Source organism: Callospermophilus lateralis, chromosome 15, assembly GCF_048772815.1.
Source record: "Callospermophilus lateralis isolate mCalLat2 chromosome 15, mCalLat2.hap1, whole genome shotgun sequence".
NCBI lineage: Eukaryota > Metazoa > Chordata > Mammalia > Rodentia > Sciuridae > Callospermophilus > Callospermophilus lateralis.
Window position 1 is genome coordinate 82,907,962 of NC_135319.1, and position 60,948 is coordinate 82,968,909.

General features: G+C 43.4%; 3 protein-coding genes and 1 non-coding gene across 5 annotated transcripts; 2 read left to right on the top strand and 2 right to left on the bottom strand.

The window, feature by feature from the left end:
• Positions 1-3,376: 3,376 nt before the first annotated feature.
• Positions 3,377-23,550, top strand: Dennd10 (DENN domain containing 10). 2 transcript variants are annotated; one of them, XM_076834144.1, is made up of 9 exons: positions 3,377-3,455; positions 6,220-6,416; positions 8,831-8,910; positions 13,175-13,323; positions 14,597-14,708; positions 16,856-16,956; positions 18,805-18,912; positions 19,735-19,829; positions 22,307-23,550. In XM_076834144.1, exons 1-9 carry the CDS (start codon positions 3,401-3,403, stop codon positions 22,481-22,483), a joined length of 1,074 nt encoding a protein of 357 aa, XP_076690259.1. In that variant the 5' UTR covers positions 3,377-3,400; the 3' UTR covers positions 22,484-23,550. The 2 variants fall into 2 exon arrangements, with proteins under 2 accessions (XP_076690259.1, XP_076690260.1); XM_076834145.1 differs by lacking the exons at positions 3,377-3,455; positions 8,831-8,910 and having other exon boundaries at positions 6,331-6,416.
• Positions 23,551-24,306: 756 nt separating this feature from the next.
• Positions 24,307-42,445, bottom strand: Sfxn4 (sideroflexin 4). Its single transcript, XM_076834146.1, has 14 exons — positions 42,336-42,445; positions 40,757-40,822; positions 38,923-38,997; positions 38,510-38,536; positions 38,369-38,423; positions 37,019-37,044; positions 35,923-35,976; positions 35,784-35,840; positions 35,554-35,619; positions 34,343-34,421; positions 33,401-33,516; positions 30,104-30,189; positions 28,866-28,983; positions 24,307-26,159 (listed from the first exon to the last, which is right to left on the bottom strand). The coding sequence occupies exons 1-14, from the start codon at positions 42,372-42,374 to the stop codon at positions 26,082-26,084; spliced, it is 942 nt and encodes a 313-aa protein (XP_076690261.1). The 5' UTR covers positions 42,375-42,445; the 3' UTR covers positions 24,307-26,081.
• Positions 42,446-45,099: 2,654 nt separating this feature from the next.
• On the bottom strand, positions 45,100-54,403 carry Prdx3 (peroxiredoxin 3). The gene is made up of 7 exons (XM_076834235.1): positions 54,322-54,403; positions 52,971-53,106; positions 50,232-50,373; positions 49,558-49,693; positions 48,488-48,591; positions 46,280-46,445; positions 45,100-45,865 (listed from the first exon to the last, which is right to left on the bottom strand). The coding sequence occupies exons 1-7, from the start codon at positions 54,355-54,357 to the stop codon at positions 45,812-45,814; spliced, it is 774 nt and encodes a 257-aa protein (XP_076690350.1). The 5' UTR covers positions 54,358-54,403; the 3' UTR covers positions 45,100-45,811.
• On the top strand, positions 51,408-51,480 carry Trnaa-agc (transfer RNA alanine (anticodon AGC)). Its single transcript has one exon. It is a non-coding gene; the product is annotated as a tRNA-Ala (tRNA).
• Positions 54,404-60,948: the final 6,545 nt, after the last annotated feature.

A 60,948-nucleotide genomic window follows, 5' to 3' on the forward strand; every position in this document is an offset into this window, starting at 1 on the left:
GCTCCACATATCTAATATAAATTGCCTAAGAGCATCTGCTTGGTTGGCTGGGGCAATCATAACGAGTTTCTCATAGTTTGGGAAGCTAGAAGCCTGAGACCAGAGTATGTTGTCAGGTTTCTGCAGCCCTCCGCTTGGCTCGCAGCAGCCACCAGGAGGTGGCTGTCTCTTGTGTTTATGTTTCTTCTTATCATAAGGTCACTTTGTTAGATTGGATTAGGGGACACCCCAATGGCTTTGTTTAACTTAATCACCTCTCTAAAGGCCCTGTCTCAAATACAGTCACATTCTGAGGTACTGGGTGTGAGAGTTTCAAAATAAATTTTTTTTTTTTTTTTTTTTTAAAGAGAGAGTGAGAGAGGAGAGAGAGAGAGAGAATTTTAATATTTATTTTTTAGTTTTTGGCGGACACAACATCTTTGTTTGTATGTGGTGCTGAAAATTGAACCCGGGCTGCACGCATGCCAGGCGAGCGCGCTACCACTTGAGCCACATCCCCAGCCCTCAAAATAAATTTTGAAGGGACACAATTCAGCCTATAACAGTAACTGAAATATGTTAAGATTCTATAATTTTCCTGGTTGATTGGATGGTGTATTTAAAGTAGGGACTTCAGATTCATGTGAAGGTTATTAAAGGAAGTTCACAAGAGGGTCTATTTTCCTTATAAATGCTTTGTAAAACCTTACTAAATATTGCAAAGACCGATGACACCTGAGTACAAGTATATACTTGGCTTCCAAACTGATTCCGAATCTGCATCTCCTCAACCCCAATACTGCTTATTTTCTGTGAGAACTGGATATATAAATAGCTACTCCCTATGACAGTAAGCATAGGGAATCCAAAGGCGCATAGTTCATGGTGCTGCCCTCAGCCTAGTGGGAGAAACAGAAGAGCCATATACACACCTATGTATACTCGAATGAAAAAATGTTATCCTAGCTCTGTGGCCAAATGCTATCAAACCCTGGAAGAGGAAGAGATTAGTTTTGCTTAGGTTTAACCCAGAAATGGCATTGAAATCTTGATGATGTCAAATTTCCCAAGGTTAAAAGCAAGTAGAACAAGGAACTTGCACAAAATATGGCAGCATTATGATAAAAGTGGAAAACAAGAAACTAATATCCATCAAAGGACAATGGAAATAATAATCTTTTCATACACAAAATCATATCTCAACAGTTAAAATTACCAAACCAGAGTTATACGGAACTTGGATAAATGTGAATAAATCTTTTAATAAAAACATAAAGTTGAGCAAGACAAGCAAGTTGCAGACAAATACAAATGGTAAACTACAGAATAGGAGCCTGTGAAGTACAGCCATCAGCCATTGACTGGAGTCTAAGCTCTTGGGGCTATTTTCTGGCACTGCCACTTGCAAGTCCTGTGAACCTTGGCAAGTTGCATCACCTTTCACTTTTATCACCTGAAAATTGGGAGTCATAACAGGCCCTGCACACCAGGTGATGTGGGGATTTAAGGAAGTGATATGAATAAAACACAACAATGCCCAGCAGTCAAGAAGTGTGAGGGCTGGGGCTGTAGCTCAGTGGCACAGCACTTGCCTAGTATGTGTGAGGCACTGGGTTCTATCCTCAGCACCACATAAAAATAAACAAAACAAAGGCATTCTGTCCATTCACAACTACAAAAAAAATTAAATTTAAAGTGAGCTACTGTTAAATTGGTATAAAGTTTCAAAGTAAGGAAAACAATATTTTATGGGATGATATATGTTAAAGTTTTAAAACAGGAAAATAACAACCTAACAAAATAACAGGGGAAGGGAATTGAGGAAGACTAGGGGTAGCTTTGATTTTGTTTGTGAATTCTGATGTCCTAAGTTGTTTTTTTTTTTTTTTTTAAGAATTTTAATATTTATTTTTAGTTATCAGCTGACACAACATCTTTGTATGTGGTGCTGAGGATCAAACCCGGGCCGCACGCATGCCAGGCAAGCGCGCTACCGCTTGAGCCACATCCCAGCCCCTAAGTTGGTTTGTGACTACACGTCTTCCTTAGAATGTGTTAAATAAAATAAAATGTATAGGAGGCCATTGTTTTGGACTAAGCTCCTGCACTAAGCCCAACAGAACATAGCAAACTAAAAGGAAATGACTCATGCTAAATGCCAAGTAATCAAACTCAACTTGAAAATGGGGCCTGTTTTCAGAAAGCAGGCAATTCACAGTGACCCATCAGAAGAGGCCCAATTTACCTGAGTAGCAGAGAAGGCAGAAAGAAAGCCAGTTTTAACCCCAAAATGAAATAACTTTGAAACAGCCAATCTCCTTTTTGTTCTTCATTTCTGCTTTTTTCTTTTCTTTTTCTGTCTATAAAGCCAGCCTCTTCTCAGCTTAAAATTCAAGCCTTTGCAGAGGCTCTTGCCTATAATTCTAGTGAGTAGAGAGGCTGAGGCAGCCTCATAAGTTGGAAGGCAGCCTGGGCAATTTAGTGAGATCCTGTTCCAAAATAAAATTTTTTTTAAAAAGAGGTTGTATAACACCCCTGGGTTCAATATCCAATAGCTAAACAAATCAGTAAATAAACGGTTGTGATTTTGTCTTTAGAGAGTTGGTATTCATGTATGAAATATTTCATAGTAAAAAAAACTTTTTAAAAGATGGGGGTGGGATTGTGTGATGATAAACACGAAGGTCTTCTCCATGGTTCATTTTGTGTGATTTGGAGCTGGAGGTGGGCAGAGAACACAGGAGGAAGGATCCTGGAGTCACCCAAACCTTTTGTTTTGTCCAGTTTCTTCCTATCCTTCAGATCTTGGTTCTGGAATCCCTTCCTCAGGCTTCCTTGGCTTCCTAGACACCCATCTTCAATCAGCACACCTCTATTTATCAACACACTACACTTTTTGCGTTCATAGTGCTTATCACTCTGACTAGTATCATTTATTTTACTTCGATAGTTGTCCATCTTCCTCACTAGAATGTTTGTGGTCAACACTGTTCCTGGTACGTGTTAGGTCCTCGATTATTTATTGTTTTCAATTTCCAAAAAGCTGGATGAATGAGTGAATGAATGAATGGGGGCATTCCCCCATCCTCGGGCGACCTCAATTTTCAAGAACTGGGTAACTTGTCCTTTGGAGCCAGTCTGCGAGAAGGAGCTAGAATGAGGAAGGTAGAGAAGCTTGGAGCGGGTTGAGGAGTTGGCCGATGAAGATCGGGTTAGAGAAACCGCGAGGGCCCCGGTGGTTGGGAGAGGTTTCAGCAGGTCAAGGTCCAGGGACCTCAGGATGCGGAGCAGGAAGAAGTCAGACCAGCTGAGGCGGGGCCGGGCCGGGCCGAGGTGGGGCCTCCTGCGAGGGGCGGGGCCTCCTTGAGGGGAGGGGCTGGCGGTCTGGGGCCAGAGCGGCGCGCAGCGGCAGCGGCAGAAGATGGCTGCGACTGGGGCGGCGGACACTCAGCTGATGCTCGGGGTTGGGCTGATCGGTGAGGACGCAGGCGCCCACCCCAATTCCGGCGCCGCCCGCGTGGGAGGCCGCGGCTCGGGTGGTGTTGGGCCTGGGCTGGGAGCAGCGGGGCCTGGCCTTCTAGGCGCGGGGGCCTGGCGCGCCGCCCTCGTACGGCCCCCCGCGGCCGCGCGTGGGGCCTGCCCGTCCCGAGGCCGCCCGGGCCACCCGGACGCCAGGACCGAGCTCCTCCAGCACGCCTGAGATTGCCCGGCGGAGCCCGAGGTTCGGGCTGCTGTAGACCTGGGAGACTGCCGAGGCCGGGTCGGCCGAGTCGGCCGAGTGGGAGCCGCTCCCGGGCGGCGGGGCGGGAGATGGCTGGCCATCTTTGCGGAGCAGCGCCGGCGGCCGCCGCGGAGCCCCGGCCCGGGTCGGGGATCTAGCGGTTGGAGACCCAGTGGCTGGGCCCGGGTGCTGGGCGTTACACACAGATTAACGATACCCCGTGTATCGTTCACCGGGGGGTGTGGGTAACATCAGATGTAAGCCCAGGGTGTCATTTGTGCACGACACACGCTAGGAAGTGACAGCCAGGACTGGAAAGCCCGGTTCAATCCCCAACTCATATCAGAGGAGAACTCCGGCATCATATGATCGAGCTTGTGCGCGGAGCTGGAGTTCCTGCATACTCTCCAGTGGGATCCCGGTTAGCTTTGAGGAGTTAGTGGTTGGGAGGTTCGTTGGATCTCGGGGCAAACAAGAACGTGTGCAGCGCTTGAGGGGTGGGCATCTCAAGGAGTCTTTTGTCAGTAGGTAACGGGCAGCACTCAGCTGCTTGAAGGAAAATAAACATCCATCGTTTCTTTTTGAAAAAGTCTTATTCTCCTGAGGTTTTAACACACCCTCAAATGCTCTTTCTATCCCCACAATGCATAAGAACATTGCTTAGACTTAGAGAACTGGAGACATGTGTTGATTATTTTTTCATTGTGTCAAAAGAGTACATTTATCAGGGAACAGCTTCCTGAATTCATTTCTAACCTGATTTGAAAACCGCTTTAAAGCAAAACCTAAAATCCAGCATCTTAGTCCTTCCAGAAGTTACTTCTGAATTAAGGACGAGGGAGACTCTGACTTTATCTAGTAGCAAGGAAGAAAAAGATGACTTATCATTGTGTGTGTGTGTGTGGTGCTGGGGATTGAACCCAGGGCCTTGTGCATGTGAGGCAAGCATTCTACCAATTGAGCTATATCCCCAGCCCCTTATCATATTTTTTAATTCAGAAGATTTGTTTTTCATATTGACATGCATTTAGAAGGGATTTGTTTCAAAATAAAGGTGGTGCCAGTGGTGTGGTGACATCTGTAGTCCCAGCTACATAGGGGATTGAGGCAAGAGGATTGCTTGGTTCAAGCCCAGGCAGAGCAACATAGCAAGACCCCATCTCTTTAAAAATTACTTTAGCCTGTTTTGGTGGCCCACACCTGTAATTCCAGCAACTTGGGACACTGAGGCTGGAGGATTAAGTGTAGGAGGCCAGTCTTAGCAATTTAGTGAGTTCCTAAGTAACTTAGTGAGACCCTGTCTCAAAATAAAAAATAAAAAGAGCTGGGCATGTACTCAATGGTAAAAAGCCCCTAGGTTCAATCCCCTGTACCCAATAATAATAATAATAAAATAAAAAATTTTATAAGGGGAGGGAGGGATATCCCTTTCCCATATGAAAAATGAAAGACCTGGTTTTGATAATTGTTGAAGATCAGTGATAGAGAAGGGAAATTAATTTTATTATTCTCTATTTTTTACATAGTTGATATTTTCCATAATACAAGAGCTTTTAAAATGTTTAGATTATTTAATCTAGTTACACTTAAAATCATACTGCATATATATCAAAACTTGTATTTAAAAAATTATATATATAAATATATTTTAAATATATGAATATATATATATATATATATATATATATATATATATATATATATATTTCCCCCCAGAGCCAAACTAGAAACTTACACATACTAGTTCAGTCCTCTACCACAGAACTGTATCCCCCAGTTCCCAAATGTAATTTTTACTGCTATATGTGCAGTAGGCTGTTTCTTTAAAGTTTAAGTTCTTTTTGCCTTGCTTCCCCCTACCCTTTGCTTTAAATCAATCAGGGCCTCTTGCATGATGCCAGGCAAGCACTCTACTACTCAGTTACAGTTATACCCCTAGCCCCATGAATTTTATTATTAGCAAAGTTTTCTTTTTATAATTGAGGTAGTTGATGATAAAGCTACACATATGACAGGATAAAACTTTATTATTATTATTTTAAAAACTTTAGGGACTGGGAATTTGCACAATTGGTATATAACATGATTTAAAAGAAATGACACCATCTTCTTCACTTCTTATTTAAAAAAATGTTTTTTTTCAGCACCAGCTTTGGGGTGCTATATCCCTTTTTCTTTTTCTTTTATAACAAATCTTTTCTATATTTATTAAAGATTCTTAGAACTAGATAAAAACTTAGTGTAATTACAAGTAAATAATATTGGTGTGGGAGGAGATAAGGAGGATATACCAAATATCTATAGCTAAATTTTCCTTTGTGATTTGTCATAAAAAAACTTTTACTCTGGTGTCTACAGTTCAAAATCATGAATTCATGGGAATTGGTGTCTCTAGTGCTCCAGGTTTCTTTGTAAAATGGGGTATTAAAACTGATTCCACTAGGTGCCTGTGAGTAACCAATCAATTCACTTCCTTGCTGCTGTTTGGCATTCTCACAGTGACCATCTTTCCACCGTAGAAAAGGACACAAATGGAGAAGTTCTGTGGGTGTGGTGTTACCCTTCCACGACAGCCACGTTAAGGAATCTGCTGCTCAGAAAATGCTGTCTCACAGATGAAAACAAACTTCTCCATCCCTTTGTCTTTGGGCAGTACAGAAGAACATGGTTTTATATCACAACAATTGAAGTTCCAGATTCTTCAGTTTTGAAAAAGGTATGACTGCAAAAATTTTAAGTGATATAAAATTATTCCAAAACTCAGCTTTAGATCTTATTTATGGAAAACATTGCTACTTTCATTGGGAATGTTTTCTTTCATACTTCACTCATTGATTCTATAAGTATTTTTTGTGGTTGGTAGAGTGGTAACCAATACTGACACATTTGGTCTCCTCCTTATCAAGGTCATAGTCGGGTGGAGTAAAAATGTAAAAGTAGTTTTAAAGCCATGACTGGTTAAAAGTGGAAAGAAGTATTCTTCCATAATTAAAAGCTATCTTAGAAGATATAATTATTCTTGTCAGATTTAAGTTTTTTTTTCATTTGCTTATAAATAATAAGGATATATTAGGAATTTAAAAATGATAATTAAGAAAATTCATGTATTGGGCTGGGATTGTGGCTCAGTGGTAGAGCGCTTGCCTAGCATGTGTGAGGCACTGGGTTTGATTCTCAGCATCACATACCAATAAATAAACAAAATAATTCATCAACAACTAATAAAAATGTTTTTAAAAAAAGAAAATTCTTGTATTAAGGAGGCTTTTATTGGTGTGTTGTTTCATAAGAATGGTATCAGTGAAAGGCTGGGAATGTAGCTCAGTGGTAGAGTGCTCGTCCAGAATGGGTGAAACTGGGTTCACTCCCCAGTACTGACAAAAAAATAAATAAAATAACAATAGTATCAATGTGACATGGTGAAATCATTACATGGTTATTGTGGACTTTCCTAATCAAAAGCAGGCAGGTTTTTCCAAAGGAAAGAATATTAGGTAGGGTTGGGGCTGTAGCTCAGTGGCAGAGCATTTGCCTAGCATGTGTGAGGCACTGGGTTCTCCTCAGCACCACATTAAAAATAAATAAATAAATAAAGGCATGCTGTCCATCTATAACTATAAAAAAGATTTTTTTTTTTTAAAAAAGGAATATTAGAATGAAGTGGCTGAACCTCTAGCATACACCATACACCAGAGGCAATTCTCTTCCCTTTTCTGGGTTAATTTTTTTCAGCTATAATGGAACTATATGAAGCATGTACAGAAAACGAATTTAAACTTAAGAAATTACATTTAAAATATCAAGAAGGCAACAATTTAGGAATGGTTACAAGTTTAAGACAAAACAGAGACTTATAATTAGAAAATGTAAATTTGCAAGAAGATAGGTTCCAAGCTGTTTTAAGATCTTTGGTGTCTGTCCTTAAAGTTTTTGATGAGAAGTCTTGATGCAGCCTCCAGTGGACTTATCTCATGTTTTGCACTACAGACTGCAAGTTATGGCAGCATCACTGTCAGCAAGATTTAGAGAAAGTTCTTAGGCTTCAAGTGTGATTTAAAAAAAATTTTTTTTCTTCAATGCTTTTGCTTTTAATAAAGTTCTGAATTTTGTCTTATTAATGGAAATATCAGGCATATGATTATCAGAAATGTATATTTACAATAATAGAGGCATATAAATAAATGAAGCTTGTTAGAATAATACCATTTATTTATTTATTTTCATTGTAGATGGACACAATATCTTTATTTATTTATATTATATGCATTGCTGAGAATAGAACTCAGTGCCTCACACATGCTAGACAAGGACTGTACCACTGAGCTACAACCTCAGCCCTAGTATAATACTCCTTAGAGCACTGTATAGAGTTGACTATTTCAGAATCTGACATGTATTTTGCTGTTTTCCATTCTGTCTCATTGATGAAAAACAGTTGCTAAATTGATAGGTCTGGTTCTTTTATATATGTAATATTTGTGGGGGTATGTGTGTATGTGCTTGGGATTGAACCCAGGGCCTTGTGCACGGGAAGCAAGCACTTTACCAACTGAGTTATATCCCCAGCCCTATAATGATGGAATTAAAAAAATTTTTTTTTAGTCGTAGATAGACACAATACCTTTATTTTATTTATTTGTTTATTTATTTTTTATGTGCTGCTGAAGATTGAACCTAGTGCCTCATACACACCAGGCAAGCACTCTACCACTGAGCTATAATTGCAACCCTCATAGGTCTGATTTAGTGGTCCTAGTTTTGCTTTGATGAGTGTTTTTAAACAAACACTGGCTACTAAAAACTTACCTTTTTGATATATGAGTGAAATTTTTTGTGTTTTTTTGGAAAAAGATTTCTAAAATTATTGGATTTTTATGTAGGAAATTAAATATCTGAATGTAAATATCTAACTAAATACATGTACATATAAATAAATACATACTTATCTATTATAAATAAACATATACAAGTAATAGAGAAGCAATTGAGAACTTTTTATATTTTTAGCTTTTCCTTTTAATGCTGGTATTTCTTGTACAAGAGGTTTGCTAGACCAAAGTAATAAACTACCCTTCTGTTAAAGTATCTATTAAATTCTATTAAGGTATCCTTTTTGTTTCTTTCGGACAGGTGACTCATTTTTCTATTGTTCTGACCGCCAAAGATTTTAATCCAGAGAAATATGCTGCCTTCGCTAGGATATTGTGTAGGTCTGTATGAAAACTGTGTTAAATGCTCATATGCCAAAATGAAGATCACACTCAATAAAGCAGATTTCTACATGGAGGAAGCCAGTTTCAGCCCTCTGTCCCCCTAACTCACCCTGTAGTGGCCCTCCAGAGCCTCTTTTGTAAAGAAGGACTTTCTGTTCTGCTTTGTTAATTTTGCGGCTGATCTGGGAGAATGGGCTAAGGGAAGAGAAAAAGCAGTTTGCATAGCTGTCGTAGTCTGGGTGCCTCAGGTTACTTGCCATTTTTTATCTGTTACTTCTACTGACTTTTAACCTAGGAAGTTTATTTTGCAGGATGGATAAATTAAATACTTGATGAAGTGGTAAGCTGGTTCATGTGTGTCCATATCTATGTATGGCAGTGATTTTGGGTAAAGTTAATAGATATTTTGAATTCTGCCAAAGCACAGAAAAATATTTTTTTAGCTGGACTGCTGAGGGGCTGGGAAATTGTGATTGATATATTAATTGTGATTCAAGTAGATTCTTTTAGTTTCATCCCTGCTATTGAAAATAGTTATCTAAAATACACCAATCTGGTTTTTTGTCAAGTATATCTAAATGACTTAATGAAATCGTGTCCTATTATTAGGGGCATTGACTCTTTAATGATGGAGGTTTCTATAAGTTTTAGTTTTCATGTCGTTCTTTTTAATATTACCACTTGAAAAAATTGCAATTCTAGATGTTATGTATAGTTTGTGGAAAAGTAGAAGAAATTGTTTTTCCCACTGTAAACCCAATAAATGGTTGTTTTTTTGCATTTTTCATGCTGCATATCCCCCTACATACATGTACACCAAACAAAAATAATTAAAAAACAAAAACTTAAATCTTATTACTTAAGGGTTTCAGTTAGATTATATTTTTGACTGAGGTTTTTACCATTTGTGCTGCTAGCTACAATAAGAAAGACCTCTTGCTGTTGTAAGGTAAATTCCAGGCACATAGCTCACTATGGAATATAAACAACTTTCTGCTATTGTGGCACTGACATGGAGGGTAGCTATGATTCCTAGAAGAGACGCTACCCAGAAGCCATAAACCAAAAACACTACAGAGGTATTTTTTAAAATATTTTTTTAGATGTTGATGGACCTTTATTTTATTCATTTATTTATATGTAGTGCTGAGAATCAAACTCAGTGCCTCACACATGCTAGGCAAGTGTTCTACCACTGAGCCACAACCCCAGCCTAACAGGTTTTTTTTGAACAAATACTGAACTCCCATTTCACTTGATGGAGTCAGGGTTAGGTTACTCAACTGAAATCCCTAGGATTCAGAAGGCAGGGTTGTTTCAGACCCCACTTCCTGTCCCGGAGGATACCTAGAGGGTCTTTAGCTTATGCAGTGCCTGGGTGTGGTAGCATTTTTGATTCTCTTCTCCATCATGAAGTAAAAGAAATAAGGACTTGGAGCTCTTGCCAGCCATCTCCTCTACCCCTACCCTGCATCACATGCCCACATGTATGTCTATGTGCTTATGCGCCGGCAAATGCTTCTTCATGGAGGTGAGGTCAGCATGGAGGTGCTCCTTCTACTTCTGGGCAGGGAAGTAGGCAGGCTTGCCTCCCACAACACATTGCTCACAGTGGCAGCAAAAGCCACATGCACAGGCTTCAGTCCCTTGGTGGCACCCTCTGCCGTGACCTCCTTTATCTTCTAGTCCCTGTAGCAGTGGCCCTGGTAAAGAACCATGGTTTTCTGAACACCTGGACTCAGCTGTGACAGATGTGACAGCCTATGGAGTCTGTCTGGACAAGGCCCACTGGATTGCACTGTGTAGTTCTCCCATGGAGTAATTTAGGAATTCCTTTCTCTGTTGTGTCCTTCACAGCCCAGAGTTGCCACCTAGGAAGTCATCTTATTCATCAACTTTTATGTTTGTCTTCTGCATTACTGTATATTATTTCTATTTTGTAATGTTAATGGCATTTTTGTTGGTGGCAATAAAACAGAATATTTTAAAGATCAATAATACAGAAGAGTATATAGTGAAAATTAAGATCCCTCCTCCCTGTTCCCCAGCCTCCCGTTTTGCCTCCTGACTCCCCCCATTCAGCCTTTGTGATCTTTTCTTTCCATCCTAACAAAGGTGTTTTCTTCATATATAAGCTTGATTTCATGGTTTTCCATTATGAAACCCCACTGTATTCATTGTTCTTCACCTCCCTTACCCCAGTTTATTTGAAATTAGGAAAAAAAAAAAAACCTGCTGATGACTAACAAAACTTGGTTACCAGTTAAAACACTAACGTTTAGCTCAGTCCCCACACTCAGGAGGCTGAGGCAAGAGGATCCCTTGAGTTCAAGAGTACAAGATCAGCCTAAGCAATATGATGAGACCCATTTCAAAAAAAAAAAAAAGCAGGGCACAGTCATGCTTACCTGTAATCCCAGCAACAAGGGAGATTGAGGCAGGAGGATCACAAGTTCAAGGCCAGCCTCAGCAACTCAGTGAGGCCCTAAGCAGCTTAGCAAGACTCTGTCTCAAAAGAAAAAATAAGAAGGTCTGGGAATGTGGCTAAGTGGCAAAACCCCTTTGGGTTCAATCCCCAATACCAAAAGGAAAAAAAAATGAAGTAAAAAACAGGAGCATTTTTCAATTAGTCTACAATAAGTATAATTTCAAGTGTTTTTTCTTTTTTTAAATATTTATTTTTTAGTTTTAGGTGAACACAATATCTTTATTTTATTTTTATGTGGTGCTGAGAATCGAACTCAGTGCCTCATGTATGCTAGGCGAGTGCTCTACCACTTGAGCCATATCCTCAGCCCCTTAAGTGTTTTTTCTTAAAACATCAGTGTTATTTTCTTCCCAACTTTCTATCATATCAGCTCCTGAAAGGCCTAGCTAGACTGAATCATATCTTTTTTTTTCTTCTTCTTCTTCTTTTGGAGCTGGAGATTGAAATTCACTCATGCTAAGCATGCGCTTTACCACTGAGTTGAACCCCAGCCCCAGGCTTATTTCTTAAGCAAAATTTAGGTTTAGTTGCTCACAGGAAAATATTTCAAGGGAAGAGACTGACTCTGTGTGAGCTATAAATGCAGCCAGTTTCCTGTCAGCATTTTCTGGAAGTCTTAATTTGATGACGAATGTCTCTAGTGTGCATTTATCACTGGAAACTTAAAAGAGCTTGGATTTTTTAATTATCTAAATATAGCCACCTCTGGGAGCTCTGATAATAAGTATAGGTTCTACAACTAATTACTGCTTTCTCTGTGAACAACGCGGAAAACTCTTTTCTTGTCAAAGAAAATCGCAGCAATAAAACAAAGTTGTATGACTAAAAACACCAGTTGTGAACAAAGACATAACAGGAGATAAGAATATGATATTCTTGAGAATAATAGGGACTCGGAGAGTCCATAGTCTCTTCTCCTGCTGTAAGGAATCATAGCAGTCTTCTCCAGATGTAAGGTTAGAGCTGCTTTCAAAGAACTGTTGAAGATCTGTCAAGTGTTTTTTTTTTTTTTTTTTTTTAATATTTTAAAAAATATTTATTGGGGCTGGGGATGTGGCTCAAGTGGTAGCACACTCGCCTGGTGTGCATGCGGCCCGGGTTCGATCCTCAGCACCACATACAAACAAAGATGTTGTGTCCGCCGAGAACTAAAAAATAAATATTAAAAAAAATTCTCTCTCTCTCTCTCTCTCTCTCTCTCTCTCTCTCTCTCTCTCTCCCACTCTCTCTTTAAAAAAAAAAATATTATTTATTTATTTATTTAAGGCATAGATGGACACCACACAATGCCTTTATTTTTATGTGGTGCTGGGGATTGAACCTGGGTCCCGCCTGTACGAGGCAAGCGTTCTATCGCTGAGCCACAATCCTAGCCCCACTTTTTTTTTGTACTGGGGATTGAACTCAGAGGCACTGGACCACTGAGCCATATCCTCAGCCCTATGTTGTATTTTTTTTAGAGACAGGTTCTCACTGAGTTGCTTAGCACTTCACTGTTGCTGAGGCTGCCTTTGAACTTGAAATCCTCCTGCCTCAGCCTCCCTAGCCACTGAGATTACAGGCGTGTGCCACAGTGCCTAGCTGTCAAGTATTTTTATTAAATACATTTACTACATAAATTAGAAAAGTAATACATGTGAAAAGATTTAGGCATTCAAGTGTATGAGCAAAATGGCTTTAGATTCTTTAGAAAGTACCAGTGCTTAGCCTCAGTGCAATTCTCTGATTAATGCTGCCGAAGTAAAAGCAGTCATCTTTTTCTGTTTCTTTCAGAATGTACCTGAAACATGGGAGTCCAGTTAAAATGATGGAGAGTTATATTGCAGTTCTTACCAAGGGGATCTGCCAGAGTGAAGAAAATGGCTCTTTCCTTAGCAAGGACTTTGATGCTCGAAAGGCATACCTTGCAGGCTCCATCAAAGGTAAACAAACAAAAAGAGAAAGAAAAACTCAGGCCATGAACAGAATCTCTGAGGCAAGGCCTGCCTCTCTGTAGACTGTTGTACCACCCCTCCATACATTCTTTTCATCTGTGTAACCTGCTGCCTACATAGGAAAGTGTTTCAACTCCCATATTTTCCAATTGGTTTAGAATTCTGTCAAAGGAAAATATTTTTGTGCCATTAATTCCTATATTACTCTATTACCACAGAAATGTTCTTTCATCTTAGTGCAGTAGCTTTGCATGCCTATAATCCCAACTGCTCAAGAGGCTGAGTTAGGAGGATCTCAAGTTGGAGGCCACACTGGGCACCTTGGCAAGACATGTCTCAAAATAAGATAAAGAGGGTTAGGGATGTCGCTCAATGGAAGAGCACTTGCCTGGCAAAGAAAAGCCCTGGGTTTCAATTTCCAGTGTCTAATACCCTACAAAATGGAATGTTCTTCCACTAGCAAGTTGAACTTCATGGCTCAAGGTCTCTACTGACTTCCACAGTTTTTCTTTTCCTTAGATCTTATCAGTTAGTGCTTCCATCTGGAAAGATCAAGCCCTAATCTAACGCCCAGCTAGGAAATCCAAAATGGCAGAAACCCCAGACTAAGCCCCAGACTTTAGGGTTTTTTAGGAGGGAAACCTGTTTCCCTGCCTTTTGCTTTTGATCTCCTGTCCTTTGTGATTTCTAAGCATCCTGTTGAGGTGTTTAGTGTTCTTTAAGCTAGCTGAAAAAGAACTAAAATAATGGATTTTGGTTTTGTTTTTTGTTTTAATTAGGTGATTTTTTTTTCTTTTTTCTCTTTCTCTTTCCCTCTCTTTCTCTCTATTCCCTCCAGCACTGGGGATGAATCCAGGGTCACTATACCACTGAGTTACATCCCAAGAATTTTTTATTTTATTTTGAGACAGGTTCTCACTATACTGCCTAGGCTGGACTCAAACTTGGAATCCTCCTACCTCAGTCTGGAGGCAGAAGTAGCTGGAATCACAGGGGGGTACCACCGTGCCTGCTTAGTTAGAAATTTTTGTGACACAGAAAGATGTTGGCTCCCTTATCATTTTGGCTTCATCTTTGCATCCAGCACGTGGGTAGATATGCCTGTCCACCAAATGAGGTGTTTTTGTGCTTAAACATTTGCCTAACTTTTTTCTCTGTATTAAAAATAATTCTGCATTCATATGACAAGAATTCTTTCTGTTAAAAACTTTATACCGTTATGTAATATTGACTGTAATAACATGATCATTTTTCTTTTAAGACATTGTATCTCAATTTGGAATGGAAACTGTTATCTTACACACGGCATTGATGCTAAAAAAACGAATTGTTGTCTATCACCCTAAAATAGAAGCTGTTCAGGAGTTTACCAGGTATTGTCACTGATTGTCTTTTTGTGTATGTATGTGGTATTGGATATTGAATCCAAGGGTGCTCTACCACTGAGCTGTTCCCCCAGCCCTTTTTATTTTTGCTAAATTGTTGACCTTGAACTTGGGATCCTTCTGTCTCAACCTCCCAAGTCACTATGATTATAGATGTGGGCCACTGTACCTGGCTCTTGTCACCAATTATTAAAAAGCACAAACCCTTGGCGGACAGTTCAGAACACTAGCTGGTAACATGTGCTCTGTTCTGTTGCACATTTGGTATAAATAGCATGTATTACTCTGATGGTAAAATACCATTGGGGTTTAATGTTTCAGTCTAGATCTAGTGGTTCAAGGTCACTGGATTTGGACAGGTTCTTCTTTAACTTTAGAAATGGGTCTATTTTAAAAACGGGACTATTTTAAAGCAAGGAGTTAGCAAACTTTCTTTACCAGGGAATGAATATTATAGACTTGTGAGCTACATAATCTCTATCCTAACCACTTGGCTACTTGGCAGCACAAAAGCAACCACAGACATGTAAGTGAATAACATGGCTGTGTCAATAAAACTTTATTTACAAAGACAGGCAACTGGCCCCCGGGCCATAGTTTACTGACCTTTATTTTAAGGATAAGTTTTTGTTTCTTCTATTCCAATTTGCCAATCTCTCTTATTGTTAAAATAAATGTACTTTTTTAAAAGAGTTTTTATTTAACTTTTTCTAACTTTTTCTTAGATCCTTTTGAAAAGCAGGAGGAATTAGCATTTGTGGTAGGTTTACTGTATGTAAGATACCTTAAATTGAAATAATTTATTTATTGGGATAGGAACTCTGCAAGGATACATCATTGCCTTGTTTTATGAATGAAAAAATTGAAGCTGGGCTGGGGATATAGCTCAGTTGGTAGAGTACTTGCTTCCCATGTACAAGGCCCTGGGTTCAATACCTAGCACCAAAAAAAAAAAAAAAAAAAAAAAAGAGGCTGAAGAGATTAAGTGGCAGGATACTAAGGAGAAAGGCTTTGTAGTCAGAAAGACCTAGGTTCAAATCCTAGGAGGACAACTTGTTAGCTTTGTGACCACATAAAAGATGCTAAGTGTTTCTGAGCCTCAATTTCTCTGTCTCTGAAGGCAGGATCATAATACTTTATACACTGGTTTTTAGGACTGAACATAATTTATGCCCATGTGCTTAGTGTGTGTCCTGCCCTTCATTCTTGATTTAGAGGTGACTACTGTTCATGATTGCTTCCTAGTAAGTGAGAGGGCCAGAATTTGAATCCTGCCCTCTCTGGCTTTAAAACTCTGTATGTTTCTCCCCTCTCACTTGTTCTGCCTACATGTATACTTCTTAGTGAAGCAGGACACTCTTTTTAGTTTTTGGCAGGGCTTCCAGTTGAACCCAGGGCCTCCTGTACACTAGACATGCACTCCACCACTGAGCTGCACCCTAGCGCACACTTTATACTTCTTAAACTGCAGTGTCCACAGCTTCTGAGATATGTCACCAGGCACCAGTGTGTTCCCAAAGCCACAGTTAACTTTGGCACATCTTTCTGTAGTACAAGTTTTTTTTTTTTAATTTTTAAAAATATTTATTTTTTAGTTTTAGGTGGACATAATATCTTTATTTTATATTTATGTAGTGCTGAGGATCAAAACCAGTGCCTCCCAGAGTATTCTACTACTGAACCACAACCCCAGCCCTATAGTACAAGTTTTTTTTAATGAATCTTACACTATCTGAAAACAAACACAATGTGGTTTTCAAGATTGACTGGAATTTTAGATTTAAATGAAAGACTTCCAGAGGGACAGGCCACTTTGGTTGTCACTCCCAGTCTTTCTCTCTGTGGCAGGCTGCAGAGTGGGATGTTTCAAGGAAAACATTAGAATCATCACTCTTTGCAGATCCTTGGAAACCTCAACTTTTTGTAGCCAGAATGACCCCAAAAGCTAAGTTTCAAACATGGCATTGCTTTGATATGCAGCCTGGATGTGTTAGCACACTTGGGCGTGGTCTTACCTTTGCCTCTGACTTACCGCAGGACTCTACCCACTGAATTTTCACTACTGGAAGAAAGGGAAAGTTCTCTAAGGTGTGGGCCAGCAACCAGGTGATTGAGTTTTTGCCTTGATTCCCCAGGACTCTGCCTGCCCTGGTGTGGCATCGACAGGATTGGACCATCCTGCATTCTTATGTGCACCTCAACACTGATGAGCTGGAAGCCCTGCAGATGTGCACAGGTAGACAAGAGCATTCCAGGGGAGGAAGGACCCTGCTTGAAAGAGGGTTTATATTTTTGTTGTTGATTTATGGTGTTGGGGATTGAACTCATGGCCTCACATGCTAGGCTAGTGCTCTACCACTGAGCTACACCCTCCCCACCCCGGTTTAAGTTGTGTGTGTGTGTGTGTGTGTGTGTGTGTGTGTGTGTGTGTGCGCGCGCGCGCACGCTCATTCCTGAAGGGAATCCTGATCATTGTTATTTCTTTGGCAAATGCAGTGGTTTTTTAAAAAATATTTTTAACTTTTGAAAAAATTGTTATAAAATAAAGTTTATTATTATAACTATTTTTAAGAATATTCACATTGTTATGTAGACATCAGCAAAATGCAACATATTTTTTTTTGGTACTGGGGGTTGAACCCAGAAACACTTAAAAACTGAGCCACATCCCCAGCCCTTTTTATTTTTTAGTTGTTTTTTTTTTTTTTTTTTTTTTTTTTAGTTGTAGATGGACGATATCTTTATTTGTTTATTTTTATGTGGTGCTAGGGATCGAACCCAGGGTCTCATGCATGCAAGGCAAGCACTCTACCACTGAGCTACAGCCCCAGCCCTTATTTTTTAGTTTGAGACAGATCTCACTAAGTTGCTTAGGACCTCACTCAGTTGTTGAATCTGGTTTTGAGCTTTCAATCTTCCTGACAGCCTTTTGAGCTGCTGGGATCACACCACAGTGAATTCTTACTTTTAATGCACTGGAATTTATTAGAGTTTTATGATTTTTAGAAAAAAAAATCTACACTACAGGAGTAAAGAGATAGTCTCCCCCTTGGTTATTTTTTTGTTTGTTTTTTGTTTTTTTGAGATGGGGTCTTGCCATGTTTTTCAGATTGGCCTTGAACTCCTCAGCTCACGTAATTGTCCCACCTCAGTGTTCCAAGTAGCTGAGACTGTAGGTACATGCCTTGGCACCCAGCTTCTCTTATATTTTCTAATCAAAACTGTTTTTCTTACACATTCTACCTGGAGTTATTTTTTTGTGTGTGTGTGTAGTAAGTTGACATCTGATTTGTGTGTGTGTGTTGGGGGGATTGCTGCGGATTAAATCTAGTGCCTCATGTGCTTAGTATGATTTACACCCCAGCCCCTGATCTCATTTATTTTCCACATGGATAACCACTTGGCCCAGGACCTTTATTGAATAATTAGCAATCAGCAGTGTCATTCTGGCAGGTATCATATTTTCTCATGTGATTGGTATGGGTCTAACTTTTAGTAGTGGGTTTTGTTTTTATTTCTTTAGTTTTTTGAATATCCTTACTTGATAAAAGAAAAATTTGCAATGATTAAAAAAAAAACATCTTTCAAATTATATTGCTCTGTGAAATTAAAACAATCTGGGAACATTGTCTTAACACCAATTCTTGAGTTGTCGAGATTCCTTTAGCATTTATGATATCAGATCTGAAAGCAGAGAATGATGCCCTGTCCATGTAGTCCCTGAGAACACAACATTTGGCTCTGATTCCCTGGGGACAGATCTGAGGTGGAAACATCAGTTAAGTGAGTCTGTGCTACCTTCGGCCTCCTGGCATTGTTGACCCAGAAAGCAGTAACTGAACAGTTACTTATGCCTTATTCCTAATGGCAAAGTCAAATTCTGGAATTCTGAAATTCGTGTGAATTTCTTTAGGCACCGCCAGTCAAATACTCTTAATAAATGTCACAGGATACAGCAAAAGTTTCAAAATAAATAAAATCATGAAGATAAGTAACTGGTGAGCTCTTAGACGCAAATCCCTTTTGATACATTCACAGTATGATTGCTTCCTGCTCCAGTAATTTGGTCATCTTTGTGATACAGGTTACATTGCTGGGTTCGTAGACCTGGAGGTGAGCAACAGACCAGATCTCTATGACGTGTTTGTGAATCTGGCAGATAGCGAGATCACCATTGCTCCACTTGCAAAAGGTTAGTTCCCTAGTGGCTGCACTCAAGGCCTGCTTAGCCTGCTCTGCTGAAGCTGGAGGGGCTTTTCAGTATTCATCCCTAGACCTAGACTGTTAGTAGTGCAGATGGAATTACTGATCCCAGCTTTTGTGTGGTCACTTACCTTTCTTCTAAAGGTGGGGGCTGTTGAATGTCAGCTCATTAGGATCATTGATACATAGATTTTTCCATTATACTGGATCTATAAAATGGGCTTATTCCATGCAGCACCACCTGAATGGAGTGGCAAAGGAACTTTCTGTTAATGATGCTGCGGACAGTAGCAGTGTTTATAATTTATGTCATTTAGGTTGTTACCTTTGCTCATGTTTTATGGACTTTAACACACAGAATGCGCAGTTGACTTCTGCAGAACTGACAGGAAGCACTTTTTTCACAACATTCCTTTCATAAAGATTTTCTTACGAGGAAAAATTCTCAACTGTAAAGACTTGGACAAGGAAGCCAGACTCTTGCCTTAAAGTCACAGCTTAATTGTAGTCTAAAGTTTTCATTAGGTTTTGTCCGGAAAGAAAAATAAAAATTCATATCAGGTAGGTGTGGAGGGGAAATCTGGTTTGGTTTTGACATGCTTTGTGTTGAACCATGAAGTGTATAGATCCAATTATGCCCTATCCCCTCGCATTTGTCACGTTGGCGTTTGGTAATAAAGTGGAAGTGTGCGGGGTCATCTGCTGCCTTTTGATTAATATGGTCTTTCAAGTTTTTAGTTAAATGGCATGGTTATTTTTATTCTTTAAACTTCTAAATATTCACACAACTTATTTATCTTGCTCTCACCAGAGTCCATGACAATGGGAAAACTGCACAAAGAAATCGGCCAGCTAATTGTTCAGTCTGCAGAGGATCCAGAGAAGTCAGACAGCCAGGTTATACAGGTGACTCTTTGACCTGCTCATTCACTAGAAGTCCCCAGCAGCCTTGTTGAGTGGCACATCCAGCTTGTTCTGTGCTGTGCACAGTAGCAGAGTGACGTACCGGGGGTCAGGCCAGCAGCAAGGGCTCAGGTGGGGGTTTGCAGCATGGCCGTGGTGATGATGGGTTGGCAGGGGTGGCTACTGTGGCCTGGTCAGTTTATTAGGCTCCAGGGAAAGGTCTTGTAGGGGCTGGTGCTGATGCCGACCACTGGTGGTAAGAAGTGAACAGCCAAGCAGACTGGTATGCATTTTGGGCTGGCCAATATATTTTTCTCCTAGGGGAATTTTCATAGAGGAACAGATTGTTGAGTGCTGCTGAGCAGGGAACTAGACAGATGCTAGGAGTTAGCTTTGCCATATTGTCTTTAGAACAGCAGTAGTCGTGGAGTCAAGGCTGCCGTCACACGCTGCACAGACAGCTCCTCTTTGGGGTCTGTCTGTCAAGCTGACCACTGTCCATGTGCACCAGTTGGCACCCTCTCCTCTGCCCTTGCCAGAATGGGATAGCAAGGGCTTATGTTTCTGGGGCCTTTCCACATGGTGCCAGAGTCCCACTTCTCTTGTATTGCCTAGTCTCCTCCCCCTAGCCTGCAACCCCTTTGTATTTGGCCTGTTCCCAGCTCCTTGCTCCTCTCCTGAGGAATACGGCCTGCCCTCTTCCAGTGCCTGCTCCGGATCCTGTCTTAGACCCTGGGACTGGGGAGCCTAGAAAGACTGTCTCCCTTTGTCTGCATCTGAGGCACCTGGGGGCACCTCTGGTAATCAGGCTGTACTCGCCTCATCCCACCTGGCACACTTCTTCACATATCTGTTTACCCAGACAGTACTCATCAAGCAGTGAATAGCATAGACACGGTGGTGAGCAGAGCCCCTGCCCTCACAGAGCCTGTGTTTTAGTGGAGCAGATAAGTAAAAACGAATACACAACAGGATGATTGTGAAGCTTAGTAAATACTGTGTTGAGGTGGCCGAGGGGGTAAGACAGCCCTCTGAGCAGGACATGAGGGGCCACAGGATTTGGCAGGGACTGGCCAACAGCACTGTTCTTCTGTTCAGTGCTGGCGGCCTGTCCGGTTGTGGCCAGGAAGAGTGGACAGGTCTTGTTCCAAGGACATGAGACAATCTGCCGATGCTTCTTTCCTACCATGTGAATTGGCACTGTCCCCATCAACATGACAGTAAAAAACACTATTATATAAATTTGAGTTTGGGATATTTGGATTTGGTTGGATTTGGATTGTTTTTCATGGAATAAAAGTGATACATAAGCCAGGTACAGTGGCACATCTCTGTAATCCCAGCAGCTCAGGAGGCTGAGGCAGGAGGATTGGGAGTTCAAAGCCAGTCTTAGCAAAAGCAAGGTACTAAGAAACTCAGTGAGACACTATCTCTAAATAAAATACAAAATAGGGCTGGGGTGTGGCTCAGTGGTAGAATGCACCTGAATTCAATCCCTAGCATCCCAAAAAACAAAAAAAAATGTGATACTTAGATGACTCAGTATAAAAAGTGTGAGACCTCAGGGAGAGAAAGTGAAAGCACAGCATGTTGTAAATTCTGAAATACAACTGAGTTAATGATGTCAGCAAACCAGGAAAAGGCATGATTGTAACAGGAGCTTCAGCAAGTCCTCAGCCCTCAGAGGAGTGTCAGTGAACAGGAGGAAAGCCCATGGCAAGTGCTGGGTTATTTGTCCCTGGCAAAGAGGGCTACTGAGAAGAGAGATATTCAAAAAATAATCAACATGGAATGACCGTGATTCAGCAATGCACTTCTAGGAATATACCCAAAAGAAATGAAAGCAGGGACTCAAACAGGTGTCTGTACACCAGTGTTCATGGCAGCATTACTCTTAATCCACACAAGGTGGAAACAGCCCAGGTGCCCACCAACAGATGAATGGGGAGACAACAGGTGGCACATAAATACAATTGAATATTATTCAGCTTCAGAAAGAATGAAGATCTAACACATGCTGCATTGCAAATGAACCTTGAGGACATCATGATGTTATGCTAAGTGAAATAAGCCATTCACAAAAGGACAGATACTGTGTGATGCTACTTAGATGAGGTACCTAGAATAAAAGGTCGCTAGAAGAAGCAGAATAGAGCTCCACAGTGTTCTGAGGGGAGGAGAGGGGAGAGGAGGAGGATTATTGTCGATAGGGATGGAATTTCTGATTGGGATAGTGGAAAATTTCTAGAAATAGTGGTGATGGTTGTGCAACATGGTGAATAAACTTAGCACTCCTGCAGTATATACTTAAAAATGGCTAAAATGGTTAAAAGAATCAATGATATTTTTCTAAGTCATTTTGTTTCACAATGTATAAAGTTAGTTTGATAAATTATAAAATAGCAGGAAGAATTCTAGGGAATAACTGTTGAACCTTTTACATACTAACACTTTGCTTATTTTCCTATTCTATTGTAAAGGATATTGCCCTAAAAACAAAAGAAATCTTCACCAACCTAGCACCATTTTCTGAAGTTTCGGGTGATGGAGGAAAACGAGTCCTCAATTTGGAGGCGCTCAAGCAAAAAAGATTTCCACCAGCAACAGAGAATTTCCTTTACCACCTAGCAGCAGCCGAACAAATGCTGAAACTCTGACTGTGAGATAGGATGTGCACTGGTGACCGCTGGAAAGCTCTCCTTCCACTCTGGTTATCCGTTGACTGTGGAAAATACTGGAGATAAGAGGAAATGCTATATTTTCAGTGATTTATTTGAAAGTATTGAGGTTTGACCTGAAAAACACTGAAACACATGAAAACACTTGTGATTTTCTCCCAGCTATGTTTCCTGCCTGCTGTCAGCGTCTGACAAAGTGCTGTCTGTAACTATTCCATGTGAGGAATGCCTCTGCCCAGTGTCCTGGAGTGAGGGGAAGCTCTGTCCTTGGGCAAATCACAGCTGATGCAAAAGCCTTCATTATTAGTTCCCCTGTGTCTCACCATGTACCATAAACTAACAGTTTGTTACCAGAAAGCTGCCTGAAATTTTGCTTTTGTAATTCTAGGAAGAACTTTCATTCCTCATGAGGAACTCTTCTTTCTGAGCCAAACTGCTAAGTTTTCTGCAGAACTGTCTAAAAGATCATTCAAGAGACCCTGCAGTTGCACTTTCTTATAAAAGAAAACATTTTTTTCTTGGCCTTTGAACATTTTGCCTATATTATGAGGGTTTTGCATAGATTTTATACTTTAATAATCCATATTTATACTCCCACAGAAGTGACTGTTGGGCAGCTGAGCCATTAGACCTCTGCAGCTAACCCTGTGCTAGCACTAGTCTTCAGAGGAGATGCCAGTCCTTATATGGTAGAGCAAATAACCCATCTTGAGTATTAGTGTCTTAGGACTGAAACAGTGATTTTTTTTTTTTTTTTAATAATCGGTAAAGGAATATGAGAATCAGCTTCTTGCAGGGGCCAAAAATTAGAGAATGTCTCCAAATGACTTCAGTAAAAATAATTTGGCTACAGATCAAGGTGACCGTTCTTATTCAGTTGTATACCTTCATAACTGGAGAACTAAAATTGCCAAATAAGCCTAGAGGTCAAAATTATATACTTGTTATTTTGTTATGTATATTCATATTAATTTTGAAAGATTACTTTTTACTCAAAACTGTTGTCCTTGAAATCTTACCTGGAAACATGTTTGCAAAGCAAACTATCTATTGGATTTTTCTTTTTTCTGGGTGTTAGACAATTGTTAAGTAAAAACAAAAATAGCCTTTTCCCCTCCTTCCTTAGGCAGGGCCAGAGAGGACCTGAAATGAGATGATGTTTACTGAGGCAAATGATTGAGAATTAAATCTGCACTTTATGAATATGAATACTAACACCTCCCCCCTTTTGGGGGGAGTAATATTGTATTAGCTAATGGACAAACTTGTTAAAATTACAAATTAATGATGCAGAATTAAAATGGCTCTCTCTCATTCTCCCTATTCCAAGTAAGAGAAAAAAAAAATCCTCTTTTCCAATTGCTAAGGGACTGAGGAGTTATGAAGAGTTGTCTGGAAGGTAAAGCAGTCTCCAGGCTATAGCGAGGCTCCCAGCCTTGCCCCACTCCACCCCCACTTCCAGGAGAACTGTCCTGGGAAGAGGCCTTCACGCTTCTACTTGCACATCTGTAAGTGGCTGAACCTCCATTAAGCCTTTGTCCATTATCTGCCTGTGTATGTGCACTGGGATTTAACCCAGGGCGCTCTACCACTGTCCTGTATCCCCCGCCCTCTTTACTTTGCATTAGTGCTGGACTTGAACCTGTGATCCCCCTGCCTCAGCTTCCCAAATCATTGGGATCACAGGTATATACCACTGCACCCAGCCCATTCCCCCTGCGTGCCCCCAACCCCAACCCCTGACCAGTACTGGGGATTGAATCCAGAGCCTCACACATGCTAGGCAAGTGGTCTACCGTGGATCTACATCCCCAGCTCTTTTTATTTTGAGACAGGGTGTTACAAAGTTGCCCGAGCTGACCTTAAACTTGTGATCCTGCTGCCTCAGCCTTCTGGGTAGCTGGGATTACAGGATGTGCCACTGCACCCACCTCCTTTTTTCCATCTTGATCTCTACCTTTAATTTAAAGTAAGCCTGTGGCCAGACTGAGCCATCTAGTAGGTAATTTTTACTGGTTTTGTTCTATAGGCTTCTGTAAAACTCCTTTTTACTAAGTTTGGAAATAACTGTTATTCTAACCAAGGGAAAAGTGAGTCACAGAAACATTCTTTGGTGGTCTGGGTAGGGCATTTGGAGACACTGCTCCAGTACCCAAGTGTGTGGCCCACCTCTGTGCCATGCCCTAGGCTATATCCTGGGGCTACCCTGGTATCAACAGTCCCTGCTCTGCAGGCACATGAAGTCTTACTGGGGGGAATAGGATGAGCCAACAGGTTGTACTTCATTGTGGCCAGACTTAAATCCCACATAGGAAACATGGGGCACTATGGGAGCACTGGGGCAGGGACACAGAGTTCAGCACTGTGAATCCTGGAAGTCTCCTGGAGGCAGAGCAGAGGGAAGAGCTTATGTGAAGGTCCGGAGGAGACCAGAGCCCATGGAAGAACAATGAGGAGAGGGAATGGCGAGAGATGAGTAAGGCAGAAGCTCCTGTGGGGCATGGCAAGGCATGGACTTGACACACTGGGTAGCTTCTCAGGCATGGTTTAGAAAAGCAGGCTGGTGCAGCAGATGAGGAGCACCAGCAGGGGGGACTGCTGCACTGGGCTTAGCTGGCAGCAGAGATCATGAAGTGTTCTGGACTCTTGACTAGATGGGCCAATCTGCTGACCAGGAGGGAGGAGGAGGGGGTTAAGGCCACCAGGGCTCCTGTCCACACAGCCAGTGTGAGGAGTCCATGGGCATCCCAAGAGCCAGGTGCAGCAGGCAGCTGGATAAGAGCCTCAGGACCAGGACTGTCAGAGGGCCCAGCATGGTGGCAGTGAGGCCTTTGGGTGGCACTGGTGAGAGCAGTTTTGGCAGAATGGAAGCTGGGCTGATGCAGTGCGCACTGACTGTGGATGGATTTTTGCTTTTTTAATGAGGCAGTTTAAATGCTCCTGGGGAGGAGCCAACAGAGAGGGAGGCTGAGGCTAGAGGGGACTGCAGAGGCTGTAGTGCAAGGCCCTGAGGTCCAAAGGGAGGAGCCCAGAACCTAGGGACAGGTAACCTTACATGGACAGGCTGGGTGTGAGTGGAGGAGGTTTGCTAATTGGGCGCCAGCCAGGAGGTCACTGCTGGCCAACATCCTTGGTTTTCTGTGGAAGGAGGCAGAGAGCCTCCTGTCAGTGCGCAGCGGGTACAGCACAGTGGGCAGCATGGCAGGACTTGCAGGTTGTCCAGGATGGAGTGAGCGAGGAGGGAAACAGGGCTGCTTGCGCTTATCTGGAGATGGGATGTCATTTTAGTGCCCACCTCCTGGGCCAGGTGCACCCTTCATTGTACTGTTTCAATATTCAGCTTTAGACAAAGTTCATTAGCAGTTGCACAGTCCTCTCACAGGCTGCTGCTGATCAGCAGCCTCACGTGGGGTGTTGGTCAGGACACACTCCCATCACGTCTTCCACCAGCCTCAAAGTCCCTAGAAGCCATCCTGCTTCTAGGGGTTCCCAGGGACGTTCGGCAGGGTTTTCTGAACTGAAACCTGGAGGGCAGGGAGGTCTTCAAGCAGGAGCCAGAATCACTTATAACTGGTGCCTACACCCCTCTGTTGTAGAACAGTTCTGTTTCTTCCGTCAAAGCCTGAATTTCCTCTTCAAGTTTACTGTACTTTATCTGAAAAACAAAGTTAAATCCTCAATATTTACACTCATGACTTCTGCTTTAGAAATCAAGTTTTTAAAAAGCATTTTCTGAGAGTAACCATTTCACTCAGTCCATCTCTTTCAGTAATATCTAACCGATAGCTAAAAGGATCATCTAACTTCTTAAAAACTTGTTAATGGAACATTTCAGTTGTAAACAAATGTAGACGGGGTGCAGTGGTGCAGGCCTGTAATCCCAGTAGCTTGGGAGGCTGAGGCAGAAGGATCACAAGTTCAAAGCCAGTCTCAGCAATTTAATGAGGCCCTAAGCAACTTAGTGAAAGCCTGTCTCAAAAAATGAAAAGGGGGGTTGGGGTTGTGGCTCAGTGATAGAGCACTTGCCTAGCATGTGTGAAGCCCTGTTAATCCTCAGCACCACATAAATATAAATAAATAAAATAAAGGTATTGTGCCATCTATAACAAAGTATTTTTTTAAAAAAAGAGGGGTTGTAGCTCAGCAGTAGAGTGCTTGCCTAACATGTACAAGGTCATGGATTTGATCCTCAGTACCACATGAAAATAAATAAATAAAATAAAGTTATTATGTCCAACTACAACTGAAAAATAAATATTAAAAAGAAAAGAAAAGGGCTAGGAATGTGGCTCGGTGGTTAAACATCTCTGGTATGATAAAACAACCAACCAAAAAATGTAGAAAGAATATAATGGTCCTTCACGTGCTTATCACTCAGCAACAACCATTCACAAGCTGCTGGTCTTACTTCCTTGAGCACCTCCCACACCCAGAAATGGGAGCTTTTTGTTGTTGATATTGTTGTTGGGGGCACGGTTACCAGGGGCACTTAACCTCTGAGTCACATCCCCAGCCCTTTTTGTTTTTTATTTTGAAATACGATCTCACAAAGTTGCTAAGCCTGGCCTTGAACTTACCATCCTCCTTCCTCAGCCTCCTGGGTTGCTAGGATCACAGGTGTGCACAACCATGCCTGGATTTTCTTGAGTATTTTGAGGGAATTCTCAGATGTACCATTTTGCTTACAAATACTTCAGTATGAAATTTCAAATGATTAAAAAAACTTTTCCATGTAGTTATACAACTATTGTGCTATTATCACACCTAACAAAATGAACAGCTATCCCTTCACACCATCCAATACCCATCTCTAGGCCATCTCGTGGCCAGCAAAGCTCTGGAGGGACAAACTCCCTGGCCAGTTCTAGAAGGCAATGCAGCCTCTGGCCTTCCAGAGATGCCCTGGGCACTGAACCCCTCCCATCCTTGGGCTTCTGTGAATGCAGCTGGTCACCCATGATGGGACAGGGAGGTAAGAATCCCCAATAGCCCAGGACAGGCATTAGGTACCCCCATACCCACTCAGCAACAACCATTCACAAGCTGCTGGTCTTACTTCCTTGAGCACCTCCCACACTCAGAAAAGGGAGCTTTTTGTTGTTGATATTGTTGGGGGCAGGTATTTTCAAGGTCCAGCAGATCTTGGTGCTTGGGGCCACACCTGGAGATGGACTCCACTTCCTGCCTCTGGTCTCTTGAGATTTCCACACTCAACCCACTATCCTTCCTGAAAATACCCGTGAGAGACTATTACCTGTCCCCCAATGTCTGTTCTCTTCTTCCCCAGCAGCAGAATTTTAAATAGATACAGAATAAATATATAAAGAACAACCCTTTTCTGAGACACTGTTACTATTACCTTGGACTCTCTTCAATAGATAAGGAAACAGAAAATTGACCAAGATAATGGAAAAGCTGGGAATTTGAATCCAAGCAGTCATTACAAATTAAATTACAATATATTATAAACTGTCTCTAGAACTGTGCTATCACAGTAGCCACTAGCTACATGTGAGCACATAAGTTAAAATTAAATTTAATATTCTTGGGCAAAGAATGTTGCCTGCAAGTAGAACACTTCCCCAGCATGTGTGGAGCCCTAGATTCTATCCCCAGCACTACAAAATTAATTAATTAATTAATCAAAGTAATAAAATTCAGTCCCTTAGTCACACTAGCCACATTTCAAGTGCTCGGTAGACACATGTGTCTAGTGGTCATCACATTGGTGTAGACAGGGACTGTGTCCACTACTGCAGAAGTTGTGATGGATGGGGGAGTGCTGTGAAATATGGAGAAATTAAAAATTCTTTAATACCTTTTAAAGTTTTTTTTTTTAATATTCCAGAAAACTATTTATGATATACTGTTAAGAAAAACTGAATCCTTGGGGCTGGGGATGTGGCTCAAGTGGTAGCACGCTCCCCTGGCATGGGTGCGGCCCGGGTTCGATCCTCAGCACCACGCACAAACAAAGATGTTGTGTCCGCCGAAAACTAAAATGTAAATAAAATATTAAAAAAAAAAGAGAGAAGAAAAGAAAAACAGAATCCAGGGCCAGTGTTGTGGCTCAGTAGTAGACGGCTTGCCTAGCACATGTGAGGCACTGGGTTTGATTCTCAGCACCACATAAATAAGTAAATAAACAAAATAAAGCCACTATGTCCATCTACAACTAAAAATATTTTTTAAAAAGACAGAATTCAAAACGACAAGATATTTGGGAAATGGAATTATGTCTAAATATTATTTTGTTTTATACTTTGATAAAGTTTGTATTTAAAAAATAATAATTTCTATTACTCTCATGATAATGAAATAAAATCCCATTTTCCCTCTGAGAAGAAATCAGAGGACTTACCTGTCCAATTTGTGGAAACATACTGAAAGACACGGGCACCATCACCCCCATCACCAGGAGAGTACAGGACAGTTTTAGGGTCCATAAGGATTGTGGATTTTGCAGGAAAAACTGGGTTCTAGAAGACACCAGGTAAAGCTCACAAATTTTACTAAACATTTTGGGGCTGGCCTACTCTCATGGTGGCTAATCCCGCCTCCTGTGTAGCTGCAGGCCCAGGCCTTGGTTACCATATAACCCACGAGCAGGCAGTGAAGCAGTCACACTGGCAGCTCAACTTGCAGCATCGCTAGGAGATGAGTGCTCCTGCCCTTGCTCATCCGACCCCAGAGCCTGGGAGGTCTGTGTGGCCACCAACCCCTCCACAGAAATGAGGAAACAGAAGCACTGATTTTTGTTCAGGTAAAGCAACCTGCCCCAAGCCCCACAGCACAAAAGGTCAGACTCCAGAGCCTCCACTGGTCCAGACAAGGATGTGACACTGACCTTGACCTTGGGAGAGTGTAAGACAGTATAACATGCATAGAACCCCACCCAGCACAGTGGTCTGAGATCAGGGTCTGGTGGAGGCTGTACCCTCCTGCCTCAGCCTCCAGGTCTCTGGGATTATAGGAATGTGCCACCATGCCTGCTCTCAAGCTCATTTAAAACCTGCTCAGTTAGGGGAGAGGGGAGCTTGAGCAAAGTTCATAGCACATCAGAGCTGGGCAAACCTGCAAATTATCCAAATCTATCATTCTAGAAGTAAAGGAATGTGGCTCAGAGAGTCCTCTGATATGCCCAAGGACACAGAGCAGACTCAGGGCAGGGCCTGGGCTAGCTTCCAGGATTGCTGCAATGTGCATCTCTGGATTTCCACACCTTCCCTGATCAATCATCTTAACTCTGAGAGGTGCTTAGCAGGAAGTTCACTGAAGCCCCCTCCTCCCACTCTCCCTCTAGTCTCAGTATCAGACAAGTTTTATAAGGGGTTTGACCTTCAAAATGTTATTCCTACTTGGGGAGATGAATGTCCCTCTTACCTTGTTTCTTTTTGGTACCAGGAATTGAACCCAGGGATACTTAACCACTGAGCCACATCCCAGCCTTTTTTATTTTTTATTTTGAGACAGGGTCTCACTAAATTGCTTGGGGCCTCGCTAAGTTGCTAAGGCTGGCTTTGAACTTGGGATCCTCCTGCCTCAGCCCCTGAGCTGCTGAGATTACAGGCCTGTGCCACTGTGCCCAGCCCCTCTTACCTTTTAAAAAAGTAGGTGAAGACTTCAGGAATAAAAGCCGAGGTCCCAAACAGCACTGCCCTGGAGACTGCTGTTTCTCTAACGGCCTGATAAAAACACAAAGAGAACAGCTTAGGACACAAAGTGAAATGAAAGATCTTGTGACAGAGATGAGCCAACACAACTCCCTTTCCCACCCAGAAAAAGAAGGTACTGGAAATAAGTGAGTGACACTTTCACTGTCCTCTCCAGGCCAGGCGCAGCAGGACAGCAGGGCTGGCGCCAGGAGGAGTAAAAGAGGATTTACCTCCCCGAACTCACAAATGTCTCCATCAGGCCACAGAACCACCCAAATGAGCTCCCACCATGTAAGAACCAAGGCAGCTTCCAGACAAAGCCTCAGAATCAGATGGCAGCCTTGCTGGAGGGAACCCTGGATCTGCCCCTTCAGTTCACGGTGTATTTTCCTCTCAACCCAGGTCTCTGCCTCATAGCCTGGACCTGGACCTGCTCCCCAGGGGTTCCTCCCTACTCATGGGGATGTCAACAGAAGCCCAGCTGAGTATGCTGCTACAGCACTGCCCCTCTCAAGACCAAATGTCAGGACCCAGCCCTCACCTGTGGGATATAAAGTGTTCTATAGGACCAGGGGGCAGCTCAGTGGTAGAGGCTTGCCAGCACGCCCAGAACCATGGGGAAAAATTTTTTTTAAAGTATCATCTTTTTTCTCTACTGTATCTTGCTCCATGTGTTAAATATTAAACATTAAATTGCATATATTAAGTCAGGTGCGGTGGTGCACACCTGTAATCCCAGCAACCCAGGAGGCTGAGGCAGGAGGATCACAAGTTCAAGGTCAGTCCCAGCAATTTTAGAGAGACACTAAGCAACTTAGCGAGACCCTGTCTCAAAATTAAAAAAAATAAATAAAAAAGGCTGGGGATGTGGCCCAGTGGTTAAGCACTCATGGGTTCAATCCCTGGTACAAAAAAAAAAAAAAAATTCCATATGTTAAACACTTAATGGTATAATTATATGGATTATAAGCACAAGACCATGAATTCTTGAGCGCAATTTTAGGGACTCTGAAGAGAATATCTGACTATAAAATGGTTCACATGTTAATTTTATTTATTTTTTTTGGTATCAGGGATTGAACCCAGGGGAGCTTTGCCACTGAGCTGCATTAGCCCTTATTATTTTTTAAAATGGCTGGTCTCAAACCTGTGATCCTCCTGCCTCAGCCTCCTGAGTCAGGACTATGTTGTTGTGCCCAGCTTTCACATGTTAACTTCAGAGCCAGCCCCTGAGCAGACAAACAGCACTCTCCTGTGCTCAAGAACAGGCAAGGGGCTGGGGACGTGGCTCAGTGGAAGGACACTTGTTTAGCATGTGTGAGGCCCTGGCTTCCCCCCCTAGTATCACCAAAAAAATGTACAGGCACACCTTTCCCGCCTTCCCTGCGCTCCTTCCTCCCCTTGCTGTTTTCCATGACTTGGCTACAACCTACCTTCCCAGGCTCCTCTCCTGGGGCCTGCGGCCTGCCCTCTGCTCATACCACCACCCACAGACCGTACCAACACACACCCACACTGGGCTCCAGGTCCCTGGGCAGGGATGGCCCTTCCCCACACAAGATCAGAAGGAGCCGAGAGGGTCATTTTTTAAATAAGTTTCAAGAACATGAAGTAGAATCCTTTGGCTTCAGGAAAAGAACAGGGGCTGCTGAGCATGGCATTTCCACGCTGGTGGGCAAGATGCCTCTGTCCACCTGTCCTGTGTGTAAAACAGAAGGTCATTCCAAACAAGATGCCCGTCATGGGTAGACTCACCCCTGTTTGCAAGTGAGTGGCTTACAAGGCCAGGGGGGAACAACTGGGACCGACCTCCTGAAATCTGATCCCAGGTGCCTTATTACAATCAGATACTGCTGGTTACGAAGTTTCTGAAATTTTAGCCAAACAAAATAAGCCTTTCAGTGACAGGGAAACGTAGAAGACTGCTTACGCTTACGCACAGTGGCAGACACTATTCTTAAGAGACAAATACTTTTTTTTTTTTTTAAAAGCAGCCGATCAAGCCTTTTTTTTTTGGCCCTCGATTGGCCCTTATGCAAGAATTGAAATTTCTGCTGGTGAGACAAACTCAGTGTCTATCAGGCCTGAGCTCCCTGCCCTTGGGAGCCTGGGTGGGTTCTCCTGGAAGCAGAGGTTCTCATTGATAAGGGCTTGGGTCTCTAGAGCCCAGCAGTGCTAGGCAAGCAGGAAGAGCTAGGCGGCCATGTGCTGATTACCACTGGCTCTCGCTCTTCAGCTGTATGGATGGCTCAAGGCAATACCACCACCTGGAAGTTAAAACTGAGTGGAAAATGAAGCATGCACGAGGCCCTGGGGTCAATTCCCAGTATTGCAAAAAAAAAAAAAACAGAAAAAAAAAAATCTATGTGCATATTTATACATATATGTAATGTATTTATATGTATATAAGCACACATATACATACATCTGTGTATATAAACATGCATATGTATATGTATAAATATGGGCATATATGTATAAGTATATGTGTGTATATAATTTTAAAAGTCCCTATCCAAAATGAAACTACCATAGACCATTCTAGTTTCTTATAAATGAAACACACATGGAGGCTACTTGCTGAATTGAACAAAAGAATAAACTAATGTTAAAAATGATTAATAATTGAGGACATTTAAATGAGTTTGACTTCAGAGGACTGGATTTCTTTCCCAGGCCCATCCTTGACAACAGACTGGTCTCTACAGATGAAGATGGTAGAGAAATCTGCTGTGAGGTAGACAGAGAGCAGGAGGGCAGGGCAGGCTGGGAGGGGGTTGTCTCCAAGAGGGCCCCCGGCAGCACACGCTGGAAGGATGGATACTGAACGGAAGAAGGAGGCCTCACACTAGCTCATACGATGCCCCTCATGATGGTCAGACTTATGGACCAGCTTGGCAAAAGTATCTAGTTATTGAACCAAACATTAACCAAGCTGCTGATGTGGAGTGTTTTGCTATGGGATATGTTCACATCTACAATCTATTGACACAAGGGAGAAGACCCTCCTCCATAATGTGGATGGCCATTAAAGACCTTAAGGGCAAAAACTGGTTTCCCAAAGAAGAAACTGCCTCAAGACTGAAGCACTGTCTAAACCAGTGTGCCATCTTCTAAACTTCAGAGTGTAAAATGCAGAAACTCTTGGTGGCATGAGGTGGGGGATGGGAACAAGAAAAGAGGAAACAGAAAATCCAACTCTGCCCAAAGGGCCAGCAGCTGAGCTCCAAAGCCCCCGTACCTTTCTCCCAGCTCTTCTGGAACGTCCTATGACATTGCCATCCTTGTCCATGACCTCAATCCCTTGGACAGGCTCCAAACTCCGAGAAGCAAAAACATTCATTCCACTGACTTGTGCTGTGGATGTAAGGAAAAGAACATGAAACCAAAGGAAGAGTTTCAGCCCAGAAAAAGGACATCTTTAAAGGGCTGTGTCCATTTCCAGCTCTTCTTGGACAGTTGCTTTCCTCCTGACCCTCAAATGGTCACCTCCCACAGGCCCAGCCAACCACTTAGGCTTTTGTAACATAATTTTCCCAATGATGTCATTCTGCCAACTCTTCAAACTGCTTTGATTCCCAAACCCAAATGTGGAACATGAACTAGTGAACTTGCAGGCTGGTGAACACAAAATATTCAGTGAATACCTCTGCCACCCCTTGTGGAGTCCGATCGCTAGGTTGGAATTCCTATACTAGTGCTTGCTTACTGTGTGACCCTCAGCAAGTGACTTAATCTCCCTGTGCCTCAGTCTCTTCACCTATAAGTGGGAAGAATATTTCCCACCAATAAGTTGCTGTCAGGATTAAGTGAAGAGGTGGAAATAGAGGGTTTGTGCAGATAGTCTTTAGAATGTGGTACGTGGGGGCTGAGGGTCAGCTCCAGGGTAGAGTACTTGCCTAGCATGCATGTGGCCCTAGGTTTGATCCCTAGAACTGAAGGAAAAAAAGTGTATTTGTGTTTCTAGGCTTATGTTTGTCCTCTGAATTAAAAGGGTATCTACAGAGAAAGTGCCATCTCTCAAACCACAGACCCCATCTGGGCTTGGGGCCCTGGTAAGTTGCAGATGGTGGGGGCCATCAGTCTCAATGTGGCCAAGGGGGCCAGGGTCTCTGGAGACAGAGGGAAACTCAGAGCCCACAACAACAAGCAGAACTGCATGTGCCCAGCCCTTATAACTCACCAAGAAAGACAATCGGTAAGGCTCTTTTGATCCAAGGGTTATCCAGATGATACTTCATTTGTACCAAATGTGGGATTAACTAGAAAGAGAGAAAGATCCTTATTGCATGGAAACAAAAAAATCAGCCAAACACACCTAAAAGCAAAGCTAAAACACTGACCTAGTCTCAGGGCAGATGGTGGCCAGTGAGCACATGCATTTTTTTTTTTTTCTTTTAATGGTGCTGGGGACTACACCTGGGCCTTGCATGTGCTAGGTAAGTGCTCTACCATTGAGCTACACTCCCAGCATTTTCATTTGTTTGAATTCTTGTGACACTGAGGTGTTATCCTTGTTCATTCCAGGAGTAGGTGAGGGCTTGCTTAGCTTATATACTTCGTCAGAGTCAGAGAGCTGCGAAGGGCTTGAGCCAGGATGGGAATTCAGGCTTGTCTGACTCTAGGCCACATTTTAACCACTTCAGTGTCTGGGTATTCAAAGCAACACATTGCCGCAGTCTAACTTGAACAGTACATCTGTGCTGCATAAGTTAATTTTTAAAAAGATAACAGTACTAAGTATAGTCATCCCTCAGTATCCATAGGGGATTAGTTCCAAGACTCACCCGGGATGTCAAAATCAGAGGCTTCTCCAGTCCCTTATATAAAATGACATATTATTTGCATATAACCTATCCCTATCCTCCCATAAAAATACTCTAAATCATTTCCGGATTTCTTATAATGCCAAATACAAGGTAAATGTGATGTAAATAACTATTATACTGCATTGTTTAGGGAATAATGACAAGAAGAAAAAAAAGCATTTGTATATGTTCAGTTCAGACACAATTTTTAAAAAATATTTATTTTTTTTTAGTTGTAGTTGGACTCAATATCTTTATTTATTTTAATGTGGTGCTGAGGATCGAACCCAGGGCCTTGCCCGTGCTAGGCGAGTGCTCTATCGCTGAGCCACAACCTCAGCTCCGTGACACAATTTTTTTTAAATACTTTCAATCCACAGTTGGTTGAATCCACAGATGTGAGCCCAAAGGGCACACTGGGCATGCCTAGAAATTCAGGGTCCTGATTTTGAGGTGACTGGCCCACAGTCACTTTCCTATTCACACCTCCCAAGTCGTTTAGGTTAGAATATAAATTTATAATCAGAATAAAGCTTTTTTGATTCTGAGGAATAAAAAAGATTTGACAGGTTGTAAAAATACCTACCCCAAAGAAGGTGGAAGAAGCAATTACTCCTGCTCCTAATAATATTTTTGCTGGTAGACTGTGACTCTTAAGGAAAAGAGAAGTACATAGTTAGCAAATGCACAGTTTTGCCCAGCAAGAATAACTTAAGCAACAACAACAGAAACCTAAACCACACACACAGACAAAAGAAATAACCTCCAGAAGAAATAACCCCAAATCACATCCCTTCTGGGTTCCAGGACACTCACATAACTTGCGTTTCCGTTGACCATGGTGAACCCTGTGGTGTAGGCATATAAGGAAACCTGCAGAATGAAAGGCATGCGGGCCTCAGCCTGGTTTCAAGCACAACAGAACCCAACACCGGGAGATAGGAATTGCTACTACCTGGGGTAAAATCATGGACTTCATCCCTTTTGCTGGCATCATTGACAAAAATACCTTGAAGAAGAAAACGAAGCAGAGTTGCACGTGTCTGGAGGAGGCAGAGCTGGCAGCAGCACAGGACTTCCCAAGGGAGCCGCAGCACTGCGCCCCTCAGGGGCTGGGACAGCAGGAGGGTGGCAGATGCATGATTGCCAGTGGACAGCCCATATGGGCGAGCACCCAGCAGGCCCTGAACCAAAGGCTCCGAGGACACTGGGAGCTCCTGCCAGCCCATGTACTTGCCAAGGGAGGCAAACAGGGGGCAGGTGTGGCACAGCGACCACCCAGGGACGTGACGAAGAGCACCTCCCAGTGGGAGGACGTTCCTGGAAGGGAGTTCAGTGTCCCAGCTGAGAAGCGCTTAGAGGGTGTCAGGGGGAATTGGGGAAAGAAGGTGCTATTAGTTTAGACCTGAATGTTTCCCAGGGGGGCTGTAACTGTGTGTGTTAAAGGCTTGGTGACACTAGGAGGTTGTGGACACGAAGAGGTGGGCCTGGCGTGAGGTCTTTGTGTGACTGGGGGCATGACCTCAGAGGGGACTGTGGGACCCCCGTCTCTTCTTTTCTCTCTTTTGCTCACAGCTGCCACGAGGCGACGCACTTCCACAGTGGTGTGCTGCCCCGCCCCAGGCCCAGGAGCAATGCGTCCACTATCACGGCCCAAGACCTTCAAAGCCAGAGCAAATCTTTTATTTTCATAAGCTGACTGACTATCTCAGGTATTTGTTCTAGTGACAGAGAGCTGACTGACACTGGAGGTGACAGACAACCACAGGAAGCTGCACACCTTAACTCACGGGCCTCTTCTACGGTGCTTTGTATAGTAAGAGACTAGAAAAAGGACACCCTGGTGACATGGGCCTGCAAGAAGCCTGAAGCCACACTGGTAAGTGGGCGGGGGTGCTGATATAGGAACAGCAACCATGGCCACAGGTGGGGTCCACGGCCATCATGTTTTAGGAAGGCCCAGGACAAGGGTCCAGCGCTGGGAGACGTGGCCAAGGTCAAGAGAGAGTTCACGTCCTCCCAAACCTTAGGGTGAATGACGGCTTACTCACCGCGGGTACCGTCAAAGGCAGGAAAGCTGGCAGAGAAGAGCAGAGCATCAGTGACCATGGCCGCTACGGCAGAGGTGGCCTCCAGGGTGCCGCTCCCTGAAGGCCCTTCTCCAGCCTCCCCAGGGCTCAGGCCTCAGGGAACGATTTATACTCCTCACCTCACAATAAAAATAACAACCAGCTGCACATGGCAGAAAGTTAAAACAGCACAGTAAGAAAGACCTAAGCAGAGGGCTGCCCCCAGCCCTCCCAGGCCCTCTCCCTGAAGGCCAGCGGTGGACACACTTAACACCTTACAGGTGAAGTCTGGGATGGTCTCTCAGGATGTCCACAAAGCCTCGCTTACAGATGGCCTTACCGTCCACACAGGGTCACTATGTACTACCTGATGCTAAGTTTTCCCCCCTTAATGCTATTTTCTGGGTACTGGGGATTAAACCCAGGGTACTTAACTGCTGAGCCACATCCCCAGCCCTTGAGGGCCTTGCTATATTGCTGAGGCTGTCTTATAAGTGGCCCTTACAAGAGGCCAGCTCTGATCCAGTTTTTGACAAGCTGCATCCTGGCGTGCTCCGGGGGCCTGAGGGTGCAGGGTGAGATTTACCCACAGGCCTGGTGCTTGTTCCAAAAGCCCAGATCTTTCCATAGGACTGAATCAGCTCTGGGCCCTGAGCCTGCTGTTCAGTGTCAACACCAGACCTTTCAAGTATTCTTTTGAAGCTGTGGCTTCCAGAATTTCCACAGAAATCCCTTTAGGGAAAAAGTAGAATAAAATAGACCAGGCAATCAGGCAAGGCGGCACAGGCTATAATCCCAGAGACTCAGGAGACTGAGGCAGGAGGATTCTAAGTTCCAGGTCAGTCTCACAATTTATTTATTTATTTATTTTTTAATATTTTAATATTTATTTTTTAGCTTTTGGCGGACACAACATCTTTGTTTGTATGTGGTGCTGAGCATCGAACCCGGGCCGCACGCATGCCAGGCGAGCGCGCTACCGCTTGAGCCACATCCCCAGCCCCCAGTCTCACAATTTAGCAAGACCCTGTCTCAAAAAATAAAAGGGATGTAGCTGAGCAGTCGAGTGGGTTCAATCCCCAGTACCACAAAAAATAAAATAAATAAATAAAGCAGGCAGGGTTTTCTGCAAATCATATCTTCCAACACACTTCTTCTTCTTCTTCTTTTTTTAGTTGCAGACAGACACAATATCTTTATTTTTATTTATTTATTTTTTTATGTGGTGCTGAGGATCGAACCCAGGGTCTCACATGTTCCAGGCAAGTGCTCTATCACTGTGCTACAACTCCAGCCCTTCCCAACCCACCTCTGAAATGAGAACCAGCTCACCTGCAGGTCGGAAAAGAATGGGTATCAGCCTGCTGCTGTCAGGATGCACGGTTGACTTCAAAGGGACAGATGCAAAGGTTAGTTGGAGGTTTGGTTTTGTGATTTTAGGAGACTAAAAACTAGAAAGGAGCTGAAACTTACGAGGCTTGTTTTCCAAGCATTTTTAATCTAAAAAGAAAAAGAAAAAAGAACAAGCAATTGCCTTTTTTTCATACTGGAGATTGACCCAGAGGTGTTTTAACATTGAGTTGTATCCCCAGTTCTTTTAATTTTATTTAGAGACAGGGTCTTGCTAAGTTGTTGAGGCTGGTCTTGAACTTGTAATTCTCTTGCCTCAGCCTCCAGTGCCACTGGGATTGTAACATGCCCAATTCTACGTGGTTTATGAGATGGAATTCTAACTACATTTAATAAACTAACCCAGTTTTGCAAGGCTGATCCCTAGGTAGTATGTACAGTGACAAGACTGATGGCCAAAATGCCACCTGATTTCACACCATGCACAATGGAACCACCTAAAGGCAACTGGGCACAGCTGAGCACATGGGACGTACCCTCTGGTCATCCACGTCGAATCTGTATGCATCTTCACTGGTAAACAGCAGTTGCCTCGATTTTTCTATTTTTTCCTGTAATCAAGTACCAAGAAATCAGTCATCTCAATACTGTTCAGATTTTTACACACTGAAGAGTCACAACTCACCAGCACACACAGAGGAGTCATCAGTATTTTAGCTGCACACCTGATTTCAGTGTGCAGACTAAGGCTCTCTACCCTGAAATTTTCCATTAGGATGGTCCCACATGTCACTCAGATTTAAACCTTCCAGGTTCCTGGACAGCTCCAGCAGCAGCCCTGCTTGTGTGGCCAATTTCCCAGCTTGTTGACATCAACTACCTTCCTGGTTGTACAAATCAGAACACTGGCAGTGCCTCCTGTCTTACCTACCACAGGTCTAATCAGTTCAGTTCCCTGAACTTTTCTTAATCTGAGAAAGAAAATCAAATACAAAGGACAATATAATCTTAGTTTGACTGCCTGCTCTAATCCCCTTACCCAGAAGTAGCAACTGTTAAACATTTGGTTATATTTGCTTTCATTTTATTTTTCAAAACCAATTATTCCCTGCTACCACTACCACTACCCCCACCGGCCCCATCTCATCCCTCCCCATCCTATCAGGAAACCACCATTATGAGTTCAGGTTCAGGTATACCTTTCCAGTCCCTATTTTTATACTTACATATACACAAACACATGTATCCATTAACAAATAGATAGCATATACTTTCTGCCTCTTGCTTTTTCCACGAAACTTTACAGACATCATGTTTTGTTTTGTTTTGTTTTTTGTGTATGTGTGTGTATGTGTATGTATCTAGTCAAACCCAAGGCCTTGTACATACCAGGTAAGCACTCAACCAATGAGCTATATTCCCAGGCCTCAGTGTTTCACTAAGTGGAAACTTAGAATATATACAATGTTAAATGGAAAAACATAAGGCTGGGGGTGTGGCTCAGTGGTAAAGTGTTTGCCTAGCATGTTCAAGGCCTTGGGTTTGATTCCCAGCACCACAAAAAGACACACACACACACACACACACACACACACACACAGATAACAAGTTCATCACTTTAAATGGCTATTCGGCATGATCCTGCAGGGATATGCCACATTATCTATTTCGTGCTGATGGGGGACTATGGGACCCCAGTTCCTGGCTTTTATAATAAAACTGTAAGAAACCTCTTGAGCATGAATATGCAAGTCTCCCTTAGTGTCATACCCTGAAGGGTTATTATTGGTGACAGGGCATCTCCTTGTCATGCCCAGTGATGCTGGTTCAAACCCTCATCTTTCATTGGGATGACGAGCCATCCTCAGAACAGTCTTGCCATCTTACTGATCCTTCTGGCTGTCACCACACAGAGACCAAACCCTCATCACTTGGCCTCAGAGGACAAATGCCAACCCTGCTCAATTCAGTGACACACTGAATTGTGTGTCCTCCAAGATCCTCTTCTTGCATCAAAGGCCCAGTGACCTGGTGCTATCTGGCCTTCTGCACTGGGCTTTGCTGAGGGCCCCTTGCTGACAGTTCTGCCTCACTGGCTCCCACGCCAGCCTTCTCTCACAGTCCCAGACACAGTGTCCTGTTCCCTTGGGGCCTTGGTCAAGGCTGCTGACTGGCTCTGGCTGCCTGTCCTGCTACACAGAAAGATGTCTGACTTTCTGACCCCAGATGCAGGCGTGCTATTCCCTGCTAACCAGATGTATGCTTATGTTTATCACTCTTTCAATCTAACGAGCCCATTTGAAAGGAATAACACACACACACACACACACACAATCTTCAAATTCACCATCTCTGAAAACAAGAACTTACAATTGAAGTGGTCAAGTTTGTAGGATCTAATAATTCTGTCCACTTAAGAAGCCTCTGAACAAAAGACTGAAGGAGAAAAGACCAGAAGGGTTAACAGAAAAACAGACATATGGACGCAGTAACAGTGAGCTTCTTCTTTTCTTTTTAACTTATTACGGCCTTGTCTTGTGTTCTGCCTTTTAGAGGAATCACCTCCTGGAGTCCTCATAACATGCCCATTTTAGAGGTAAGGAAGCTGAGGCTTAGAAGGGCTCCTGGATGGAGTCCAGGCCACACAGCCAGGATCAGCCAGTAGTCTGTGACTGACCACTCAGGATCAAGCTGCCATCGAGTGTTAACATCCCAATCAAACACACCTGCGTTCACATCCCATATATGACCTCAGAGGAACAACCTAGAAGGTCTCAAAATCTCTTTCCTGGCCCTCTGGTTTCTGTAAGGCTTATCAGCCCCAATAGTAAAGAACAGACAGACACTCCAGTAAAGCCTGGGTCAGTGCAGCTCAGATCACATGCGGAGAAGAGGCTCCCAACCAGGCCCCAGACTTTGCAGGGGTTCAGCCTTTAAGTCCTGGCTCTACCCAGAGAACTCGAACTCCTGGTCCCCTCTCATATTCTTCACCCAAAATAAAGCAAGGCCCTACTTTTAAGTCAAGGCTGCAAGGAATGCCTGGGGCCCCACTGTCCAGCTTGCCCTGTGTGTTATGGAGCACGAAATGGGGTAAGTGTTGGGATAGACTTAGGTATAGCATACACACCTAGCTTTTAAGAATTGTACCAAAAATGAGTCAAATAACAGGAGGCTGAGACAAGAGGATCGCAAGTTCAAAGCCAGCCTCAGCAATAGCGAGGGCTAAGCAACTCAGTGAGACCTTGTCTCTAAATAAAATACCAAATAGGGCTGGGGATGTGGCTTAGGAACTGAGTGCCCCTGGGTTCAATTCCTGGTACCAAAAAAAAAAAAAAAAGTTTTTAGATTACATGTTGAAATGCTATTTCATATCTGTTGGGGGTTAAATAATACATTATTAAAACTGGTTTCACCTGTTTCTTTGTACTTTTTAAATGAGGCTTCTGGAGAATTTTTATGAACCTCTGTGGCTCAGGTCACATTTCTATCAGCCCTGGAACTTCCTGTGCAGGGACGACCCGGGGACTCACTGAGTGTCTGACCTATCAAGGGTGGGAGGCCAGGAACTCCTGAACAGACCTGTATCTCCCCAAACTGCTGCTGGGCAACTCAGGCCGCACACACCAGTAGTACCAGGCTCCTGGGGAGGGGCGGGAGGGTGGGCGAAGGGATTCTGGGTGGTGACCTTGTGGCGACCCTCCCCAGCCCAGTCTGGGGAATAAAGGATGCACACTAACAGCCGCCCTGCCCACCCGTAAGCTTGGGTTACCCCTCCGTCCCCCTTCCTGGGCCTGCGATGGTGGTGGGAGGGGGATGCATCCTCCAGGGCCATTTTGGGACTAGGGACAGGAGTCGCAGGGCAGCCACGTGGGCCGCCAAGGTCGCCAGGGCCAGGTGGCTTCCACGCGGCGCGCCCTCCCCGCCCCCAGCCACGCGGGCCCGGGCGTACTCGGCGTTCCGCGATCCAAAAGCGCACGTTGGGCTCCATGCGTCTGGCGGCGCTGGCCTCGCGCTTCCTCCTCTTGCTGGGACCTACGTAGGGCTGGAGTGGCGGTCGCCGCCAGGCCGGGCGCGGAGGAGGAGCTGGGCAGCGTGCCCCGCCCACCCCCGCGCGCGCGCTGCTCCATGTCACCACGCGCACGCGCCCCGGCTCCGCGCGGGGTTCCAAAGAGCCGGCTACTCCCGCGGGTAAAGTCCCCCGACCCAGCTCCGCACCTTAGTGGGTCCTACCAGGCCGGGTCACACGGGGAATCTCAGTACTTGTCGAGAAGACCCTGGCAGCCTTGCGGGGGGCCGTCCACAACCTCGCCCTCCGCCCCTGCCGCGCCTTCCACCGTGCGTCATGTGCTTTTTGGACATTACCCGCGAAAATCCCTTCAGTTTCCCTTAATGTCCGGTGCGCACTTGGTGGGTACAGTCTGAGCGAGCTACCTAATTTGCAAAGCCCAGTGAAAATGAAAGCGACGCACTCCTTAGTCAACATTCACAATTGCAAAAGGGCAAAGGCGGAATATTAAACCGAGGGTAGAGACCCGCTGCCAGTCCCTGGCATCTGGCTCTGGGTTCATTGTTTTCCAGCGTTTGGCCAAATCTACTTCTTCTGTTGAATGCCAGATTAATTACCATTTGTAGAGGAAAATGTCTTCCCTCCTCTGTCCCATTCCTCTCCTCCATCATCAGGGTGGGTGGAGAGTGAGTGCACTTGAGTTCATGGAAGCCACCAGTGTGTGTGTTCAGAGGGCCTCCGAAGTCCTGGGCTAGGGGACCCTGCACAACACTTAGCTGTTCAAGTTAATGTCCCCTGGTCTGTATTCTCATCTAAAATGAGGATAACCCATTGTTCCAATTTTATGGGTTTGTTGAAGATAAAGGGAATAAAACCTGTAAATTACCCCACAGCGCGGGATCCAATGCAAACGCTCAGTATTGGCAATGAACACAGCCTCCTAGTTCTCCCCCGTGGCCTTCCCACCCGGGAGGGGAGTCCAGCTCAGGACTTTCTTCAGGTCTATGTGACTTCACCCGTATTTGGTATTTGCTCAGCTCACCTGGCTCATGTTCTAAAGTCTTGAGCAGGTCTCTTCTGGGATCCCTCCCCTGACCTCTCTGCTGGGTAAGGTGTGCCCTCTTCAGTGTTCCTTCCCATACACCCACTGTGCCAGGTGCCAGTGTTACAGCAGCTGCATGGTCCTTGTTGGCTCTACCCTTAAGGTGTCACAAATCCAATGCAGCTGGCCTCTCTGCTTCCCCACCTTGGAGCCCTACAGTTCAGTTTTTTTTTTTTTTTTTTTTTGTATCAGGTACTCAGGGATTGAACCTAGGGGCACTTAACCACCACACCACATCCCTAGCTCTTTTTAGAGACAGGGTCTGGCTAAATTTCTCAGGACCTCACATAGTTGCTGAGGCTGGCTTTGAATTTGTGAACCTCTTGCTAAAGCCTCCTGGGTCCCTGGGATTACAGGCATGCCCTCAGTCTATGTATTTTTTTTTAAAGATTTTTTTTAGTTGTAGTTGGACACAATACCTTTATTTTATTTATTTTTATGTGGTGTTGAGGATTGAACCCAGGGCCTAGAGCCACAACCCCAGCCACTCAGGTCGTCAATTTTTTTCCCCCAAAAAACCTTTCAGATAAATGTTCCCTGTTCTACAACAGATTCCAAAGTCCTCATCTTGCCCAAGAGGCCCTCTGTGAGGCCCTATTGCCATTCTCACTATTCATGCTCCACCTCTGTCTTCCTAGCAAGTCTTCTTCCACTCCAAGCTCACCCTTGCCTCAGTTCTCTTTCTATGCCCTCTGCCAGGAAAACCCTTATTCCCCCACCACCCTCATTTTCCTTTTCCTCTCATTTGACTCTCATAAAAACCCTGAGATAGGCACAACTATTGTTCTCATTTTTAGATTAGAAAACTGAATCTTTATAGCGGCATACTCTGACAACCCTACCTAGAACCCTGCAACTCTGCTCCAGACCCTTGCCTCGACCTACTTTCCTTCCTAATACTCTATATTTCTATTGTTTATTGTGCTTTCCCTCTGGATTGAGTGCATAAAGTGTTTTTTGTTTGTTTTTAGTTGTCAATGGACCCTTGTTTTGCTTAACTGTATGCGGTGCTAAGAATCCAACCCAGTGCCTCTCACATGCCAGCAAGCCCCTACCACTGAGCTATAATCCCAGCCCAGGCAGGGTCTTTTTTATTCATTCTTAAACTTCCATAGCAGTGCCTAGCACATGGTCGCCACTGAAACAATGTTTCCATGTCTGTCTTGCCCCTAAATGAGTTCCCTGCAAGTGGCTCCTGTGGTAAATGCCCCATGATTAATTGTTGATATGTAATCAGAGGAGGAGGAGTAGAGCCCAGAATAAGCTGACCCAACAGCTGATGTTAAAGATGCAAATATTGTGCCGGGAGGCTGGGGTAGGAGGACCGCAAGTTCAAAGCCAGCCTCAGCAACTTAGTGTGACCCTGTCTCAAAAAGTAAAAACACAGGCTGGGTTTGTGGCTCAGAGGTTCAGTGCTCTCCTAGCATGCGTGAGGCACTGGGTTTGACCCTCAGCACCACATAAAATATAATAAAGATATTGGGTCCACCTATAATTTAAAAATATATTAAAAAAATAAAAATAAACACACGGGCTGAGGATGTGGCTAAGTTGTTAAACAGCCTTGCATTCAATCTCTAATACCAAAAAAAAAAAAGATGCAGATATTTTTAAATGTTTATTTTTTATGATACATATCACTTTGAGCACTTCAAGAAAGCAAATAATTAAAATAATTACAAAGCAATCCCTGGGTTTAATAATTCAATATATATCCTTTATAATCACACCTCATCAACTATGTAAACAATAAACCTCAGGGATAGGGATCATGCATGATCAGTTACGTCACTTTGCTACCATGTTTTTTAAATAACATGATTCACAATTCTTTCCATCACATATATCTCCATTTTGAGAGTTAACTTGGACTGCTAAGGTTAATAATGTAAAACTTATGATCTCTGTTATCTTGAAAAAAAAAAAAGTTTAATACAAAGAAATTCAAGAAGAAATTTTCAGGACCATTGATCAGAAGCTTTAAGCACTTATTGTGCTACTTAGGCATAGACAAAGGTACAAGTAAGGCTAAAGAGTGTTTCCTTTATCCACTAAAGACATGATCTAAGAAACAGAAGCCAGGCCTTCTATGGAAACTTACTAGCCATCAAGATGATCCCAGTGACTCCTGATGTTAAGCAATTACTGTTAGAAAGGCTTAGCCAGTGTCACAGAAACAAAAACATTTAGAGTGATATATATAAATACAAGCATAATTAGGTTTTTCCTTCTATAAATAATCATCTTTGCAATGCTAAAAAGGTTCCAGCTGTGGCTCTCTCCTGGCATCAGAAGTTGCAGGGGCACAGGGCATGATCTACGGATTCACCTTCTCAAAGTACTCTTTGGAAGCTGCTGGACTTGGCTTGATCTGAAAATACAAAAATATTTTATAAACATTTAACAGTGACTTTGGAAGCTGATAAGTTCCCAATTTTTAACCTAAACTTTTTTTTTTCTTTTTGCAGTGCTGAGGACTGAACCCAGGGCCACTGTACCACTATTTCCCCAGTCCAAGTTGGCTTTGAACTTGTAATCCTCTTCCTCAGCCTCCCAAGTAGCTGGGATTATAGGTGTGTATCACCATGCCTGGTGTTCTTTACAATTTTTAAAAATCGGCCTGTTTCTTTAAAATAGGTGGTCTCTGGCTCTGTAAACCCCCCCACCCCCACAGCCTCTCCCACTGCACAGTCTACCCCTGGTCCCCTGATAGGCTCCCTCTGACAGATATGCCCTTGAGGCAGAGAGGACCTGGGACCCTGTTACTTTTGGGAAAAGAACCTACTGTAGGGGAATCTGGTGTCCAGTTTGCTGGGCAGACTTCTCCGTGGGTTTCCACAAACTGGAATGCCTTCACCAGGCGCAGGGTCTCCTCCACGCTCCGGCCCACGGGCAGGTCGTTGACACTCAGATGCTTGATGACTCCATTGGGGTCAATTATGAAGAGACCTCTGCACAGTTTCAGAATTTCTCCTCAGTAACACAACAGTATCAGAACTGAAACAACGGTCTAACTACTACCCTTTTCTGTCTTTAATTTTCCTTTTAATATAACATTTATTAAATTAAGCGCTGTCGTATGTTTAAAATTGGGAGTGTATAAAGAGCTTATCAACTCTTATTAAGGACAGATAATGATGCAGGACTGAACCAGGCCACCATGGAAAACATGCAGGATAGTCCCTGAACGTCACATAGTATCTGAAAGTCACTGAACTAGAGAGAGCAAAGACTTCTTTACTTATTAATGACTTGGCCAGCATTCTTTGGGCAGCTGTATCAAACCCTGGCAAGAAACCACAGGCAAAGGGGAAGGGACAGAGATGTATTTTATTTGTATCCAACAAATACTTATTAAATGAGCAGATTCTTGGATGGTTAGGGGGAAATCCCATGGGAAATATCTGTGGCCAGAGCAAGCTGGCTCCAAGTCCTTCCGAGCAGATGTGGGCTCCTGACGACTGGTCACTCAGTGGTAGTGTGGCAGGCTGCCCACCCCACGGTGACTGTTTTCAGGCTCTGATGCACACAGTACACCCAACTCAGTGGTTGTAGCATCCCTTTCCTAAGGGTGTGGGAAGTCCAAGTGTTAGTCACTCGGGGAAAAGACACGTTCAAGAACACTCCAGGTGAAAGGGGCTTGTCCCTCCCCAGGCCAGGTGCTTAGGGGTCTCGCCTTTGAGGCTGAACCAGCCATGGTAAATGCTTCTGGAAGGGAGCCCCTGGCAGCAGCAGAGGCAGAGCAGGGAGGACACAGGGTCCACACACTCCAGAGAGGTTAACTTACTAGATTGATTAAAGATCATTGGTAATCCCAATATTGACCCTGGTGGGGGCTAACTTAAAAATCAGCAAGACCCCACAGGGAAAGGGACCCTGAAAAAAGTCAGCCAACATTCTTTCTCCTGCTACTGCCACCTCCAAGGGAGCCAGCTTGTGATTTATTAAAGGACATAACAATGACCTTGACATCAACCAGGAGCTGCCCAGAACTGAAATCTCAGGTGTAACCCAGGAGGAGAGCAGGTCAGAGGGCAGCAAAGAGAGAGGGCAGGTTTTCTGAGTTCAGGGTGACTCCAGCAAAACAGGGAGGTACCTGGGGGTAGGGCCCTCCTTCCTGAGGTCATATTCCGCCCAGTCCTCCCTCATCCCGCTCTGTTCTCCATAAGCTTCGGGATGCAGGGTAGCTCTTAACGCTCTGCTCCCCTCCTCCCAAGAAGGCTGCATCTGAGCAGACTGAAAGCTTTTCACACCCAAAGGAGTTTAATCACAGATCAAGGGAGGGCAGAAATGGCATTCAGAGGCAGATGTCAGCTGCAATCGCTGCCAGGAACTTCACTAAAAGCTCCAGTTGCCTCACCACCAACCTGTGAGATATTCATCTTCACTGTAGTTAAAGGCAGACTGGGCTCCAAGAAGTAAATAGCTTTCTCAAAGAAACACAGCCATTAAGTAGCTGATTAAAAAAAAAAAATCAAGTCCAGATCTATTTGATTCCAGGGATATTTCTGTCACTGCACCAGAAGGTGGCCTCTTTGCCCTGCTACAAGGCCTTCTCCAAACAGCCTAAGAGCTTTGCTGGCGGGGGGGGGCGGGGGGGGGGGACGGGACGACATGGTAGGGGCCCCCAGAGGTCTGGAGCAGTGTGCCCATGGAGATATGGACAGCTTTCTCCAGAACAAACACAGGCTGTGGATGAGGCACACCTGTCTGGGCTACTTCTGAGAGACTGCAGGGTTCTCACAGGACGAATTTCATCAATGCTTATTCTGACTAAAATTAAGGAATTTTTGCTTTTAAAAATGATTTCCTAAAATAATTTTTTTTTGGTAAAAAAAAATAAATAAAAAAAATCAACAAAAGGAAAAATAAAACATCCCACCACAGCAAAATCACAAGAAACACTTTGCCAGGGTCTGTGTAAATTCTCTGAGAAGTAGGATGATGTTGAACATGGAAAACCATTTTGAATTCATAAGGAACAGACTCTTACCTGAGTGCAAGACCAGCACCTTCCAAAAGCACACCATAGTCCCGAGAAATTTGTTTGTTTAAATCCGACAGGAGTGCAATGTTCATGTGGCCCAAACCGCCATTCTAATAAGAATACAAAGGTGACTGGTTGTCTGTGCCACTCTCACAACCTTTTTGACCATGTAACAATGTTTGAGACCAACAAAAGTGTCAAGAGGTAACAGTAAGAGCAGGAATGAATTCTTCCTGCTAACTCACTTCCTCCTGGAGCAGACACCACTTTACAGATGAGGACACTGAGGCACAAAGGCGAAGTGCCTTCCAGAGGCAGGATTTAATAACCTAGCCGAAACTATAGACCTTTCTTTTCCTAATTCTTAAAACATTCTTTGAATTGAAGACCAATTTCTCAAACACAAAAATTAGAATAATAGACACTGAATACTTCCATATGGATGGTCCTACAGCATAGCTAGAAATTTGGATTTTTCCAGGCAAAGTTCTAGGCAATACTGATCACACAGATCACCACAGTTCGACATGCCACCCAGGGTACCTGGGATCCACAGAGTACAGGCCTGAGGGAAGGCCAATAGACCCCAACCAAGTCCCCTGCTTGCTGAGCCTGTCTCCACAACAGTCTGTACCATGAAAAATACAAGAGTAGTGAGCTGTGCATATACATCAGGAAACAGACAGTTCAGCAGATTTTCCAGGTAGGGAAAGACCTATAAATGGTTGGGGAAGTTGGGTAATGGAAAGGCTGAGCAACGGGTACAAAGTTACAGTTAGAAGGACTAAGTTCTGGTGAACTACTGCACAGCACAGTGACTTCAGCCAATGCCAGTATGTTCCAAAACAGGTAAACAAGAGAATTTTAAATTTCCTCACCACTGATAAATATTTGAGGTACTGGATGTGTTAGCCTGATGTAATCATTCCACAATGTATATGTATACCTAGATTAAAATATTACATTGTACCTCGTAAACACAATGTTTTTATTGTATGTTATATATTATCTGTCAATTAAAAAATAAAATACACTTGGAACAAGGCAGGTGCAAGATGAGGTGAGCAGGAGCCTACCTTCCTGGGTGTATTGATCCAGGCAAGGTGGGTGAAATGCGAATCCACCGAGACTGCAACCACTTCACAGTTCACGTCGTGAAACTCATTGGCTTTGTCACTGAAAGCAATGATCTCTGTAGGACACACAAAGGTGCTTGGAAAAAAAGTAAAACGTTTCATCAGATAATATATCAAGAATTTAAAATCTGAACAGTAAGTAGTCTAAAAACTAGCCTGATTTGCTCACAGGTGAAAAAGGCACATCGGTTAACCATCCTCACCAGACTCCTGTGTTAACACCCGAAAAAGAACTACTATCTCCTATCACTGTCCTGTTTAAGGAATTATACCAAAAGTGGGGGGCACATTTTAAGAATGCTCTTAAAAACTGTACCTAAATAAAGTAGCTTTAGAAAAAAAAATTATTATCATTAGTCTTTCCTTAGACCAGCAAAAACATCTTCAAAGACTGGTCTAGGGAACCACTGCTCCAAAGCCCCCAAGACAGAGCCACATTAAAATGCACCTTCAAAGGGAATGCCACTCCCTCCTGCTGCATTACCACTTGTAAAGTAGCCCCAGATTAACAAGGCAATCAGTGACAAGTGGCCAGGAAGAGTCCTCCCCTGAACTAGAAGAGCAACTAAAAAAAAAAAAAAATAACAGGAAAATGTGACAGAAATTGCACTTACAAATCCAAAGGGTAAAAGAAAAGCACCAAGTATTTCCCTTTAAAGTCATCAAGGTTTAGCTCTTTGAACTCTCCGTTGACAACAGCTGTACCCTTAAAATAGGGCGCGTGCTGAGTGACAGCAGGAGCATGGTAGGAGGAGCCTGAAAAAAACCCACACCCACATGAGTTCACCACTTGCTACACAGCATTGATTTGATTGTATTTAAACTTCCCATGATAATTAACTTGCAATATAAATTGTCTAGTAGTATGAATAAATGAAAATGTATATCTTAAGCAAATTTTCCCTCCACAAAGTTCCCTCCACAATGTATATGTATACTTATATCAAAATATTACATTGTACCTCATAAACACACACAATGTTTTCATTGTATATTATATATTATTTGTCAGTTAAAAAATAAAATACACTTGGAATAAGGCAGGTGCAAGATGAGGTGAGCAAGGGCCTCTAGATTGTGCACAAACTCAATACCAAGTGCTATGGAGAAACTTCAAAAAGGAACAAAACAGTTAGTTGTGGATTTCAAGTTCAAGGCCAGCCTTGGCAACTAGGGAGACTGTCTCAAAATAAAAAATGAAAAAGGGCTGGGGATATAGGAGTGGTAGAACACCCTAGGGTTCAATCCCCAGTGCCATAATAAATAAATAGAAAGACAAAGACAAAAACAAAAGGATCCAGAGGAAGACAAAGGTAGTAGGGGTAGAACTAGAGAAGGCAAGAGACGTGGGGAGGGATTCTAAATATTGTTCAGATTCTGCCACATCTAGAGGGGACAGGGCAAAGGCATGGAGGAATGGCAGGAACAGGACATGTGTGTCAAAGGAACTACCTATGGCAATTTGGTTAGAATGAACAGAATCTAAAGGTCTGGAGAGAAGAAGAGCTGGAGACACAGCAAGCAAGAATGATGGAAGGCCAGGCCAGGCCAGTCACAGAGCTGTCTGCTCCTCACCGGAGAGAGCACTGGGAGCCAGGGGAGGTTCTTCTATAGGAGATGAGCCCAGACAGCTGTTTTCCAGCAGATAAGTCTGGCAGGTGGGTAAAACTGATGTTAGGTGGTGATTTCAATTATCTCAGTGAGAGGTACTGAGGTGTGGCAGAGAGAACAGAAAAAAAAAAAAAAAAAAGAATGGATGCAAAAGATATGATAAAAGTGTAAAGGAGGCCTGGGGGTGTAGCTCAGTGGTAGAGTGCTTGCCTAGCATGCACCAGACCCTGGGTTCGATCCCCAGCACCTCAGTAAAAATAAAAAACTAAAGAGGATTTGCTTCTGCCTGGGAATGAGGGACAAAGGGGATCCAGCGTTAAACTGTCTAGGACTGACACCAAGAGAAACAGAAGGAGCTGCTGGGGGCAGGGGTTGGGACTAGTGGAGGAAAGGTCCAAGCCTCTGGCATCAAATAACTACTAGATGTATTTTCAAAATTGTGAGAAACTTTAGAACATTCCCCTCAAACCATTACATATTAAACACTTATTTCTCAAAGACAAGACAAATCTTAAGGAGGCATTTTCAAGTATCACTTGTTATCCAAGGCTGATCTTCACAAAGTCCAGTTTAGAGAATGAAGTAGAAAGCTCAAAAATGTCTAAGATTCACACAAATATTGAAGGATGCCACTGAATAGGTCTGGCTCCCAAGTGGCCAGCTGGAGCCAGCAGACAGATTTGATTCCCAGTGGTGGCCACCAACCGCTCAGCTCACATACCTTCTTACACAGTCGGCCCAGAAGGCACCTGAGTGCCCCCATGCCTCTCAATAGAGGCAACCAATAAGGAAATGCAACACAGGCAAGGACAGTTAGCCTCAGTGATTCTCAGTCCTAGCTGCACATTAGAACTACCCAGGGAGCTTTTAAAATATACTGAACTAGGCTGGGATTGTGGCCCAGAGGTACAGCGCTTGCCTACCATGCGTGAGGCACTGGGTTTGATCCTCAGCACCACATAAAAATAAAATATTGTGTCCACCTATAAACTAATAAGTAAATAAACATACTGAACTAGTGGTCTTACCAGAGTCACTTAATTTATCTGGGGGTGGGACTAAGGCACTGCTATTTTATCCAGTTGTTTGTTTTCTTTATTGAGCTGTTATATTTCTTTAGCTTTCTTAGATAATCATCCTTGTTAGATATATATATTTTACGAATATTTTCTCCTACGTTATGACTTGCCTGTTCATTTTTTCTTTTCTTTTTTTTTTTTTTTTCTTTGATTTTTTGGCAAGTACTGCAGATTGAATCCAGGGATGCTTTATAACTGAGCTATATCCCCAGCCCTTTTTATTTTAGACAAGGTGTCACTAAGTTGCCTAGACTGACCTTGTACTTGCAAACCTCCTATCTCAGCATCCTCAGTAGCTGGGATTACAGGAGCATGCCACTGTGCCTAGCTTTGTCTATTCATTTTCTTCTTAGTGTTTTCTGATAGGTTTATCTTAAAGTTTCCCATGGATCTGAACACCATCATGCTATGTGTTTTAACGCTCCAAGGAGCTGGGTGCAATAGTCTGTAATCCCAGCTACTCAGGTGGCGGAAATAAAATGAGCTGAGGAGTAGAGTACTTACTTAACAAGGCTGCCCCCCCCCCACCTCTGCTGCCCCATCAAGGCAAAAGCTCCTAGGAGTGTCTAATGGATAGCCAGGAGTCAGCGCTATTGTCCTGACCAGAGAGACTAATTTGTGTTTCCTTAAACCTGAGTCCAACCATGGCACAGTAACACTTACTGGTACTAAAAGTGAATTTTGATAGAGCAGAGCCAGACGACTGTACATTTGTCAAATGTGTTCTTCTAGAAGCAACAGGCCTAAGGACTGCAGTGGCAGAAATGCCCCGAGAAATGGCACTCACATGTCCAGCAACCTGGAAAGAGAAACACTTTGTTAGAAAGTCTTTCCAAATGGTGACTAAAGACTGACCTTGCTGAAAGCGCTTCGTGCCCATGATGGCCTCAGCTGTCCTTGTCCCTCTGAACCAAATACCACATCCAAAACTCTTAGGAACATGGGTTGAGTCCCCATGTTCTTGATATTCTCTTCTGCTTCCTTCTCCTTCAAGGCAGGAGGATAGTGAGTTCAAAGCCAGTCTCAGCAAAAGTGAGACACTAAGCAACTCAGTGATACCCTGTCTGTAAACAAATAACAAAATAGGGCTGGAGGTGTGGTTCAGTGCTCCTTAGTTCAATCCCTGGTACAAAAAAAAAAAAAAGAGCAAAGACTGTAAGGTGGAGGGAAACTAAGAACACAAACACTCAAGAATCAAAAACTCCATACTCTTAAGAGCAACAGTGAGGGTTAAAAAATTAGGGAGACCTGGCCAGGCCCTGGGTATTTAAATCCTTACCTTGCACTATCTGGCACGTGTGTTATGTCAAGGTTTTCCTTAGAAAAGGCAAGGTCTTTCCAGCCCAAAAGACAAGCAAATAAGTAGAGCAAAGTTCAGCCTCTGGCAAAGTTTGGACAGGGCTCAAGGGAAATGTTTGCTCAACTAACATCCAGCATGACACAGGAAGGAGACAGGGCCTGCCGTGAACCCTACGATGAGAAAGGAGAGGAGGTTGGGGAGCAAGAGGGCACGAGGAGAAAAGCAGGTTACAGAGAACACCCAGGGTAGGAGGAGAAAGTGGCTTTCGTTCCTGCAGCACTCGGTGTTTCCATCCACTATTTAAGACCATGCTGCAGCAGCGCCTTGATTTAGGCATCACTCTTTCCAACTTAGAGAAAAGTAAACTGAGGCTCAGAAAGGCGAAATCACCTGCCCAAGGTCATAGAGTCGGTGACAGAAGCAGGACCACGGACCATGACGCCTGCTTCCAGCAACAGAACCAGGTGCTTAAGGGGAGCAGGAACCGGGGAGCGCGGAGGGACCCCGGGACCCGACCGCGAGCAGAGGGTAGGGGAGGCGGTACTGCGCAGGCGCAGGGAGCCCTCCCGGCGAAGGCCTCTGGGTCTGTGACCTGCAGGCGCCCTCCAAGGAAGACGGACGGCCCCGGGCCCAGGAGGGCACGATCCTGCCTGGGAAACGGGTTGCGGAGCCACCGCAGCATCCCCGCACCTGTCCCAGCCGGCAGCCACTCACCGAGGCCCGGAGCAACCTTCCCACCGCAGCCGCCATCTTCAGTGCACGCGGGAGCCGCGGAGTGGGCGGGGCGGAGGGGCGGAGCCTGTTGGAGGCGTGCTGTGGGCGGGGCCTTGGAGGGGCGGGGCCGGAGGAGCCACGGAATCCTCCCTTTTAGGGACTTCACTTCACCAGGAAAGTGTTCTTTGTGCCTTGGAGTAGCTGAGTGCTTGTCCTCCTTCTCTCACCTAAAAAGAACGAATCCAGGCAGGGAGCTGGGTGTCTCTCTCCATATTTCCGACTGATTTGTTTTTTCCTGTTGACCTCGTGTGGATTCCCGTTTCTATCGGGTCCCTGGGAGCATCCATTTACTATTTCTATTTCTGGCTCTTGTAAAGCGTCTGGCTTCTACAGGAAATGGAATCAACTATTAATTGAGTTTTAGTACGTTAATGAGCTAAGTGACTTAGGCCCATGGAGCTCTGTTTGCCTGAAAACCTTTGGGATTGTGTATGCACCTTCATTTTGGCCTCTCTTCCCCAAATTAGAAGAATTGGGACAAATTTAAAATTTGGCTTTTGTCAATTAATGAAACCAGGAGCGCAGTAATAAGCGCAGTACTTGGAAGAAGCACCCAAACAAAAATCACCCAGTGCCTCACAGTAAATGTGACAGACTGCAGTCTCTAAGTTGGTTTGACACCAAGCACCAATTTAGTTCCTCAAATCTTTGCAACACCTGAATGTTATTTGCTATTTTCTTTCAACTAACTCACTTTTTGAAAACATAAATGAATTTATTTGAAAGAAAATGTTAAACAACTTACATGGAAAAACCTTATAATTTTCTATAAATAGAAAGTGATTTAAAATAAACACATTAAAGCAAAATATTATACAGTCCCAGCTAGGTACAGTTGTCTGCCAAAAGTCTAAGCTTTTTTGTTAAAAAAGGGAGAATGAGAGAAGGCAGTTAGAGACATTCTAACCTTAGATCAGATCTTTTTTGTTGATGTAATCAGAAGGATTGAAAGAGAATTAAAAAGAGAATAATTGAGAATTGGTGTTATTTGTTTGTTTCCCCCACTCCCCCCCCCCCCCCCCCCCCCGCAGTGTATTTCCTAAAATTATCTCAAGTAGCACTAGAGGGCATCATTTGCTCCTGTCCCCTGCTTTAGAAGGAACTGCCATAGATTCAAGGGGACACATTTTCCCAACTATTTCCCCTCAGCACCTGCCTTGGGCTTAATTTGTGTTCATTATGTGCATGTTGAGCAGATGGTCGGAAATGAAAGAGGATCATGTTGGAGCTCAACATGGAATGGAATATTATTCAGCTATAAAAAGGAATGAAGAATGGATTTATACGACAACTGTAAGACCTCAAAAGCCTTATGCTAAGTGAAGGAAACCAGGCACATAACGCTATTGTATGTCTTATATGATAGCCAATTTCTGTGTGGAGGGTACTGCCAGAATTTTCTTTTGGAGTGATGAAAATATTGGGGAACTAGGTGGAAATGTTGATTGTACATTCTGAATTATAAAAACACTTTTATTTTTCAATGTTTTTTGGGAGGTGGTATCAGGGGTGATGGAACCCAGGGGTGCTTAACCACTGAGCCACATCCCCAGCCTTTTATTTTTTAATTTTTTTATTGCTAATTTGCTTAGAGCCTCACTACATTGCTGAGATTGGCTTTGAACTTACAATCCTCCTGCCTCAGCCTCCCAAGTGGCTGGGATTACAGGTGTTCACCATTACACCTCAAAACACTTTTTAAGTGGCTAACTTTTTACTGTGTGGATTTCACTCAGCACAACAAAAAACAAAAGAACAAAAAGACTTACAACAACAAAAATATACTGTAGTCTAGCCCAGTGGTTTAATAGGCAAGAAGATGGAGATGGTTAGAGATGGAAAGACTTTCCCAAGGCCACGTAGAGGGGGTACAGAAACCTCTCAGGCCTGAAGGTGGCCTGAGGAGATTCCCAAGAGGGGAAGCTTCAGCTAAGGACAATGGGGTCCTTTTGTAAAAAAATACTTTTTAGATACATGTGACAGCAGAGTATATTTTGACATATTATACATACATGTAGTATAACTTCCCATTCTTGCGGTTATTGTACATGATGTGGAGTTACGCTGGTCGTGTATTCATATATGAACATAGGAAAGTTATGTCCAGTTCATTTTATTGTCTTTCCTATTCCCATCTCCATTCCCTTCCCTTCATTTCCTTTTGTCTAATCCAGTGAATTTCTATTCTCCACCCCACCTCCTTATTGTGTGTTAGCATCTGCATATCAGAATATTCGGCCTTTGGTTTTTGGGATGGCTTATTTAACTTAGCATGACAGTCTCCAGGTCCATCCATTTACCAGTAAATGCCACATTTTCATTCTTCTTTATGGCAGAGTAATATTCCATTGTGTATAATATGCCACATTTTCTTTATCCATTCATCTGTTGAAGGGCACCTAGGTTAGTTCCATAGTTTAGCTATTGTGAATTGAGCTTCTATAAACATTGATGTGGCTGTATCACTACAGTATACTGATTTAAATCCTTTGGGTATATGCTAAGGAGTGGGATAACTTGGTCAAATGGTAGTTCAATTCTAAATTTTCTGAGGAATCCCCATACTGCTTTCAGAGTGTTGTACCAGTATGAAGTCCCACCAGCAATGTATGAGTGTGCCTTTCCCCCCACATCCTTGTCATCATTTACTGTTACTTGTATTTTTGATGACTGCCATTCTGACTGGAGTGAAATGAAATCTCAGTGCAGTTTTAATTTGCATTTCTGTAATACCTAGTGATGTTGAACATTTTTTTTTATATATTCGTTGACCAATCGTATTTCTTCTTCTGTGAAGTGCCTGTTCAGTTCCTATGCCCATTTATTGATTGGGTTATTTGGGTTTTTTGTTGTTGTTGTTGTTTTGGTGTTGAGTTTTTTGAGTTCTTTATATATCCTGGAGATTAATGCTCTATCTGAGGTACAAATGGCAAAGACTTTCTCCTATTCTGTAGGTTCTCTCTCCACATTCTTGCTTATTTTCTTTGCTGTGAAGAAACGTTGTAGTTTGATATCATCCCACTAACAGATTCTTTATTTTACTTCTTGTGCTTTAGGAGTCTTGTTGAGAAAGTCGGTTCCTAAGCTGACATGATGGAGAGTTGGACCTACTCTTTTTAAAATTTTATTTTAGTTGTAGATGGACACAATACCTTTATTTTGTTTGTTGATTTTTATGTGGTGCTGAGGATCAACGGCAGCGCCTCACACATGCTAGGCAAGTGCTCTACCACTGTGCTACACCCCAGCCCCAGGCTTTTTCTTCTAGTAGGTGTAAGGTCTCTGGTCTAATGCCTAGGTCCTTGATCCACTTTGAGTTGAGTTTTTTGAAGGGTGAGAGATAGGGGTTTAATGTCTGCTGCACATGGATTTCCAGTTTTCCCAGCACCATTTGTTGAAGAAGTTGTTTTTTCTCTGATGTATGTTTATGGCACCTTTGTCTAATATAAGATAACTATATTTAGTGGGTTTGTCTCTGTGCCTTCTATTCTGTATCATTGGTCTTCGTGTCTGTTTTGGTGCCAATACCATGCCATTTTTGTCACTGTTGCTCTGTAGCATAAATTAAGGGTCTGGTATTGTGATGCCACCTGCTTCACTCTTCTCACTAAGGTTTGCTTTAGCTATTCTGAGCCTCTTTTCCAAATGAATTTCATGATGACAATGGAGGTCCTTGATGTATGTGACAGAAAATAATTGAGCCCAGTCAGAGGCTGAGACACAGAGATTTATTTAGGAAAGCAAGGTACGCATGTTCAAGGGGGAAGGAGCTTTTGGAGTTCTCTGCTCTCCTTTTGAAAGACACTTGGTGAGAGGTGGGTTTGGGAAGGCTAGCGGGAGTGACATCAGTCTGGCGGTCACAGGATGGTTTATGGTGGTCTGGCTCAGGATCCTTAGGTTCATTCTCTGATCAGTAGGTAATGTTGGGAAAGTGCCCTAGATTATAGGTCTTGCATTCCCTTTGCTCAATCTATCCAAAAATACATGTATCTGTGGGCTAATTTACAGTGCACAGGGCAAATTTTGTAAGTGGATGAATCTTCAGTAACCTTAAGATTGTGAGCGAAGATTTATCGATTCCCAGAAATTTGGGAGTGACAGGCCTGAGAGAGAGAACTGGCTTTGGGAAGTGAAGGTCCGAACAACTTTGGCAGAAGACTGAGATTAAAGTGTCCATCTCCTTGTTTTTCCCTGTGTCTCCTTTTTACCTGCTGTTTTATGCTTCTATCCTACCTCAAAGCCAGAACTCCCTCACTCCAGACAGCCAGAGCAGCCTCCGTGTCACCGGCCCTTGTGAGAGATGACGTGCGCTCTTTGGCCCCTCTCATCTTTTCCTTCACGCTGGTTTCTAGGCAGATGCCACAGCTCAAGTCCAGAACAGGTGAAAGGCAAGGACGAGCGGCTCTTTCCCTTCTGCCCACGGCTTTCGCGGCTCACCTCTCCCTTTCCTCCAGAGCTTCGCTTTGTTTTCTGGTAATGGGGATTGGACCCAAGGTCACTCTACCACTGAGCCACAGCTCCAGCCCTTTTTATATATATATATATATATTATTTTAAGACAGGGTCACTGAGTTGCTTAGGGCCTTGCTAAATTGTGGAGGCTGTCCTTGAACTTGTGACACTCCCCCCCCCAATTCTGCTGAGTCTCTGGTATCAGAGGCTCCCCCCACCCCCCCACACCTTGACCCCTCTTCCCCAGTGTGCTCAGGGGCCAATGGTTCATGACCGAGCTTAACTACAGAGTGTAGCCGAGGGCAAACCAAACCAGCGGAAGAGAGCGGCCTTGCCCCGCAGCTCAGCCTCCCTGGTCCTGCATTCATTGTTTAACCCTAGATGCACTGATCAGCCCGTTCTCATTGGCTGGGCCTATTTTAGCTTAAAGGTAGCATCACTTTCTGCCTCACTTATGGTCCGCCCTTCTGCTGCCTGGAGGTTACAGGTAGGTACCTCCTACATCCTCCTCCCCGCCCCACCCCGAGTAACTTCTTGAGTCAGACACTTTCTTTCCCAGTCAGGCCCTCAGGTGTCCCATGGAAATTGTATCGACTACTAATGTAATTTTTTAAAAAGTTATTTATTTATTTTAATTTGTTATACAGCTAGTTGAAAGCATTTCAATTCATAGTACTCATATAGAGCCCAATTTTTCATGTCTCTGGTTGTACGCAAAGTACAGTCACAAAATTCAGGTCTTCATACATGTACTTAGGGTCATGATGTCCATCTCATTCCACCGTCTTTCCTACCCCCTGCCCCTCCCTCCCGCTTGCCCTCTGCAAAGTCCCTCCATTCCTCCCATGCTACCCACCCCCCATTATGGATCAGCATCCACTTATCAGAGAAAACATTTGGCCTTTGGTTTTTTGGGATTGGCTTATTTCACTTAGCATAATATTCTCCAACTCCATCCATTTACCTGAAAATGCCATGATTTCATTCTCTTTTAATACTGAGTGGGCATCTAGGTTGATTCCACAATTTAGCTATTGTGAATTGTGCTGCTGTGAGCATGGATGTGTCTGCATCACTGTAGTATGCTGTTTTAAAGTCCTTTGGGTATAAACTGAGGCATGGGATAGCTGGGGCAAATGGTGGTTCCATTCCAAGTTTTCCAAGGAATCTCCATACTGCTTTCCAGAGTGGTTGTACCAATTTGCAGTCCCACCAGCAGTGTATGAGTGTACCTTTTCCCCCACATCCTCACCAACACTTATTGTTGTTTGTATTCTTGATAGTTGCCATTCTGACTGGAGTGAGATGAAATCTTAGATTAGTTTTGATTTGCATTTCTCTAATTACCAGAGATGTTGAACATTTTTTTTTCATATATTTGTTGACTGATTGTATATCCTCTTCTGAGAAATGTCTGTTCAGTTCCTTGGCCCATTTATTGATTGGGTTATTTGTTTTTTTGGTGTTAAGATTTCTGAGTTCTTTATATATCCTAGAGATTAGTGCTCTATCTAATGTGCGTGTGGTAGAAATTTGTTCCCATTCTGTAGGCTATCTATTTGCTTTACTGATTATTTCTTTTGCTGAGAAGAAGCTTTTTATTTTCAATCCATCCCATCTAGATTCTTGACTTTATTTCTTGTGCTATAAGGAGTCTTACCAAGGAAGTTGGGGCCTAATCCAATATGATGAAGATTTGGGCCTACTTTTTCTTTTATTAGGCACAGGGTCTCTGGCTTAATTTCTAGGTCGTTGATCCATTTTGAGTTGAGTTTTGAGCATGGTGAGAGGTAGGGGCTTAATTTCATTTTGCTCCATGTGGATTTCCAGTTTTCCCAGCACCATTTGTTGAAGAGGCTATCTTTTCTCCAATATATATTTTTGGTGCCTTTGTCTAATATGAGATAACCATATTTGTGTGGGTTAGTCTCTGTGTCTTCTATTCTGTACCATTGGTCTACAGGTCTATTTTGGTGCCAATACCATACCATTTTTGTTAATATTGCTTTGAAGTATAGTTTAAGGTCTATTTATAGTCATGCCACTTGCTTTACTCTTCTTGCTAACGATTTCTTTGGCTATTCTGTGTCTCTTATTTTTCCAAATGAATTTCAT

Bases quoted from the DNA above. Each gene is read 5' to 3' on its own strand.
- Dennd10 (XM_076834144.1), top strand. From the start codon at position 3,401: ATGGCTGCGACTGGGGCGGCGGACACTCAGCTGATGCTCGGGGTTGGG. The intron at 16,957-18,804 runs GTAGACAAGAGC...TTTGTGATACAG, and splicing joins AGCCCTGCAGATGTGCACAG to GTTACATTGCTGGGTTCGTA. The intron at 19,830-22,306 runs GTGACTCTTTGA...TCTATTGTAAAG, and splicing joins CAGACAGCCAGGTTATACAG to GATATTGCCCTAAAAACAAA.
- Sfxn4 (XM_076834146.1), bottom strand. From the start codon at position 42,374: ATGGAGCCCAACGTGCGCTTTTGGATCGCGGAACGCCGA. The intron at 38,537-38,922 runs GTACGTCCCATG...TTTTCTTTTTAG, and splicing joins TCGACGTGGATGACCAGAGG to ATTAAAAATGCTTGGAAAAC. The intron at 38,424-38,509 runs GTAAGTTTCAGC...GTCCCTTTGAAG, and splicing joins ATGCTTGGAAAACAAGCCTC to TCAACCGTGCATCCTGACAG.
- Prdx3 (XM_076834235.1), bottom strand. From the start codon at position 54,357: ATGGCGGCTGCGGTGGGAAGGTTGCTCCGGGCCTCG. The intron at 53,107-54,321 runs GTGAGTGGCTGC...TTCTCTTTCCAG, and splicing joins GAAGGTTGCTCCGGGCCTCG to GTTGCTGGACATGTGAGTGC. The intron at 48,592-49,557 runs GTAGGCTCCTGC...TATTCTTATTAG, and splicing joins GGATCAATACACCCAGGAAG to AATGGCGGTTTGGGCCACAT.